At 36.1% G+C, this 60,666-nt stretch overlaps 1 protein-coding gene across 1 annotated transcript; it reads left to right on the top strand.

Annotated features, from left to right (window-relative positions):
- Positions 1–1,650: 1,650 nt before the first annotated feature.
- Positions 1,651–60,060, top strand: LOC150090214 (uncharacterized). Its single transcript, XM_090390207.1, has 8 exons — positions 1,651–1,729; positions 13,184–13,703; positions 29,549–30,541; positions 40,841–40,986; positions 47,855–48,023; positions 52,504–52,607; positions 57,427–57,565; positions 59,828–60,060. Exons 2-8 carry the CDS (start codon positions 13,238–13,240, stop codon positions 60,058–60,060), a joined length of 2,250 nt encoding a protein of 749 aa, XP_090246333.1. The 5' UTR covers positions 1,651–1,729; positions 13,184–13,237.
- Positions 60,061–60,666: the final 606 nt, after the last annotated feature.

The following is a 60,666-nucleotide window of genomic DNA, read 5'->3' as shown; positions in this document are numbered from 1 at the left end:
TATGGTATCAAAATTATTTTTTGCATCCAGTTCCTTTGTAACCACATCATAATAACCTATCAAATTTGTCAGACAAGACTTTCCCTTAATAAACCCATGCTGTGTCTGAATTATTGCTGCAGTCTTGCCTAGATGATCCTGCAATGCATCTTTAACCAGTGACTCCATTATTTTACCTGGAACAGAAACTAACTGGTCTGTAATTACTCGTGTCATCCTTCGATCCCCCTTTGTGAATTGGGGATACATTTGCACATCTCCAGTCCATGGGAACCTCCCCTGAGTCCAAGGATGGTCTCATAATTATGGCTGAGGGTTTGCTTAGTTGCTTTTCCACCTCCTTTAATAGTCATTAGGCCTATAACGCTCTCCTCTTATTTTTGCTTTTGCAGTGCTTATATCACATTAAACTGACTGAATAGTGCACTGTCCATCTCTATTAACTGGGCGTCTGTCCATCTATATTTGATTTTATGTTTTTCTTAATTAACAGCATAACCCCTCCTCCCTTCCTATCCTTTCTGTACACATTGTACTCCCCAAATTTCAATTCTGCATACCTAATATCTCTGTGATACCACGTTTCCTTATCCCCACAATATTCGCCTTTGATGTCTTGACCAACACTTCAAATTCATCAAATTTATTTACTATACTTCTAGCATTGGTGTACATGCACCGATTCTTATTCTTAATTACCCTAACACATCCTATATATGCACCTGTTATGCAAGTCATGCAAGTCATGCCAGCAGCATAAACCACACTCAGCCCCTTCCCATGCGTGATTGTCAAAATAGTCTACCTAGTCTGATACATTTTAATATTTATTAGTTTATATATATAATCCTCGATCGGGGCCACCATAAGTCGCATCATTATTATTATTACTATTACTATTATTATTACTATTATTAGCCATATGGTACAAGGAAGCCTGAGGCTTATGCTGCACCAGCCAAAAAAAAAAAATTCCCGAGTTACCCCCGTGTGTGTGTGTGAGAGAGAGAGAGAGAGAGAGAGAGAGAGAGGGGGTATCACCAAGAAAGAGAAGAATGATGATATCCAGCTCAGGACCCTGGGTTTGCCAAGCCCATACTCACCAGATGTGAGCCCCCGGGGTTATACAGTACTTTATTCCTTTCCAAATTTGGTTCTTATGATTGTATACACTAAAAGTAACAAATAAGTATCGGAAACTAAAAGTAACAGATTATGTATCATCAGAAGAACAAGAAAAAAAATATTAAATGTGAAATTATATAAGATGTTTCACATTTATTTGCGTTCAGTATTATTTTGCTATAAGACAATTTATAATGGTTTATAAATTTTTTTAGTCGTGAAGACTGTTTTTAAAAAACAAAAGGTAAAAATGTGCCAGTTAAAAAAAAACAAACAAACAGAAAAGATTCTATGACTGAACAAATACAGTTCTATCCAATTCGTAACTGGAATACACAGGCAACACCACAGAGAAGTAAGATATATGTTGCTACTCTGTGATTTAAACTTATGTCCATATACAGTACTATATAGGAACTAGGAAATCTTTCTTACAAATATTATCACGTGTTCAGGAGTTATCACGTGATTTAGAATATAAGCAAGGGTTAAGTTTAGTTTTTGAAATATTTAATTTACCAGATGGAATATAGTGCTTTTACACATTAAATGGATTGTTTTAATATTCTGAATAATAGATAAAATCTGCCGTACTGACCTTTAGGTAAGTAATCGATAAAATAACTTTAAACTCTTCCGCCCATATAATTAGAATGCCTTTAGTATTAGTATACGTATATAGTTACAACAACACACGGATTGGGCCCTAAAATTTATTTACTTTATGGTTAAGGAGTGGGTTTTTAGTTATATTTATTTTAAATAATGGATTAATGTTTGTTGAGGATTAGAACTGGCCCTCTTTTTTTCATATTGTAGTTATCCGCGTTCTTGTTTGTTTGTTTAATATCGCGGTTATGGTGGGAGTGAACAGAAATGGTTTTTGTCCATCGTTACTGGTTATCAAATCCTATTTGGATACCTCGTAGAACGGCTAAAATGATTAAACGATTAGAAAAAAAAGATAAATAAAACAAACAAAAAAATTTAGATAATACTTGTACGCAATCGTGTTACATTTCAGACTTGTTCGGTTATCAAAGTAACGTATCTCGGGAGTTAAAAACTTCTATACCAGCTTTTCTCAAAATGGGGGCCGCTGACCCTTGTCTGTATACCAGTTCCAGATGGTCCGCGAAACGCTCAGAAGGTGTATAAAGTAATATGTCTTTATAGTGGCGCGTTGTACCTTCATGAGGCCCAAGGCAAAATTAAATTTGGGTGCCCCATCTAAAGAAAAAAAACTAATAAAGAACATTTTCAAATTTATTTTACTGTGACAACAAAACAAACAAATTATGTGACATAAGAACTAAATGTAAAATTTCATCAAAATCGGTAAGACCATTTTTGAAAAAAAGCGCAATTTTCAAATTAATCTTCAAGTAAAGTTCATTGAACTTGGAAGGTAGAAAGTTTAGTGTCCGATAAAAATAACTTAAAAATATTAGCAAAAATCAAGGGAGTGGGGAATATTCATGGTTGTTTACTTTCTACCCAACCTTGGCAGGTAGAAAGTTTAAGTTTCTGATAAAAATAATTTAAAAATATTAGCAAAAAACAGCAATGAGTTTTTGAAATCATGATTTTGGGGCCCCTTCTGATTGGGATGGAAAAGGCATCACAAATAGAAATATAAAGAAAAGATATTTATTAATAGTTAAGGCAAAGCTAAGTAATATTTGACAGGTGCTCTAAAAATATTCCAAAATGAGCACTTGCAACCTTTATACAACAGTTTTGTTAAACACAACAATTGTGGCTGAAATGTTATCAGAAGCCCTCAATTTGCGTCAGTATATCATTTTAAATGGAAAGCAAAATGAAAAGTTCACCAGGTGCAAACTAATATTTAGTTGAACGGCCTCTGGCCCTGATGGCAGCAGCACACCATCAAGGCATTGACAAGGTTGATTTATGAAGATAATCAACTGATAGTTTGTGGTTCCAAACATGAATTATGGCTTCCTGAAGTTCACGAAGGGTCTTTGGTTTCTTTCTGGCAACTGCAGATTCCACACGATGCCAACAGTTCTCTATAGGATTCAGGTCTGGACTGTTTCCTGGCCAGCTAAGAGTTGTAATGGGCTGTTCTTCCAACCATTTTTTCACCTGTAACAAATGTAAACACATTACTGTCAAACCTCTAATGCAGAAATGAAGCTAAATTAACTACAGAATTGCCTACTTACACTTTTCGCTCAATGATAAATAGCAGAGTTGTCCTGAAAGATGCAGTTACTTGGCAGGTTGAAATGGTCTCTAATGGTTGGCAGCAGTTTGCCTTCCACTGTAGCCAGGTATCCATTGGCATTTATGGAACCTTTTATAAACTGCAGGTGACCTACTCCATGATATGAAATGCACCCCCATATCATTTGGCTGGTAGGTAATTTCACTGTAGACAACATATAGTCTGGATGGAATTCTTCACCATGTCTGCGACGAATTGTTTGTCTCCCATCAGAGCCATGCAGGTTGAATTTCTTCTCACCCGAGAAAATAACTGACTTACACTGCTCGGAGATCCATTTGACATGCTCCTTACACCAAATTAATCGGGCCTTTTTCATTTTTTGTGTGAGGAGGGGGTTCTTCTTAGGACGATGGGCTACAAGTCCATTTTTGAAGAGGCATCTTCCGATTGTTACTACACTTGCTACCACTCCTGTATGTTCTTCCCATTCTCCTTTCAGCTCAGACAAGAAGCTTTACGGTTTTTAAGGCATAAGAACTTCAAAATGTGGTCCTGTTTTGCCGTAGAGACTTGTTTGCATCCAGTTCCTTTTTTTCCTATCAGTAGAACCAGTATTCTTGAGTTTGGAAAGAAATCTACTCACTGTTGACTGATTACAAGACACTATAAGCAATATAATAGGATGAACATCCTTCCTCATGTAAAGCGACAATAGCACTCTTTCTTCGTGGCATCAATTGCACATAACTCGCCATCCTGACACAAGCAAGGAATGACTGCAACCCTTGCAGAGTTTGCTTATATAGCTGAAAGTAACAGCTGATGCAATATTACATCATCACCTACACATGTCAATATTATCTGATGCAATCTGTAAGAAATATTGCCATATACTTACGTTATTCGGATGACAATTACAATTTTAAGGGGTGATGCACTTTCTTTAAACACCAGTGTATATATGTAGGGGTCTGCAAACTTTTTTTTTTTTGATTTTTGAAGGGGTCTATGGATCTCAGTAGTTTGGGAACCACTGTTCTATACTGTACTCGTGTATTTATTGCAAACCTTCACCATGTGATGTTCATATGATGAGTAGCCATGAGGTGGGATTTGGGCAGCAGGTCTTTGGGAATGAGTATACCAAATTGGTTATAACCTGCCGACTTGAAATTCTGTACAAAGGCCCCGAGAATTTTGAAATGGATCGGAATCATTCCACCTGAAACCTCACCAGGAAACGAAACTTGTGCCGATCCGACTTTTTCATATCAAAAATAGATAACTTGAGATTTTATATATATTTAAAAAAAAAAAAAAAAAATTGGCATTAATTTTTTACTAAAAGACACCCATGGCAGTCTGGCATATTTTTTCATTTAAGTTATTTGTCTTTGGACTTTCTTTGTCATATATAGACTAAAAAATTTTGAGTTTGATGTTAAAATTTAACTAATTATTATTGTTTAGATTTTACAATTTCTATTTAAAATTTGCTTAAATTAATCAACCCCCCCCCCTTTTTTAATGGGAAAGTTCCCCTCTATTTAGTCAAAAATGTCAATTCCTATGAAGAAAACATCAGTTTTCTGAAAGCTTCTAATAATAGGATTTGATTGGATTAGTATGCTTATTAGGAACATTCAGAAGTGCTCATTGGGATATTCAAGGACTATATGCAAGCAGGAGAGACATCCTTCCAGAGGCAGTGATTCAGAAGCGGTTTCTTTTTCTTACTTATTTGCCTTTGTTTTTTGAAACAATAAAAAAAATTAGTGACAGGTGAACTTACAGCCACCTAAGACATTTAGAAGAATCTCTTTCAAATTATGATGTAAGTTAGTCTCTATCTAAATACTCAACAGTAGACAAGATGTTAACAGGTTTTATAGGGTGATGCTCTTTCAGATGTACTTGCCAAATAAAACAAAAAAATTATATGTATTTGTGTGGACTGAAAATTATAATATTCTTGTTTCTGGCAGGGATGCCAGAGCACATTGCATGATGAAGGCTGCCATTACTGTGGTCAGTAAAATAATTGATAATATGAAAAAATATCCTATGCCAACACAGCAGATGTCTTTAAAGTGTAGCAGAATAAACAAACCACAGTGTCATGGTAGATAATTGGTTTAGTTCACTTGAACTTGCAGATCAGCTTTGGAAACAAAATGTTCTTTGTATAGGAACTCTGAGTAAAAACTAATCAGAAATACCTAAAGAAATTTTTGACAAATAGTTGAGCAAGCTGAATGCTGATGGGATGCTTCGTCTTGCGGTGCCTCCGTAGCCAGGTGGGAAGGAGCAGCAGTGCGTAGCACACGCTTCTTGATTAGACCGGGGTTCGAGCCTGTCACCACCAAATACGGAGGATGCGGAAAGGTCGGAATGACCACCGCATATCTAGGAGCAATAAGGCCTTAGTTGCTAATGCTCCAAAAAATCAAATAACAAACAAACAAGCATCTTCGTCTTGCTCAGACTAAGAGCCTGAGGTGGCACAGTTTCAAATTGAGGAAAGATAGTTGTAGAATAGATGTGCGGAAATTTGCCTTTAGCCAGCGGGTAGTTGATTGGTGGAACAGGCTTCCATCTTTTGTTGTGGAAGCTAATAGCCTAAATAAATTTAAGGCTGAGCTGAACAGGCATTTGGAACGAATGGAGGGATGAAATGGGAGTGTTTTTTTTTTTTTTTTTTTTTTTTTTTTGGCTGATGCTGCATAAGCGTGCTTTCTTGCATTGTATGCCTCTACTAGTGCTAATGCTAAAATAGGAAAAAAACTGTCGGTTCCTCACAGTTTGTATTTAGATGGAAAAGTTTAAAAATGGAGTCCATTACCTGTCCAAGCTAACTTTATTGTTATGCCAAACAACAGCTCTGCTGTTGAAAGACTCGTTTGGTCAACAGAGCATTAAGTTAAAATATATGGGTGAGAAAACTCAGTGTGAGCATCAGATCTCTTCATCAATTATCAATAATAAGTTGAAATTCATAAAGTATGTGCAAAGTGGGACCTGCTCTCATTTACAGATGTGCCAGAACAACAACAACTTGATCTATTTTCTGTTGCCATCTCAATATGAAGCTGAATGGGATGATTTCCCAGACTATATAGTAATTGAAGGAACCAATATGTAGTTCTGAAATTTGTCACAACAGTGCCTTTGAGTTTTTAGTGAGTAATAGATTCACTTATGGGGATGTTATTTGATTAAAAATCATATTAGTTACTTTAGGTTGATTCATAGATAAAGTATTCATTTTTGTAGAGCCTAAGGCCAAGTTTTGTAATGAGGGCAATATTGTTCCCCCGCTGGCCTCCTTCTGTCCATGAAAGGTTTGTGCAGCAGTATTGTTTTATTTCTCTCATTGTACAATGAAGAGTATTTATTTATAGTGGATGAGACAAGGGTATATTATTTTCAGTCTGAAAGCAAACCAATGAAGAGTGGCATCATTCCAGCTCTCCAAAGCCAAAGAACTTCTGAGCCATGACACATTCAGGAAAGGTGATTCTAACTATATTTTGGGATAGGAGTGGAGTTATTTTGGAATGTTACATGAAGAAGGGTAACAGTAATTAATGCTTCATATTGTGATATGTTTACTTGCAATCCTGACCAAATGATAGGTCATGATTTGATAGGTGGAACAGGACCAGGGTATATCTGCCAGGGGAAAAAGTTGATAACTTAGGGCAGATATCATCTTTTAAGGGCACAAAAGGTGATATTGTTGTACACATTGGCAATAATGACCTTAAGAGTAAGAGATCTGCAGATTTACTTAACAAGTACAGGTCAATGCTGGAAAAAAGTTGTGAGTTAGAGTTAAATTTGAAAGTGTCTGCAATTCTTCCCAGACATGAAAGGAGGGAATATATGATGAGAGCCTTGTCAATCAATTTGGCCCTGGAGAGATTGTGCAAGGCTCACGGGGCAGAATTTTTTTCAGCGTGGTCTATGCTTGCTAACAGGAGAGACTGCTTCTACTGGGACGAGATATTCTTAAAGGGTGCAAGAATATTTGCTGATGTTATCGAGGCAGTATTAGGTGGGTCAGAAAACTGCTAGATTGGTGGGGGATTCACAGACTAAAAGATTAACATTAGCCGGTGGCAGAGCGAAAGTGATTCTTGCACTGTTTCTATTGTAATGAGCAGCAGCCTAGAGAGCAAGTTGCTGGGGGCTTCAAGAGCTTCTGGGAGTCATCATGGAACAAATAAATACATGGGCTATGTTAGGGTAACTAAGAGTAAGTACAAGTGCATGTATACTTGCATGTACACTAATGCTAGGAGTATAGTAAATAAAATTGATAAATTTGGAGTTCTGATCAGGACATCAAAGGTAAATATTGTTGATATATCAGAGACATGATGCCACACAGATATAAGCAGTGCAGAATTGGATTTTGTAGAGTACAATGTGTCAGGAAAGACTGACAGGGTAGGAAGGGAGGAGGGGTTATGCTGTTAGTTAAGAAACACAAAATCTAAGGAAGTGCATCCAGTTGACACAGGTGGACAGTGCAATGTTGAGTCTGTTTGGTGTGACATTGGGAAAGGGAAAATGAGAGTAGGAGTATGTTATAGGCCTAATGACTCTGATGAGTACAATGAACAGTTGTGCAGAGAAATAGAATGGGCCAGTAAATCAGAATGTCTTGTAATGGGGGATTTTAACTTTCCAGATATTGACTGGAACTTGTGGTCACTCGTGCACTAGCAAGACTTTTGTGGATTTATTGGAGGATTGTTTTCTACAGCAACATGTTTGAGGGGCAACCAGAGCGAGTAATACCCTTGATCTGATTATCAGCAGTGATTATTCATGCATTAAGAATCTGCAGATAAAGGAACCACTAAGTGACAGTGATCACAGTGTACTGATGTGGGATTTACTTAAAGATGTAATTACCATCAGGTTTTTGTTTTTGTAAAGGTGACTGCAGTGGTCTCAGACAGTTTTTAAATTTATAGTGGGATCAACTGATGATGTTACCAATGGTGAATTCTAAATGGGAAGCCTTCAGGGACTTAATCTTGGAGGCTACTAGGCTCCAAGATTATTTTCTTCTCTACGTGGCAGAGAAGAAAAATACATGGGATGCAGATAAATTATCAGGTGACACAAAAGCCTATGTCAGATATAAGCTAGTCTGTAATCAAGTCACAAAGCAAGTTAGGCAGGCGAAGGCAGATTATGAGAAATCTGATAAAGGACGCAAAGAAAAACAGCAAAGAGTTCTTTACTAAACTCTAGAAGAAAGGGGATGAATCAGATTGGTCCACTTAACATAGATGGTTTGACTATTGACAATCCTGCTCAAGTAGCTGATAAACTGAATGAGTATTTTTCATCTACATTCACACATGAGGAGTTATTCAAGGAGGGGAATGTCAGAAGTTTATCAACTTCTAATAGGGAGCTAAGTGATTTTGTAATAACTGAGAGCAAAGTGGAGGAAAAATTGTTGAAGTTAAACACAAAAAAGGCAACTCGAGTAGATGGGATCTATCCAGTTATATTAAAGGAGGCAGCAAAGGAAGTAAGCAAACCCTTAACCATAATTATGAGAGCATCCTTGGACTCAGGGGAGGTCCCCACGGACTGGAGATGTGCAAATGCATCCCCAATTCACAAAGGGAGTTCAAAGGGTGACACAAATAATTATAGACCTGTTAGTTTAACTTCTGTTCTGGGGAAAATAATGGAGTCACTGGTTAAAGAAAGAGATGATACAGGATCACCCAGACAAGACAGCAATAATAGCTCAGACACAGCATGGGTTTGTTAAGGGGAAGTCTTGTCTGGCCAATTTATTATTATTAGCATATGGTGCAAGGAAGCCTAAGGCTTATGCTGCACCAGCCAAAAAAAAAATTCTGAATTACCCAGAGAGAGAGAGAGACAAGGACAAGGGACAAGGTATTCTTGTATTGATTGCGGCCTCCAGGGTTACCCCTATATACCGCTGTAGCATCTGTAGGTTATTTATAGCCGGCAAGTGTGTGTAAGTGTGTGTGTGTGTAAGTATATATGTGTGTTGTGATGGTTGTTGTTTGCCGGCCCTGGAGTCTTAGCAGCCGGGAGGCAGGGAGCAAGCTACCTGCGTCCCGACTCCCGTCCCTAGCCACGTGGAGGCGCTCCAGGAACTATCTAAATTACACTTAGTGGGATTCCAACAAGTGGAATCCCGGTTATAGTAAATAATGAATAGGGAGGATAAAGTAGGAGAAAAGAAAGTAGAAGAAGAAATGAGAGCAAAACACTCTCTCAGGAAAAAGAAGAAACAGGAAAGAGGAAAACACTAGTTGGAAAATCTAACAAGCGAGAGAGCTTGAAGAGGTAAAATTTTGAAGCCTGAAGGCTTGTACATTTGAAAGAAAGATTCCCCTAGCCGGGAAGGAAGCCCAACTTGCACCGACAAGGGGAAAAAGAAAAGTCTCACGGAAAGAACATAGGTAATGTACAAGTGGCTATTAGATAGCGACTTAAAAAAAAGAATAAATTAAGATAAATAATAAATACTTATGTCACCGATATGAAACATAGCAGTAAACATATTAACAAATTACACTGCATAAGCAGAGAGTAAAATATACAATATTTACAAGGTAATTAAAATCTTGGCTGAAAAATTAGTCAACCAAGAAATTAACAGAAATAGTCATCCAGAATAAATGTAGAAACATATATACAAAACACAAAGAGACAAACAGAACTCACCCAAGGCAAATATATGCCAAAGGCAAAACCAATAAATACTGTACAAATAAATTAGTTAACCGAATCAAAAGCAATTCTAAATTTAAATCTAAGTATAACAGATCAAAATAATAAGTTAAGTATTAAACAATAATTAATTAATATGCAGAGAAGATGTCTCTGCACAAGTAATCTAATCTATAAACATATGTACATAACCAGCAAGTGCAAAGCTGCTACCACAAGCTGCGAAAAACAAAACTTGTTTCAAATAACAAGACACGTAGAATTAACAATAATGCATAGGTAAGCATTAAAAAAAAAAAAAAAAAATGGATGTCAATTGCCAACAAAGCAATTGGATCTGAGAGGGCGGGGAGAGGTCCATCCCACCGCTCAGAACCAAAACCCATTTACAACTAAAAATGCTAGACTAAGAACTATATGGTACTAGCAAAAACCCAACTGATTGCAGCTGCAATCAGGCAGGAAAGAAAAATACAACAAATAATCAGCCCCGCAGGAAAACAAAATTAAATCAAAACACAAGCAGCAAGAAAAGCAGCCAGCAGTAAGACAGGCTAGAGAGGAAAATCATCTCACTCAACCAGAACAGCCAACTGAAGGTTGGATCTGAGGGAGCAGGGAGAGGTCCATCCCACTCCTCAGAGCCAAACAGACAACGCAAGAAGAGAAAAACTGTCTCTTCAACATAATAATGAGCTAACTACACAAGTAATGTACAATATAAACATTTAAGATTAACTGCTGATTTAAAACACAATAAAATCAGTTACTCTCAATTCTGAGAGCAAACAACAAATCAAACAAAAGCACCATGATATTAACAAGATAATTACAGTATTTACAAAATACATACAATTTAACACAGAAAATCATTTCAGGCAACCCGGACAGAGTTCGAAGTGGGAGAGGGGAGGTCCATCTCTCCCACTCGGCCAGGCAAAAACCTGAAACAAGTCTCCAGAAAAAGACGCAAAAACTCTGCGTCCAAAACACAAGACAATTTAGGCAAGGAAGAAACTCCTCTCGAAAAAAAAAAAAAAAAAATCAATACAGTAATTACAAATAACGAAATCAAGGGTTATTCCTTGATAAAGCCGCTCTTCTCCGGAAGACACTATTAGCAAAAGAAGAAAAGGCAGAAAGAGAGTCCGCCGACCCAACCAGGCGCCAAAAATCATCTAAATTATATACATTTGTACAGATAGACAATTGTTGTCTTAAATCCACATATAAATTACAATGTAGAGAGAGAGAGAGAGAGAGAGAGAGAGAGAAAACAAGAATCAGAAGGGAATCACCAAGAAAAAGAAGAATGATGATTTCCAGCTCAGGACCCTTGGTGTGCCAAGCCCATACTCACCGGATGTGAGCCCCTGGGGTTGATTGGATACTACTATGTGGTCACAAAGGAACTGGATGCAAAAAATATTTTTGATATCATATACTTGAATTTCCGGAACACTTTTGATACTGTTGCACATGGAAGACTGCTGTACAAATTGGAGCGGTATGGCATTAAGGGCAAGTTACTGCAATGGATAAAGGGATGGTTGAGTGGGAGATGGCAGAGAGTGGTAATAAATGGACACTGCTCTACGTGGACTAATGTCATTAGTGGAATCCCCCAGGGTTCGGTGCTGGGCCCATTGTTGTTTTGTGTATTTATCAATGATATCGATGAAGGTATATCAGGCTTAGTGTCCAAGTTTGCAGATGATACAAAGGTTGGCAGGGTTGTTAATGACAGTAGAGAGAGAGTATGCTACTGCAACAGGATCTAGAAAAGTTAGGCAGATGGACTGAGAAGTGGCAACTGAAGTTTAACATTGACAAATGCAAAGTACTCCATGTGGGTAGCAGTAACCCAAGAGAAATGTACCAACTGTGTGGTACTACACTCAGGTAGGTGGAGAATGAAAAAGACCTGGGGGTAATTGTACAGTCAAATATGAGCAGTTCATGGAATTTTGTCAATGATATATAGGAATTTTGCTAGCAGAGACAAGAAGGTGATTATCCCTTTGTATAAGGCAATGGTCAGGCCACACATTGAGTACTGTATACAGGTCTGGTTGGTTGGGTTTTATTGGCATTAGCAACGTATACAGGTCTGGAGGCCTCATTTTAGGAAGGATGTAGAGTTGCTAGAATGAGTACAGAGAAGGACAACAAGATTCGTGAGAGGAACAAAGGGGTGCATTTATGAAGAAAAGCTTAAGTTCTGCAAGTTGCAGCATCTGGAGACTAGGCACCTGCGAGGTGATCTGATTGAGGTGTATAAGGTCTTGATTGGTTTGAGCAGGCTCAGTGCTGACAGGATACTTGAGCTTGCTCAGATTAAGAACCTGGGGGGGCATAGATTCAAATTGAGAAAAGACAGTTGTAGAATAGATGTGCAGAAGTTTGCCTTTAGCCAGTGGGTAGTTGATTGATTGCTGGAACAGACTTCGATCAGTTGTTGTGGAAATTGATAGCTTAAATTTGGAGTGACTGGATGGGTGAAATGGGAAGTTTTTTTTTTTTTTTTTTAGGTGATGCTGTATGAGCTTGCTTTCTTGCATCATATGCCTGAACTAATGCTAATGCCAAATGTTAAGGGTTAATATCAAAAGCAGTTTAGTTATAGAATAGCAGGGTTCATCTTCACAGTTCGTGCATAACTGTTAGCACCATTCAGATCAGTGTTATGAAGTGCTTGCACACCCTCCATATTCTTTATGTGATTGCCATATTTTTGGATTACTCAAAGAGGTATTAGGGGAGAAGCACATATGCCCTGATGACAAAAAGTGGTGTACACATGGCTCATTAAGAAACCAAAGCAATCCTTCTCTAATGGTATCCAGGCATTAGTTTTGCAATGAAAAATGTGTATTGCAAGGGTAGGAGACTATTGGAAAATGAATGAGGTTCCTTACGATATGTTTTAAGAATTGTCTAACTTTTGGTATTTGATTTGAGCCACGCTCATATTTTATGTATTTTTTTTAATATACAATATCATATAAATTTTTATTAATATTATGTATAATATGCATAACAAAACTTAATCTCCTCATTCTTTCCTATGTATTCAGCTTAAGTAAGGTTAAAGATTTTCCTTTTTCTCTCTCTTTGTAGGTTAGTCAAACTCTCTAAATTTCAACTATAAGCATATGTTACTCCTGTACCAACATGGTGTCTGAAATGTCAGATTCTGAACTTAAAAGACAATTAGAACTGTATGGTATAGGTGTTGGACCTCTTACAAAAAGTACAAGAAATGTGTGGGAAAGGAAACTGAATCGATTAATAGAAGATGACAAGAAACAAGTGAGTAATGTTAACTCTCCAAAAAAGGCAAGGTGTAATATTAGCGATATTGGTGTAGGTGAAGTAGCTAGCCAGGAAGTTCATAGGCCCCAGACTGTTCAGAGAAGGAGAAACAGAGCATCAAAGGCTAGTGTAGCTCAGGATGTTTCATTGCAAGATATGACAGCTACAACATTGCCAGAAGCAGTAGCACTCAAACATTCAATTTTGAAAAGCTCACTTTCAGAAGTTGTAAATAATTCCCCTTCATCGCTAAGTCAGCAAAGAAGTAATTTTTTACAGAGAGACCAAACAGAGCAGAGTTGTATTGATAGTGATGGGCTCCCAGGTAATAAATTTAATAAAATTTAGTTTTATATATGATATATATTTGTTATATTATTTTTCAATAATTCACTTATTTAAAAAAAATTTAGAAATTTGTATAATACTGTGGTTCACAAAGTTAAGATATGCTTGGATAACTCATATAACTAATCCTCAACATATACAAATAATGTCATAACTGTACTTCATCCCAGGAGAAAAATATCATTGCTTAACTATTGAGCAAAAATTCTGAGTTTATCTTCTCATCCACTCAGTCATATCTCTATGATCCATGGCTAATGCAGTTTTACACAACTTTAAACTGATAAAAATAAACCACTGTATCTAATGATAAGTTGGAATTTTCACTGTGATAATATTGATTAGAAAGTAGACAAACAAAATCCACCGTTATCATCTTGTGGGGACTGCTATTGATTTTTGGAAAAAACTTCATTAGCCAGTCACAACTGAAATTTAAATGAAACTCATTGGATGGATAGTTGCCATCCAATGCTAAAAATCAAAGTAGTAGTTGCCACAGTTTTAAAATTTATACCTAGGGCTTGAAAGCAGATACTGCTGTGGTGGCAGCAGTATCTTATGTTACTATCTCTCTTTCACTAAAATGTGGTATTTATATTTGGGAATTATATGCGATCAAGCTAGCATCAAAACATATTAATAATTTATCAATTCTATTTAAAAGAGTAAGAGGTTACCTCAATCTTTTGCATAGAATGCTTCTGGTCAATGCCCTCCAAATGTAATAAATAAAATAAAATAAACGGATAAAATAATTTAATGAATTCTTTCACCCATAGAGATATAACCAATTCAACTTGCAATGGAATTGAAAGCTGAGAGGCCCCATCTGACCCCAAAACACATCAAACCAACTCAGCAAGACCACGAGTGTGAGAAGACATTGTGTCTCATGTGTTTCGGGGCCAGATGGGGGCTCTTGGCTGTTGATTCCATTGTGTGTTGAATCGGTCATATCTCCATGGGCGAAAGAATTCATTAAATTATTTTTGATATTAGAGAGCTATTAAGTGCTCGATATTTCCTATATTCTATTATATTATGAATCAACAGGGCTTACCTTTATTTTAGATTTAGCATTAGTAGAGGCATATGATGCAAGAAAGCAAGCTTATTCAGCATCAGCCAAAAAAAAAAAAACAAAAAAACACACCACTCCCATTTCACCCCTCCGTTCGCTCGAAATACCTGTCCAGTTGAGCCTTAAATTTGTTTAGGCTATCAACTTCAACAACAAGTGATGGAAGTCGGTTCCACCAACCAACCACCCGCTGGCCAAAGGCAAATTTCCGCACATCTATCCGACATCCGTCCTTCCTCAATTTGAATTTATGCCCTCTGAGCTGATTATTCTGAGCAAGATGAAGAATCCCATTGGCATTGAGCATGCTCAAACCATTCAAAGCCTTATACGCCTCTATCAGATCACCTCGCCGGTGCCTAGTCTCCAGACTCTGTAATTTGCAAAACTTAAGCCTTTCTTCGTAAGAGCAACCCTTTGTTCCATTCACTAATCTTGTTGCCCTTCTCTGTACCCGTTCCAGCAGCTCTACATCCTTCTTGAAATGAGGCCTCCAGACCTGTATACAGTACTCAAGATGTGGCCTAACCATTGCCTTATACAAGGGAATAATCACCTCCTTATCCCTACTAGAAAAATTCCAGGAAGCTTCTTTGCCAACTCTCCTTGTCCAACTCGCTAATAATTCATGGGGAAGGCGATATCAATTTTGCAAGACATTGTCATAAAGTTAGATTTTGGAGGTCTAAACTGGCTAATAATTAAGGATCGATTTTTTCTTTTTGGTGCTGTGTCAGGAATTTTGAGTTAAATTTAGGGGTCTAATAATTGGATATGGGGTGGGGGTTATTCTCTACATTCCTTAAGTCGGAGCTTCAGTGCGGGCGGGTCGTTCAAATGCATCGGAACTTTTGTTCCACGCCATAAATGAACGACATACATTCAGCTTTAATGAAACTAAAATTATAAATATTCAACACAACTACTACAAACTACTTATTGCAGAAACCTTAGAGATGAAACTACATGCAACTTCAATCAATATCCGTAGGCCATTCCTATTGTCCGACGATTGGTCACTTATACGCATGCGTGAAGAACAAACACTACAACATAAGACAAAAGCTTCGGATTAATTGTGAGTAGCTCTCTTCCTGTGAACATGACACCCCGAAAAGTTCTAGTCCGACTTAAGGAATGTAGAGAATAACCCCCACCCCCCACCCCATATCCAATTATTAGATCCCTAAATTTAACTCAAAATTCCTGCCACAGCACCAAAAAGAAAAAATCGATCCTTAATTATTAGCCAGTTTAGACCTCCAAAATCTAACTTTATGACAATGTCTTGCAAAATTGATATCGCCTTCCCCATGAATTATTAGCGAGTTGGACAAGGAGAGTTGGAAAAGAAGCTTCCTATATCTAAAATAAAGGTAAGCCCTGTTGATTCATAATTAAATTATTTTATCTGTTTATTTTATTTTATTTTATTCATTACATTTGGAGAGCATTGACTGGAAATATTCTACGCAAAAGATTGAGGTAATCTCTTACTCTTTTAAATATATTGTAACAACGTAGAAGTTTGAAACCAAAATCATATTTGGATCTGCCAGGCCATTTGGATTCATTTTAAATTAAAGAATATGCCATCTGTGATGCTACAGCAGATTCTTCATATAGCTTGAACAGTAAAGTGAGCTGTGATATAAATGTTATGTCACATCGCCTAATGCTTAAAAAAAAGAGATGTAAATGCCATGTTTCGTGACAATGAACATGTTAATTATGTCAAGTCCAATTTAAATAATCTTGTGATTATTATGTATCAAAATTTAGGAGTACAGTAGGCCCACGATTTAATGGACTAATTGGGAGAAGAGGTTTCTGCTATTGCTGAAAGTCCATTAAATCGAATGTATTTTAAAAACATATACAGGAACTCCCCGACTTATGTAATACTTGATTTACGGAAATTCAACTTTATGTAAGTTTTTGCTGACCAGTGCAAACTTAAAAAAATTGTGGAAACATATTTTGCATCCCATAGGAATAAATGGAGGTATTGTGAAAATATAATGTAAACCCAATAACACATTGGGTTTTTTTTTTTGTAATTTGTTCCAAGTCCTTGGAAGTTGAAAATTTTGCTGTATTACTAAGCTATTTATCTCTCTAAAAGATCATATTTATAATGGAAATTATCCTACCCTTTCATCGTTATCATATGTTCCCGTTATAAGAATCAATTTTGAACGCCTTTGTGATATTTTTCTAAAGCACGTTTCTGGAGGTCATGACCATAAAACAATAAAAACAATGGTGAAAGTAAAGAAAGCCACCATGGGAAATGTCGGCTAACTTATGCTGAAAATTAGTTTCCTGATACCACACTCTAGCGCTGTTCGCTCGGTAAACAGACTGTAGGTGTTATAAGTCTGGAGCAGAAGTCGAGAATGATATATTGATTGACAGGTAGGCATGGCAAACGATATGCTGATTGGTGCATAAACACAACAGACGATAACATCAGTTTAGTGTCACTTGCCCTAATCGCACATGCCCTAATGAATGCTTTCCATAATGGTGAAAAAAAGTTAGGTTACCTCCATTTGAATTCCATGGGAGCTTGAACCCCTAAGTGGAAGGATTAACTCCCGAAGTAGAGGGTTGTTGTTGTTGTTTGGTTTTTAGGAGCATTAGCAACTAAGGCCATATTGCTCCGGTGCGGTGGTCATTCCCTGACCTTTCCGCATCCTCCGTATTTGGTGGTGACGGGCTCGAACCCCGGTCTAATCAAGAAGCGTGTGCTACGCACTGCTGCTCCTTCCCACCTGGCTACGGAGGCGCCTCGAAGTAGAGGGATAACCTGACCTTTTTTCTTTAGAATCGTGGGTGGACTAGTACATAAATTGTTTATTAACAAAAAATAAATTTTTTTATTACTGTATTTTTATTTTGTTGTTTAATAATATGCCCTAATGGTGAAATAAGGTCAGGTTACCTCCACTTGAACCCCTCCTGAAGTGGAGGGGGTAACCTGACCTTTTTCTTTAGAATCATAGGTAGATTAGCGCATAAGTTGTTTATTAACAAAATATTAATTTTTTATGACTGTATTTTTATTTTTAAAGACACTCGCGTAGATACACATGTATCATAACGTCAATCAACACCTCAATAGCTATTCACAATATATATATATTGTGGATAGCTATTGTGAATTTCTTTTCCTATTATTTCCTAACCTACTATTTAAGGTCAGGTTATAAAATATAATGAAAAATAAAGAAACCTTTCCTTTTTTCGTAACCAAACCTAAATCAATAATATAGTAAAAACACTCATGAACTCCAAAAATCTGCTTTAATAATGAGTAAAAAACATGGTGATGAACATAAAAATGAATGGAATGGAACTTTTTTCAGAAAAAATAAATAAATTCATGAATACAAATCATATAGTTGGACCTCAATAGCTATTCGCAGTTTGAGTAATAATATTCTGAAAAGTATGTTCATGATTTATCCCATAAATTCGACGCCACATATATTCATTCATGTTACCTGTCTACATATCTTTACAGCTGCCATTTAGTATTTTAGTCACACTTTTTAGTCTCTTCCACTAGGCTTCGATATTCTTCGTATGTGTTCCTGTATGTGGATCTACAAAATGTTCCTTGTATTTCACCATTAAATGTTGTAATTTTTTTTTTCTAAGGCCGTAATACATCTATATCCAAGCCTACGATCTGTTATGATCGTAGTATTTTTCTTCGCTACTTTTCTAATAATGCGTAAAAGAGTTTTTGCTTTCCGATTTTTTTATGAATTTCATGAAGACGAATTTTTATTTTCTTTTAAATACTCCAAACTCTCATTTCTTCTTAGCAGTTAAATTTCGTCTTCTGTGATGTTTTGGTTTTTACCAATACAGTTTTGTCTGCTTCTACAGTTTTCCCCACTGTAGATCCACTCAACCTAATGGGTTTTTTTAACAACTGCAATTTGCAAATATCGCTTAGTTTCTCATAAAACTTAATTGCTGGTGTTACTTTCGAAATCTGCAGATGGAATTCTGTCGTAGTTACTGGTGTGCATATTGACCAAAAGTATATAATATACGTTATCTTTTTTAATGGAAGTTTTGTATTTTCCATAAAACTATGTTTTAATAAAGAAACTCATGCAGAACATTTTTTACAACACCAGAACTTTCCACATGACTCAATTTGTGATTCAATTAGTTTAAAATAATCATTGCACTTAAAACAGTACAATTTCAGTCTTATTAATTTAGTTTTCATCAACATTTTATTTTCCTTACAGATTTCTTCCATCTTTAAAAGATTCATTGCTATTATTACCTGTTTACTGTTCATTACAAAACTAATTATGCGCCATTCTTTACTCATAAATACACATCATAATGCAAACCAATGACTACACAGTAGTTTGTCATTCCATTCCTATTTACGTATTACAATGATGAAGGGAAAAGGGACCAATGGAAAGTGCAAGTGCTGGCAGTGCTAGGAAACGAAACAAAATTAATTTAGAAATGAAGATGATTATGAAGTATGAAGCAGGACAAAGTTTGTCATCTATTGCAAGGGAATTAGGTCTCACTGCTTCAACAGTGAGACCTAATTTTAAAGGACGGTGCATGTATAAAAGAACATGTCAAAGGATCAACACACTTGAGATCAACAGCGATCACAAAACAGCATTCAGGTGCTATATCAAAGATGGAACAGCTGTTAATAATATGGATGGAAATCAGATTCAGAAGTGAGTGCCCCTGAGTCTAATGACCATTCAAGCAAAAGCAACAAGTATTTATAAAGATATTAAGGATAAGTATGATGAACCCCAACCCAAGTTCGTGGCAAGCAATGGGTGGTTTAATAGGTTCATGCATTGCGCTGGTTTCCAAAATATTAAAGTATGCGGTGAAGTCACCAGTGCCAATTCTGCAGCTGCAGAGAAATTTTGTGATGTGTTGGAAAAAATTATTGATGAAGGTGGCTATTCAACGCAGCAAATTTTTAAAATTTTACAAGACTGCTCTGTATCGGAAAAAAAATGCTGGATCGAACATACATTGCCAAAATGTCAGGTTTCAAGGCATCAAAAGATAGTGCCATGCTCTTGCTTGGAGAAAATGCAGCAGGAGATTACAGATTAAAACCACTACTTGTGTACCATTCTGGAGGAAATCCTCATGCATTTAAGGGCATCAATAAAGCCACCCTACCCTTGCATTTCCGATCAAACCGGAGAGCATGGATAACAATATCTCTCTCTTTGAGGATTGGTTTAAATGCTGCTTCATGCCTGAGGTCGAAAAATATTGTCAAGACAATGATGTTCCTTTCAAGATTTTGCTTCTATTAGATAATGCTCATGGACATCCTACACATATAGATGATTTCAATTGGAATGTGAGAGTCATATTTCTGCCGCCAAACACGACTTCACTCATCCAACCTATGAAGCAGGGTGTTATTTTCGAATTTAAAAGCATACTATTTACGCACAACATTTGCTCAGGCATTGTCTGCAGTAGACGATAAGAAAAATTTTACGTTAAGAGACTTTTGGGAATCTTACAATATTTACCACGCCATCTTAAACATTAATAAGGTCTAGGCAGAAATTACTAAAAGTTGTTTAAGTGGCGCATGGAAGAAAATATGCCCATGGCACGTAAAAGGCTTCAAAGGATTTGAAAAAGATGAATCATATGAAGAGGTTACAGATAAGATTGTAAAGGTTGCAGAGCTACTTCAGTTGGAGGTTGATGCCAAAGATGTGGAGGAGTTAATAGAGGAAGAAGAGAAGGAATTATCTAACAGAAACCTTATTGACTTGCAGTCAACGATAGTGAAAGAAGAAAATGCTGATGAAGCTCAAGATGAACCAAATGAGGAGCCGAGATGCTTCATCACCAGAGAGATGGCAATGGCATTTTGTGAAATTGCATCGGCAATGGCGAGGTTTGAGAAAATGGATCCTGACGGCGAACACGATTCTTAAAAGTTAAAAGAGGGGTGATAATATGCTTGCTTGCTACAAAGAAATCTACAATGAAAAGAAAAAAGTCACCGTCCAGTCCTCCATTAATATGTTCTTTTGCAAGCGATTGAGCGGCCAATCCCTTCTAAATCTCCACAGTCCTCAATCTCTGCAGTGGCGTACGTATCAGCTGAAGATGTCGATTCTGGCAACAATGCTCAAGAGGTAAAACTACTGATGTTATGCCTGTCTCCTCACTTTTTTTTTAATTTTATAATTTTGAATTTTTTTTAAATTGCTTGCTTTTGTAATTTTTCCTGCGCATGAGATAAAAAATTGAATAAATACAATAAATAATTCTATTTACATGTTCATTGAACATTTCATTTTTGATTCAATCAATTCAGCGAGCACAGTTGCGAGTGCTGCACATGGAGGAAATTCTGATTTACATAGCGTTCCGTGGAACGCAACCCTTACGTAAGTTGGGGAGTTCTTGATTAATAACAAACTTGCAATGTACAGGATATATTAAAATGTTATTATAATGTATAAGTAGGAATAAAATGTTATTATAATGTATAAGTATGAATGAAATATTATTATAATGTACATTGAGTAATTTATACTAAAACATCTGTTAAAAATATAAAAATAAATTTATTTTTTTTATTATTATTATTAGCTATATGGTGCAAGGAAGCCTGAGGCTTATACTGCACCAGCCAAAAAAAAAAAAAAAAAAAATTATACAATATAACTAATGGAGTGTTTCCACCACTTTTTGTTATTTTTTTTCCTTAAAGCTCACACAAAGTTGTTTTCAGTGTGAACATTAGTTTTTTCATTTAAATCCATTTTAGAGGGAAAAAATACTTTGAAATTCTTAAACTCCATTGAATAAAAAACATACATAAAAACGTTAAAAAAAGATACATAATATTCAATATTAATATTAATTTAATTGAAAGAATCAGTTTTCAGAGTCAGAAACAACTGTCATATGGAGGGAGAGGTGTTAATTTCTTGCTGGTAGAGGGTTCTGGTAAAACAGGACCAGTTGATAAAGTGGTCTTGAAGAAATCATCAAGCTTCACATGCCTTAAACCTTGGTGCTGCTTCCTTATTACTGTAGAGTATATGCCGACCGGGCTAGCCGGGTGGGTAAAGTGCCTGCCTAGCAACCCAAAGGTCGCGGGTTCCAATCCTGCCTCGGGCTTGGATCAAAAGTACTGCAAAAACCTTGGGAGGTGCATTATGGCCACAGAAGCCGATGCGCCAACAACTACCAAAAAAAAACTGTAGAGTATTACACCTAACTATCTAACTCCTTATTACACCTAACTATCGAAGCAGAGTTAGGTGGGTCGGAAAACTGCTAGCTTGGGAGGATACACTGACTAATAGATTAACAGTAGCTGCTGGCAGAGGTAAAAGTGATTCTTGCACTACTTCTATTGAAATGCAATTGAGCAGCAGCCTGGAAAGCAAGGTAATGGGATTTCCAGGACTGCTGGAAGTCAAAGTGGAACAAGTAAATACATGGGCTGTGTTAGGGTAACTAAGAATAGAAACAGGTGCATGTATACTTGCATGTACACCAGTGCTAGGAGTATAGTTAATAAATTCGATGAGCTTCTAGTGCTAGTGCTAGTCAAGGCATCAAAGGCAGATATTGTTGGGATATCAGAGACATGGTGTCGCACAGACATAAGCAGTGCAGAACTGGAATTTTGGGAGTACAATATGGACCGAAAAGGAGGAGGGGTTATGCTGCTAGTTAAGAAACACATAAAATTTAAGGAAGTGCATCCAATTGATGTTGGTACAATGCAATGTTGAGTCTGTTTCGTGTGACATAAGCACTGGGAAAGGAAAAATGAGAGTAGGTGTGTGTTATAGGCCAAATGAATCTAATAAGTATAATGAGCAATTGTGCAGAGAAATGGAGTGGGCCAGTAAATCAGAGTGTCTTATAATGGGGGATTTTAATTTCCCAGAGATTGACTGGAATTTGCGGATTGGTCACTCACACACTAGCAAGGCTTTGTGGATGATTTATTGGATGATTGTTTTCTACAGCAGCATGTTCAGGAGGCAACTAGAGGGAGTAATACTCTTGATCTGATTATCAGTAGTGATTCTTCATGCATCAAGAATCGGCAGATAAAGGAACCACTAGGTGGCAGTGATCACAGTGTGCTGAAGTGGGATTTACTCGAAGAGGTAACTACGATCAAGAGTAAAGAGAAGGGTTTTTGCTTTTGTAAAGGTGACTACGGTGGTCTGAGACAGTATTTAAATTCTATACAGTGGGACCAACTGATGATGTTACCAACAGCAAATTCAAAATGTGAAGCATTCAAAGAATTAATCTTTGAAGCTACTAGACTTTTCACACCCACAAAGAAATATTGTTCAAGATTTAGGCCTAAATGGATGTCAGATGAACTAATTAGACATGTGACAGAGAAGAAAAATGCATGGGATACATATAAATTAACATGTGACCCAGAAGCCTATGATAGATATTAAGCTTGTCTGTAACCAAGTTACAAAGGAGGTTAGGCAGGCGAAGGCAGATTACGAGAAATATTTGGCAAAGGATGCAAAGAAAAACAGCAAAGAGTTCTTTACTTATGTAAACTCTAGAAGGAAAGGGATGAATCAGATTGGTCCACTTGATATTGATGGTTCGGCTGTTGATGATCCTGCTCAGGTAGCTAACAAACATGAGTATTTTGCATCTACATTCACACTTGAGAAGTTATTCAGGGAGGGGAATGCCAAAGGTGTATTCAACTCTGGCAGTAAGCTAGGTACTCTTGTAATAACTGAGAGTAAAGTGGAGGAGAAATTGTTGAAGATAAACAGAAGAAAGGCACTTAGGGTGGATGGAATCTATCCTGTTATATTAAAGGAGATGGCAAAGGAAGTAAGCAAACCCTTAGCCATATTATGAGAGCTTCCGTGGACTTGGGGAAGATACCCATGTGCAAATGTGACCCCAATTCACAAAAGAGGATCAAAGGGAGAGACAGGTAATTACAGACCTGTTAGTTTAACTTCTGTTCCAGGGAAATTAATGGAGGCACTGGTTAAAGAAGCATTGCAGGATCATCTAGACAAGACTTCAGTTATAGCTTGGACACAGCATGGTTTTGTTAAGGGGAAGTCTTGTCTGACTAATTTGATTGGATACTATGATGTAGTCACAAAGGAACTGGATGCAAAGAATACCTTTGATATCATATATTTGGGTCTTAGAAAGGCCTTTGATACTGTTGCACATGGAAGACTGCTGCACAAATTGGAGCAGTGTTAGAGGAGCACATTTCAAAAAAATATTAAGCAGAAACAAGTGAACTTATTTACATGTTATAATGATTATCTTGTGCTTTTTTCTGTTTTTAAAATGGATTTAAACTACACAAATAATGCAGTGATGTTAATTCTCACAGTAGAACAAACTTGCATTTGTAATTAGTTGCTCTAGTATTACTCTGCTTTCAACCAATAGCTTAAGCTGTATTACAACTTTGAAAACTTTTTCATGCACTGCATAGCAGCGGTACAGTTTTACCGATGACCACCTGCTACCTGATGTGAAGCCAATTACTCCTGAAATAGCAGTCACAGTTTTTAAAAAATGGCCCATTAACCTTTTGGAGAGGCCATTTATTTGCACTGGAGGCAAATTGCTGCTATGAATAAAGGGATGGTTGATTGGGAGAAGACAGAGAGTGGTAAACAATGGACGCTGCTCTTCGTGGACTAATGATATTAATGGAGTCCCTCAGGGTTCGATGTTGGGTCCATTGTTATTTTCTGTATTTATAAAAGATATTGATGATGGTATATCAGGCTTAATTTCCAAGTTTCCAGATGATATGAAAGGTGGCTGGGTTGTTAATGACACTAATGACAGTACAATGCTGCAAAAGGATCTTGAAAAGTTGGGCAGCTGGGCTGAGAGGTGGCAAATGAAGTTTAACATTGACAAATGTAAAGTGCTGCATATCCAGTAATCCCAGAGTAACGTATCAACTCTGTGGTACCACATTGACAGTGGTAGAGAATGAAAAGGACCTGGGGGTAATTGTGCAAGGCAGATATGAAGTTTTCTGTGCAGTGCAGATGGTCTGCAAGAGTAGCTTATGGTGTCTTGTGAATGATATACAGGAATTTTTTTAGCAGGGATAAGGAGGTGATTATCCCCTTGTATAAGGCAATGGTCAGGCCACACCTTGATACTGGTCTGGAGGCCTCATTTTAAGAAGGATGTAGAGCTGTTGGAACAAGTACAGAGAAGGGCAACAAGATTAGTGAACAGAACAAAGGGTTTCTCTTACGAAGAAAGGCTTAAGTTTTGCAAATCACAGTGTCTGGAGACTACGCACCTGTGAGGTGATTTGATTGAGGTGTATAAAGCCTTGAATGGTTTGAGCATGCTCAATGCTCTCAATGTAATAGGATTTTTCCTCTTGCTCAGTATAATTGTTTGAGAGGGCATAAATTCAAATTGGCATTAGCATTAGTAGTGGCATATGATGCAAGAAAGCAAGCTTATGCAGCATCAGCCAAAAAAAAAAAGTTGATAGCCTAAATAAATTTGCCTTAAATTTATTTAGGCTATCAACTTCCACAACAAGGGATGGAAGTCTCTTCACCAACCCACTACCTGCTGGCTAAAGGCAAATTTCCGCACATCTATCCTATATCTGTCTTTTCTCAATTTGAATTTATGCCTTCTCAGGTGATTATTCTGAGCAAGAGGAAGAATCCCATCAACATTGAGCATGCTCAAGCGCTTTATAACATTCAACGCTTATAACATAAATGCTTATAACATTCAACGCTTTATACACCTCTATCAGATCACCTCGCCTGTACCTAGTCTCCAGACACTGTAATTTGCAAAACTTAAGCCTTTTTTCGTGAGAGCAACCCGTTTTTCCATTCACTAATCTTGTTGCCCTTCTCTGTACTCGTTCCAGCAGCTCTACATCCTTCTTGAAATGAGGCCTTCAGTCCTGTATACAGTACTCAAGGTGTGGCCTGACTATTGCCTTATACATGGGAATAATCACTTCCTTATCCCTGCTAGAAAATTTCCTGTATATCATTGACAAGACACCATGAGCTACTCTTGTAGACCGTCTGCACTGCTCAGAGAGCTTCATATCTGCCTGCACAATTATCCCCAGGTCATTTGCATTCTCTACCACTGTCAGTGTAGTACCGCAGAGTTGATACGTTGCTCTGGGGTTGCTGTTTCCCATATGCAGTACTTTACATTTGTCAATGTTAAACTTCATTTGCCACCTCTCAGCCCATCTGCTCAACCTTTCCAGATCCTGTTGCAGCAGCACAGCACAGCATCAGTAGTGTCCTTAACAACCCTGATAAACTGCCGAAACCCGGGATCGAACCAGGGACCTTTAGATCTTCAGTCTAATGCTAAGTATATGATATCAAAATAATTTTTTGCATCCAATTCCTTTGTAACCACATCGTAATGTGGCAGATGCACAGAAACGAAAAGGTTCATGCGTAAAAGCATAAAACTGCTTTTTGCTCTTTTTTTTGTTATAAATGTCATGAATTGAGGAAAGACGGTTGTAGGATAGATGTGTGGAAGTTTGCCTTTAGCCAGTGTGTGGTTGATTGCTGGAATTCTGTGTCGAGATATGTGTTGAGATATGCTGTTGTCAAGATATGTGTTGAATCATTCTGTTTTGAGATATGCCAGATTTTAACATTTTTCAGATTTTAGAGAGGTATACCTAGTGGTTGAGCAGTTTTAGAGGAGCACATTTCAAAAAAATATTAAGCAGAAACAAGTGAACTTATTTACATGTTATAATGATTATCTTGTGCTTTTTTCTGTTTTTAAAATGGATTTAAACTACACAAATAATGCAGTGATGTTAATTCTCACAGTAGAACAAACTTGCATTTGTAATTAGTTGCTCTAGTATTACTCTGCTTTCAACCAATAGCTTAAGCTGTATTACAACTTTGAAAACTTTTTCATGCACTGCATAGCAGCGGTACAGTTTTACCGATGACCACCTGCTACCTGATGTGAAGCCAATTACTCCTGAAATAGCAGTCACAGTTTTTAAAAAATGGCCCATTAACCTTTTGGAGAGGCCATTTATTTGCAAGTAGCACAATATTAGGGTAACTCATTGCAAAGGCAAGTTTAAATTATCTTTATTGTTGCTAAACAGTATTACTCGTCACAGCAATATGGCTAAGAGCATACAATTTAAATCTTGCTGGCTTCAGAAAGAGATTACAAGCTTGCGGGCATCTTATAAACAAGTTAGTTAATGTACACAGTGTATTCTATTTCAAGGTATGTTAGCAATTAGTAATAATTCATGACATTGATAACAAAAAAAAGAGCAAAAAGCAGTGACTTTTATGCATGAACATTTTCGTTTCTGTGCATCTGCCACATTATGATATGGTTACAAAGGAACTGGATGCAAAAAATAATTCTGATATCATATACTTGGATTTCAGGAAAGCTTTTGACACTGTTGCACGTGGAAGACTACTGTACAAATTGGACCAGAATGGTATTAAGGGTATGTTGCTACAATGGATAAAAGGATGGTTGAGTGGGAGAAGACAGAGGGTGGTAATCGATGGGTGCTGCTCTTTGTGGACTAATGTTATTAGTGGAGTTCCACAGGATTTGGTGTTGGGTTCACTGTTGTTTTGTATATTTATCAATGATGTTGATGAAGGTATATCAGGCTTAGTGTCGAAGTTTGCAGATGATACAAAGGTTGGCAGTGTTGTTAATGACAGTAACGGCAGTGTGCTACTGCAACAGGATTTAGAAAATTTGGGCAGATGGGCTGAGAAGTGGCAACTGAAGTTTAACCTTGACAAATGCAAAGTACTGCATATGGGTAGAAGTAACCCCAGAGAAATGTACCAACTGTGTGGTACTGTGCTAAAGGTGGTAGAAAATGAAAAAGACCCGGGAGTAATTGTGCAGTCAGATATGAAGTTTTCTGAACAATGCAGATAGGCTGCCAGGGCAGGTCATGGGGTTTTGTCAATGATATACAGGAATTTTGCTAGCAGGGAAAAGGAGGTGATTGTCCCTCTGTATAAGGCAATGGTCAGGCCATGCCTTGAGTACTGCGTACAGTTCTGGAGGCCTCATTTTAGGAAGGATGTAGATTTGCTTGAGCGTGTACAGAGAAGGGCAATAAGATTGGTGAGGGGAATGAAGGGATCCTCTTACGAAGAGAGGCTTAAGTTCTGCAAATTGCAGTGGCTGGAGACTATGCACCTGCAAGGTGATCTGATTGAGGTGTATAAGGCCTAGATTGGGTTGAGCACGATGAATTCTGATGGAATTCTTCCACTTGTTCAGATTACGAACCTAAGGGGGCATAAATTCAAATTGAAGAAAGACAGATATAGAATAGATGTGCGGAAATTTGCCCTTAGCCAGCAGGTGGTTAATTGCTGGAACAAACTTCCATCTGTTGTTGTGGAAGTTGATAGGTTAAATAAATTTAAGGAGGAACTGGACAAACATTTAGAGGGAATTGTGCAATTTTTTTTTATTTTTTTTATTTTATTATTATTATTTTTTTTTTTTTGGCTGATGTGCATAAGCTCATACAATTGCTTTCTTGCACCACATGCCACTACTACTACTACTACATTTTTTCATTCATTCCTCCAGCCAGTGCATGGCAAAAAACATAATATTCAGTTCTTAAGCTACATTATATAATACTGTATATGGATAGCATATATGATATGTATGAAAATAAATAAATAATAATTGACACATTTCTATTGGTCTAATTTTAATAAAATTTGGAATGGTTCTATAAATCTTTCTATAAGACCTGAATATAAAATTTCATGAAAATAAATTCACTGGGAGTTGAGTTTATTACATGAGGACAGAAAAAAAAAATAATAATAATTGCCAGATTTCTGTTAGTCTGATTTTAATGAAATATGTAATAGCTCAAGTATTTTTAAAAGGCCCAAATATAAAATTTTTTGAAATCTATCCACTGTTAATGACATTGTTACATGTGGGCAGGTAGACAGATGGATGGACATGGTGACAACAATAGATGCATTACACAGAATAATTATATAAGTGCTCGATTGCTTTCATAATATTTGTAATTTTCCAGATTGTAATTTTTTTTTTCTTTTTTTTTTGTAAATGTGCACAAATTAAAGAATTTCAGATTGTAAAATGCCAGTTTTATAGAGTTTACTATATTGAAACTACACCTTTATGCAAATTTTGACCTCAGAAATCTGTCATGCAGCTAGACTAATGTACACAGTGTATTAGTCTAACTACATGGTCACCAACATATAACCTAACTCTATAACCAAAGGGGCTCATATCTGGTGAGTATGGGCTTGGCACACCCAGGATCTTGAGCTGGATATCATCATTCTTCTCTTTCTTAGTGATTCCCCCTTCTACTTCTGACTCTTGTTCTCTCTCTCTCTCACACAGGTAACTCAGAAATTTTTTTCTTTTGGCTGGTGCAGCATATAGCTAATAATAATAATATAACCTGATGTGATATGTGGATAATTTTACTTTTGTCCCTTATGCGTATATTTTTGATTTGCTGTTTTAAGTTGTATTACTTTGAAAATTGTAGTAAAATATATTTTTTAAAATTGTGTAATGCTTGTGATTGCCATTGAAATAAAAATTTATTTTTATTATTATTATTTTTTTTTACATTTGAACTATAGGCATATGTGACTTCGATAGTAACATGGTATCCCAGGTGTCAAATTCAGAACTTCTGAAGAAGCTAAAAGAATTTGGTGAAAATGTCAGATCTATTACAAAAACTACAAGAAGGAAATGGGAAAGAAAATTGGTTCAGTTAATAGAGGATGCAAAAAAAAGTCACCAACTTGACTTGCAGAAAAGGGTGCAGTTCAGCTCAAGTAGTTTTGATAAAAGTGACTTATCCAGCCATGATCCCAGACCATTATATCCAAAAAGAAGTAGTAACAGAGTGACTAAGACAGATTTAGATCAGACTTTTTTATTGCAGGATGCTTTAAAACTTACAGGAGCATCAGGTGAATGTTCAGTTTTGGAAATTCCTGTTTCAAGAGATATAGATAATTCTAAGTCTGTTACGAAACGATTACCCCTTAAGAGAAGTTTACCACTAGGATTCATCTCAGATGCCACATTTGACATTGATAATGAAAAACACATATTGAGGAAATCATTGGGTAATGTTTATAAGGTTCCAAAGATTGACATTGATGATGGGAAACATATATTGAGAAAATCATTGGGGAATGTTTTTAATGTTCCAAAGCTTGATAGTGTGACTGACACCTGTCCACCTCAGACGACCAGTTACCCAAGATCAAGTATGCCAGATAAGTATGATCTGATCTGTGAAAGTTGTGATGGAAGTGGCAAAAAGATTGTGATTTGTGAATGCTGTGATGGAAGTGGCAGAAAGAATATGTCGCACTTGGAAAATTTTTCACAGCGATGGCAAGCTAAGCAGAGTCACAGTTCTCAGAATATATCACAATTGGAAAATTCTTCACAGCGATGGCAGGCTAAGCAGAGTCACAGTCCTCAGAATATATCACAATTGGAAAATTCTTCACAGCGATGGCAGGCTAAGCAGAGTCACAGTCCTCAGAATATGTCACAATTGGAAAATTCTTCACTGCAGTGGCAGGCTAAGCAGAGTCACAGTTCTGTCTTGGGTAATGTATATATTTTTCCCTTCCCATAAATTTAGATTTATATATGCATGTTTTATTTGCAATAGTTCAAATACTTCCTAAAAAATAATTAGTGTACGTATTGTGATAATCTTATTTAAGAATATGTTTTGTTAAGTGTTACAAACATCCTTTGATACTCTAATTCAAATTAAAACATAATTTATGACTTGTCACTATTCAGCATGTATGGGAAATTTTTCCATATCTAAAGATAGAGTTGGTAGTTCGGCTGCTGTAGCTGAGTGGACCGGCTAGAGGGTACATAAGTACATGTGCTTTGAGTGACCGAGGTTCAAGCCTGTGACTGCTAAATACGGTGTTTCTTGTATTCTCTTGACCTTGTCAACTCCTCTGACTGTGCGGTCATCCCGGTGTATAAACAGAAAATTTATTTATTTATTTACTGGATTTCCTTTAAAAAAGTAGAAGTGCAATGGGATGATAACTGGATGGGAGGGATTTGTCACCATTTTTAGGAACTAGCTGGGTGTGAGCAAATTCACAAGCAAAAGGAAAAACACCAGTGGAATGAAAAAATATAAAAAGTAAAAAGGCAATGCAGAAAAGAAGCGAGCAAGCTTGGAAGTACAGGTTCTGTGAGCAGGTGGAGAAATACCATCAGGACCTGGGGCTTTCTTGGCATCAAGATTGTTCAGAATTCTTTTGACATCCATTTGGGATGAAAGACCATAGGAGACATTGAATGGAGTGTACTGGGAATGGTGGGAGGTGGTTTACCAAGATCATCAGTACAAGAGTTAGAAGGAAAGTAATATGTTAGTAAGTTGGCTTTATCTTTAGATGACGAAGCAATAGAATCATTAGATTATCACAGAGGTGGGAGTATAGATGGACAAGAGTAGCCATTAGCTTTGGCAGTAAACCATAATGCTCATATTGGACAAGAAGCAAGTTTTCTACTCTTAGCCTGTTCAAAATCTAGTTTGACTGATTAATAACTACTTTACAATTATTGCAATCTTTGGTGTGAGCAGAAAATGAAGCTGGAAATTTTTCAGTACAAGCCAATTATGATATGCAACATTCTTGTGTCAAACAACCTTTGTACGCTTATTGAATAACTTAAGTTTAGATGAAGGATGAGATTTTAAGGTGGAGTGTGGAATAAAGGATTTCATCCCTACAAGAATAATTTCACTGACATAATCTGAGCAAACTTTGACATCAGAAGATTTAAAACAGTAATCTAACCTGGAAAAAGAACAAGAAATCTTTCAGATCATCATCCCATTTTGCATTTGTGTAATGCCAAACAAAATGAAGTTGAGAATGGCCACAACAGAAAGAATCCATTGGAGACAATCACCAATTTGTAATCTGAGTTGCCTAGAGGACTACTCACCTCAACTGAATACTTGGAAATTTGTTCACGAGAAAAAGATTAGTTCTGGCTGTATTGGTGAGAATTGTCAAGGTAAATAAACAATTTACCTTGCTCAGATTGTTTATTTACCTACTAGTAGGTAAATAAACAATCTGAGCAAGGTCATTAGTTATTGCAAAAGCCTTAGCATCTCAACCAGCTGGGGTTGTGTGACTAGAAAACTGAAGCCAGCTGGAGTTGCAAACATTAAAATCTGCAAGGGAAATCACCTCACTGTTAGGAAAATTGGACTGGAGAAAGTTGAGCTTTAAAGAAAGGAGATCAAAGAGTTCCAAATGGGTAGTGAAATTGGGAGATCGATAGAGGCAACAGATGAATTTAACAGAGTGCAGTAGAGAGAATTTAAGCTGGAGAAGAATGTAAAGCGATTCCAAATTACTGTCTCTGACAGGAAATATCAGAGAACACACGTACCACCTTTGAAGTGAAAGGAATTGAACAGTGAATAATTAGGACAAGCGAGATGAGCAGTGATTGAATCAACCGGTAATTGGCATTCTGTCAGAAAAACTAAATAGGACTTCACAGACTGTAAGTGGAAGTGGACATCATTGAGATTGGAACTGAGACTATGTTTATTTGTGAGCTGAATGAGGAAGCATTTTGGAGGTTTAGATCTTTTAGCAGATAAGTTTGTTCTGTTAGTTTGACTATTCATGATGTATACAGTAGTAAAGAAAAGGTGGGGGAAACATGTATGAAGTAATGAAATTATTGGATATGACGAATACCCAGCTCCTTGACATAATGTGGCCTTGACAATGCCCCTTCCCCCACATACACACAGAATGTGCTAGTCAGTCATTGTCTGGCAGAGTAGAGGCATCGAGATTATACACTAACTGATCCAGATGCCTCCTAGAGAGTTACCGATAGGTTTGGTCAGTGGAATATCTTGTGGCCGGCCTGTAAACACCATTTTAGAGCTATACCTTCAAAATGTAAGAAAAATCTCTTCTTACCATCATGTCCATCATTACCTGAAAATACATCAATCATACTGTGTGATGGAAGAGAAGGGTAAGGGTGGCTTGCTGGAGCTTTGCTGTGGGACTAAACATGGGTTTCACCACTTCAAGCCTGCCTCCAATAAACAAAGTAGTGGTATTGCACTGGTTAATGAGATTCATCTATTACCTATAATTATGGGTAGAGTCATCTACCTATAATTGTCACTTCTTAGCCTATTTGTCTAATTTTTCTAGGTGTTTTGGCAGTAGTATCATCTGCAAATTTAGACAATAAGCTTGATATTCTCTCATCAATATTGTTGTTGTTATTTGGTTTTTAGGAGCATTAGCAACTAAGGCCATGTTGCTCCAACATGTGTGGTGGTCATTCCCTGACCTTTCCGCATCCTCCGTATTTGGTGGTGACGGGCTCGAACCCTGGTCTAATCAAGAAGCGTGTGCTACGCACTGCTGCTCCTTCCCACCTGGCTACGGAGGCGCCTCATCAATATTGTAATAAATATTGAAAACAGTGAGTGAGATCCAGCACTGAATCCCAAGAGATTTCACTAATAACATTAGTCCAAGGAGAGCAGTGCCCATTTATAACCACCCTCTGTCTCCTGTCACTCAACTATCCTTTTTTTGGTTGGAAGTAGTAACAAGAATGTGCTAGTCCAATTTTTCCAGCAGTTGCTGCACAGTATTAAAAGCTTTACAAAAATCTAAGTATGTGATGTCAAAATTATATTTTGCATCCAGTTCCTTTTCTACTTTGTCATAGGAGCTAATCTGATTGGTCAGATAACATTTCCTTTTAACAAATCTATGCTGTGATTGCCATAAAACTTCATTCCTCTCAAGATGATCATGCATTACTTTTTTAGCACTGACTTCATTATTTTCCATGGAACACAGGTCAAGTTTATAGCTCTGTAATTACTTTATTTGCCCTTTGATTTTCCATTTGTGAATAGGAGAGACATTTGTACATTTCCAGTCTGTAACTTTCACTGAATCTAATGATGCCCTCATTATTGTGGTCAAAGGTTCACTTACCTCTTTTTCTTTTTTAACAAGTTTTTAGTAGTCATCTTATGTAATGCCTTTCACTCAATACATTTTTAAAATCCTCTTCAATTGGGGCTTCTTGTTTTTTTTTTATTTATTTACTAAACTAGGTGGTTCCAGCCAGCCTTCTGGCAATCCCACCACCTATTTACAACCATACAGATACATCACCCATGACATGTTGAGCTGGGACAGGGATCTACTATCTGGCATACTGATCTAGCATTCCAAATGAATATGCTGTGATTGTAAAAAATCTAATTCAAATGCATTAGCAACAAATGCTGAAAATGTCAAATGTCAGTTCTGATATCCAAGACAATAATAGTCATTATCAATAAATGCAAAATTCAGTCCATCATTCACCTGAGATCTTAACAGCACACATGTATAAACAGTCACAGAGGACACAAGGAACAGAATCCAGCCACAAGCATCTGGCAGGCAGCCAAGCCTGTGTGTGGTCTGCTCCTCCACTTGAAGGACCCATAACAGGCCTGCACAAGGCAAAAGCTCCTTGAAGCTGGAATCTGCAATTGCTCATCCAAACATGAATTGAAATGCGAAGTGGTCTTGTGCCATTTTTCAGTCAAGGCTATAGAAGCTCAAAGCTTCTATAGCCCTGATTGAAGCTTTGATGAGGGGGAATAATGCTTTTTCTCATGAGTTATTCTGAGTCTTTCCATCTCATTCAACTTCAAAATCAGCCAACAGATACACACTTTTACAGACATAACAAACAACTGCAAAAATATATGTTTAATGTGTATGTTAAGCATTATGTTTTCCTATTGTTGGTTGACCTAAATAATAACCAGTTAATGATTACAGCAGGCCCTCATTATAACGCGGTTTGCTCTGTGCTGATTTGCTATAATGCTGTTTTTATATTATAACCTATATCTCACTCTAATGCTGTCACAACTCACTATAACGCTCTTTTACCAGCGTACAGATTGGATTGAATTTTTGGCATGTTTAACGAAAACTTTTCATCTGATGTAGTCGATAGCTTGAAAACGAATAGCAAAGTTTCCCACGCTGACTTGTGAAATTTTCTCGCATGCTAATTTAATTGCACTATCATGACTTGTTACATAGTTCCGAGATCAACATTTAAAAAAAAATTATCAAGTATATTGCTTGTAATATTTGAGTTATATGCAGTTATCCCAAGTATAGTCATCACTCAGGTACAGTGTTAGACATCATCCAGTGTTAAACTTCATTAGTTTACTCGAACATTGTATCATAATTAATGCAATGCAGTTACGTTTTCGAAGATGAATAATGGCGGATAAGAATTAAAAAGGAACAACATCTGGACGCGGTATGGAGCCTACTAAGGTAAGAAAAATACTGAATTTGAAAATTAAATTAAATTATACTTTTTGAAGCGAATCAATTCCATTGAAAGACAAGTGAATGTGTGCAATAATTTAGGACTGGCAAGTTTAACTGTAAGAACAATTATAAAAAATAAAGAATTAATTTTAGTAGAGGGAAATACAGCTGTCCTACTGCAAGCAACTAGGCCTGCTATTATAATTGAAATGGAGAGACTTATAAATAATTTTATTGAAGGTAATATCCAGTGCACAATTCCATTAAGTTTAAATATTATTAAAGAAAAATCGATTAGCCTATATGATGATCTAAAGAAAGCTCACCTTTAAAAAAAATAATAAAATGTGGAACCATTTAAAGCTAGTAAGGGCTAGTAAGATAGATTTAAAATCCAGGGAGAAGCTGCAAGTGCAGCTCAAGAAAGGAGCCGAAACTTTCAAAAAAGAACTTCTAAAAATTATTGAAGAGTGGTGTTAAATTTCTCAACAAGTTTTTAACATAGATGAAACAGGACTTTTTTGGACACGAATGCCTAAAAGAAGTCTCTGCTATCCCAACAATATCCACCTTTGATGTCTTGACCAACACTTCAAATTCTTCAAATTTATTTACTATACTTCTAGCATTGGTATACATAGGTGAGACACAGCATGGGTTTGTTAAGAGGAAGTTTTGTCTGACCAATTTGATTGTATACTATGATGCAGTCACAAAGGAACTGGATGCAAAAAATAATTTTGATATCATATGCTCTGATTTTACAAAAGTTTTTGATACTGTTGCAAATGGAAGACTACTGTACAAATTGCAGCAGTGTGGCAGTAAGGGCAAGTTGCTGCTGTGGATAAAGGGATGGTTTTGTGAGAGAAGACAGAGAGTGGTAATCAATGGACGCTGCTCTTCGTGGACTAATGTTATTAATGGAGTCCCTCAGGGTTCAGTGTTGGGTCCATTGTTGTTTTCTGTATTTATCAATTAGCATTAGTAGTGGCCATATGATGCAAGAAAGCAAGCTTATACAGCCTCAACCAAAAAAAAAAAAAACACACTTCTCATTCACCTCGCCATCTGCTCCAAAAGTTTGTCCAGTTATTCCTTGAATTTATTAAAGCTATCAACTTCCACAACGATAGATGGAAGTTTGTTCCAGCAGTAACCACTCACTGGCAAAAGGCAAATTTCTGAATATCTATTCTGCAACTGTCTTTCCTCAAGAATTTATATTATATCCCCTCAAGTGCACAATCTGAGCAAGAGGAAGAATCCCATCAGCATTGAGCTTGCTCAAACCATTTAAAGCCTTATACACCTCATTCAGATCACCTTGCAGGTGCCTAGTCTCTAGATGCTTCAATTTGCAGAACTTAAGCCTTTATTTGTTCCCCTCACCAATCTCATTGCCCTTCTCTGTACCTGTTCCAGCAGCTTTACATCCTTCCTAAAATGAGTTCTCCATACTTGTATGCAGTACTCAAGGTGTAGCCGACCATTGCCTTTTACAAGGGGATAATCATCTCCTTATTCCTGCTAGCAAAGTTCTTGTATATCATTGACAAGACTCCATGTGCTGCTCTGGCAGCTTGTCTGCACTGTTCTGAAAACTTCATATCTGATGGCACAATTGCCCCCAGTTCTTTTTCATTCTCCACTACCCTGAGTGTAGTACCACACTGTTGGTACGTTACTCTGGGGTTACAGCTACCCATATTCAATACTTTACATTTGTCAATGTTAAACTTCAGTTGTCACTTCTCAGTCCATCTGTCCAACTTTTCTAGATCCTGTTGCAGCTGCATACCATTGTTACTGTCGTTAACAACCCTGCCAACCACTCTCTGTCTTCTCCACTCTTCTATTCTTTTATCCATATCAACAACTTTCCCTTAATGCCATATTGCTCCAGTTTGTACAGCAGCCTTCTATGTGCAACAGTATCAAAAGCTTTCGGAATTCTATGTATATGATATCAAAATTATTTTTTGTATTCAGTTCCTTTGTGACCACATTGTAGTATCCAATCAAATTGGTCAGGCAAGATTTCCGCTTAACAAAGCTATGCTGTGTCTGAACTATAGCTGCAGTCTTGTCTAGGTGATACTGCATTGTTTCTTTAGCTAGTGTGACTCCATTACTTTCCCCAAAACAGAAGTTAAACTAATAGGGCTGTAATTACTCGTGTCACCCTTTGAATCCCCCTTTGTGAATTGGGATACATTTGCATGTCTCCAGTCCGTGGGGACTTTCCCTGAAATGATGCTCTCATAATTATGTCTAAGGGTTTGCTTATGTCCTTTCCTACCTCCCTTAATATAACTGGATAGATCCCATCTACCCAAGGTGCCATTCTTATGTTTAACTTCAACAATTTCTCCTCTACTTTCCTTTCAGTTATTATAAAGTCATTTAGCTCCTTATTAGGGGTGGATAAACTTCTAGCCTCCACTTCTGTACAGAATTCCTCATGTGTGAATGTAGTTGCAAAATACTCATTGAGGTTGTCAGCTACCTGAGCAGGATCATCAACAGTCAAACCATTGATATCAAGTAGACCAATCTGATTTATCCCCTTCCTTTTAGAATTTACATAAGAATGCTTTGCTGTTTTTATTTGCATCTTTTGCCAAAGATTTCTCATAATCTGCATTTGCCTGTCCATTTAGGCATAAATCGTGAACAGTATTTCTTAGTTGGTATGAAACACCAAGTAGCTTCCAAGATTACTTCTTTGAATTCTTCCCGTTTAGGATTTGCTGTTGGTAAGCATCTTCTTTGTGACTTGATTACAGACTGGTTTATATCTACCATAGCCTTCTGTGTTGCCTGATAAATTGTATGCATCTCATGCATTTTTCTTCTTTAACATGAGTCTCGTTAGTTCATCTAACATCTGTTTAGGCCTAAATCTTGAACAGTATTTCTTAGTTGTATAAAACACCTAGTAGCTTCCAAGATTACTTCTTTAAATTCTTCCCATTTAGGATTTGCTGTTGGTAACCATTATCAGTGGGCCCTACAGTATAGAATTTAAAACTCTCTGAGACCACCATAGTCATCTTTATGGTAGTTGCATCTTTAAGTAAATCCCACATCATTACACTGTGATCACTGCCACCTAGTGGTTCTTTTATCTGCAGATTCTTAATGAATGAATAATCACTGCTGATAATCAGATCAATTAAAAGCCTACTGTACAAATTTAAGCTTCATCCGTATCAATAATATGGATGAAGGTGTATTAGGCTTAATGTCCAATTTTGCAATTGATACAAAGGTAGGCAGGGTTGTTAATGACAGTATGCTACTGCAATATTATCTGGAAAAGTTAGGCAGATGATCTGAAAAGTGGCAACTGAAGATTAAAATTGACAAATGCAATGTACTGCATATGGGTAGCATTAATTGTAGAGTAACATACCAACTGTGTGGTACTACACTCTGGGTAGTGGAGAATAAAAAAGACCTGGGCTTAATTGTGTAGTCAGATATGAAGTTCTCTGAGTAGTGCAGGCAGACTGCCAGGACAGCTCATGGTGTTTTGTCAATGATATACAGAAATTTTGCTAGCAGGGATAAGGTAGTGATTATCCCTTTGTATAAGGCAGTGGTCAGGCCACACTTTGAGTGTTGCATACAGGTCTGGAGGGCTCATTTTAGGGCACATAGAAGGCAATGAGATTGGTGAGGGAAACAAAAGGGTGCTTTTACCAAGAAAGTCTTCAGTTGTGCAAATTGCAGTGTCTGGAGATCCAGCACTTGCGAGGTGATCTGATTGAGGTGTTTAGGCTTTGATTGGTTTGAGCAATGCTGATGGGATTCTTCCTCTTGCTCATATTATGCACTTGAGGAGGTATAAATTCAAATTGAGGAAAACTGTTTGCAGAATAGATGTGCAGAAATTTGCCTTTTGCCATTGAGTGGTTCATTGCTGAAGCAAACTGCCATCTATCGTTGTAGTTGTTGGCTTAAATAAACTTAAGGAAGAACTAGACAAACTTTTGGAGCTAATGGATAGATGAAAGAGTTAGTGATTTTTCCCCCCTTGGTGATGCTGTATAAGCTTGCCTTCTTGCATCATATGCTAATGTTAATTTTAAAGCACTAATTAATCGTTAGCATTGAAAAAAATATTAAATATTATTTTGGAATGAGTACTTGCCAAAGGTCATTGAAATTTTGTACTTTTTTTATGTATGTGCTTCACAGTTTTTTAATATGTGTGTCTTACATCATTTGTGGCAAACCCAAGATGTGTAACACTTGTGTCCTGCACAGCCTTGTTAGTGACTTGCCTTCCAATGTGAAAATAGTACCATAATAATGAATTATTTTCATGTAAAATAATATAAAATAAATAATAAATAACATAAAAATGTAATATAAGTAATAAATCATTTAAAAATGATATAATATAAGTTAAGTGTTTGATTAAAATTAAATTATTGCTTTAATTCATAAAATAATTTATGATACATTTATTCCTTCATGTGCTTCATACTTGGAGGTTAGTTAGCTCTGGACACTTTCTTTTTCTTTGAAAGCTAACTGATTTCAAGATAGCCTTGGTTAGAATGTATGCCCAGTAATGCACATACTCCTACTCTTATTCTTGGTTTTCATGTTTTTGAGCTGAAACAAATGAAGTTATGTACTCTTGCATTTGCTGTCAACTTAGAGATAAGGAACAAGGAGTGTAGGGTGTCGAATTATTTTTGCACGTGCATATCACATCAGCATTGGGATGCACTAACATACAGTTTGAGGCTCATTTTTATTGTCAGAAATTATGACTAGACTAGAGGTTTCAGCATAGTAGGAACCTGATTTTCCAGCTCATATTTACTACTTGTCAACATTAATTTAATGCAGGTAAGTAGAGAGCTAGCAAGTTTATAGAAATATTGATTCAGTGATGATGAACATTTATTCCTTAATCTATTTATTTATTTTAAAAATGTAAAATTGTTTTAATTTTTTTTAATACAAGGCCTATCTTTAATACAGGACCATAAAATTACTAATTACATAGTATGTTTGGTGATATCAGTCAAAGAGAGAGAATATTGATTCTGTTAGCTTCTGGTGGCACATGATGCATTTCCAACATAATATCTGGCTGGCTGCAGTAAAGATTGGCCATCCCCGTTTTATAATTTAGTGATGTACTCTTTTTTGAGATTAGCAGGTTATAGCACAGTTACATAGGAAATATATGTTTCTTTTTCTGATTAAGAGAAAAGTTTCCAAGAACTTGTAAATAGGGGAAACCAGAATGGATCAGGGACAATATTTTGAAAGTTCAAAATAAGGAATATACATAACAAATGGGTCATGCCCATTTGTTATGTATGAAAAAGATTGTATGAATTAGTACACCATGTGAAATGGCACAGTGTGACCCAATTAGTTTGTGCACTAACAACAACTTGCGTTATTAAAAACTTAAATATTTATTATAGTGCTTTAACAAATATTTTGTTATTATTATTATTTTTTTTAAAATTACAGAACAGGCGGCCTCAGTTCCTGAACTATCTTCATTCAACCTTGGTTCTCCATTCAAATCATCTCAGCCAGTAGAAATAACAAAGTTTGAAACTGAATGCAAAGTAAGCTGCATAATACATACATTTGATGATCACATTGTATTTCAGGTAGGTAGACAAACTTTTGAAATGAATTTTTTTTTTCCACATGCATTTTTTTGTGTATCCAAGTTGCTATTGTGCATAAACATGTGAATTTTATTGCATATAGGCTGATTAGCAGTATTTAACAATATTATTGTTTTCCAAGCTATTGCAGCACCATTTTTAATATTTATGTTTCTCCATTTTTATTTTTATTGAACAAAGCTTTGCTTATTCATATAATATAGTGTGTGGCTATTAATCAATACAACTGCACACATGGCCAGTACACACCAAATGCCACCTGTGAAACAAAAGTGCGGCAGTTGACCTTGAACCTTTCTCTGGTTGTCTACCAAGTCATGATCCAACATGTTCATTTGCTTTGCAGTGAGACAGGTTTCATTACTTTGTATGTTTGCAGTTTGCTGGAAAAGACAAAAGAATCAAACAATGAATGCACCTCAAATTTTTAACAAAACTAAATTGAAAGTTATAAGTTGTTATGTCAAGTTTATGGGGAGGATACTATGTTAAGAACTCACATGTTTGAATGACATAAAAGATTTTTAGAAGGAATAGAGAGTGTGGAAGATGATGAATGACCAGGCCTTCCCGTATTCATGAAAACAGATGAAAATATGGGCCAGGTAAGGACATTGATTAGAAGTGATCATTGTTTAAGCATTAGAATGGTTGCATCAGATCTTAACATGGACATAAAAACATACAGAAAAATTTTAACTGAAAATTTAGCCGTGAGAACTGTGTGCGCCAAAATGTGCCAAAAATTTTGAACGGAGATCAGAGAATGAGAAGACTCTGAGTCTCTCATGATATTTTGGAAAATCATTGAAGAAGATTCAGACTTTCTGAGTGCTTTAATTATCTGCAGTGAAAGTTGGCTGTTCCAGTACAACCCAGAAACTAAAATACAGTCAGTGAAATGGAAGACAAAACAGTCCCCCAGATCGAAAAAAGTAAGAATGTCAAAATCAAAAATGAAAACCATCCTTCTTGTTTTCTTTGATAATAAAGGAATTGTTATGTCTGTATACATCCCACCAAATCAGACTATCAATCACATATACTATATTGAATTTCTGACAAAGCTGCATAAAAAAATTCAAAGGAAGAGACTGAATTGTGGATGGTTGGATGTGCCATCAAGCAATGCTCCAGCACACAGAGTGCACTCTGTGTGTGTGCTGGAACATTTGCCAGTTTCTGGCCAAAAACGAAATCCTTGTGTGAAAACGTGCACCCTACATGCTAGTCCCTTATGACTTTTTTCTATCCCTAAACTAAAAACCCATTAAGGAAACCCATTTTCAGTCCATTGAAGACATTCAGAAAAAACAACCAAGGTGTTAAAAGAGCTTACAGAAGATGACTTCCAGAAATGTTTCTGTGTTTGTTAGAAACATGGAACAGTGTGCAAGCCCTGGGCAAAATATTTAATTATATTTATTTTATTGCAACAGCCTTGTTATTTAATAGAAACACCTCATATTATTTGCTACTATTCTCCCAACCTTATTTTAATTGTACATGATTCTAATAAACATTTCTTCAGTTTGGTAATGAATCTTCAGTTTGATTGGTGCTTGGAAACTAAGTACCTGCAAGGAGACCTGGTTGAAGTGTTTAAAGCTTTAATTGGATTGAGTAAAATGGATGCTGATAGCATCCTTGTTCATTTTTCTCTATTCTTCAGGTTAACATTGTAACCTGAAGAATAGAGAAGTAATCAGAATGTAATCTCTATTCTTCAGGCTAACATTGTCACAGCACACAGGCCCTCAATGAGATGAATGAGACACATGTCAACACTAGCCCAGTGCATAGGATGCTGTATGATATGGATTACCATGGTTGTGCAGCTGTCCACAATCCACTAATTACCCTGACTAATGTCAAATGCTGGTGTAGCTTGGTATAAGGTCCACCATTCTTGGACTGTAAACCTATGAAAAGCTGTGCTTTGGAATAGTAAGTCATGGTATCTGTCTACCAGTCTCATGATCATGCCTGGGTGTGGTGGATGCCCGGAGAAAGCTACCTGCCCAACTATCATCCTGACATTGAAATTTTGGTGCAGGCAGCACGATAGTCTGGGGCTAGTTTTCATGGCTTGGCCTTGGATCATTGATTATTTTGGACAAAACTATGAATGCTGAGATCTCTCTGGACTTCCTGGATAATAATACATTATCTGCATTGTAGCAGCATATTAGGGAGGGCCCCATACCTGTATCAGCAGAATAATGTTCCATGTCATACTGGTCTCATTGTGACAGACTGGTTTGAAAAGTTGGACTGGCCAGTGCAGAGCCCTGACCTCAATCCTGTGGAGAGAACTTTTGGGATGAATTGGGTTGTTGGGTGCTTGTGAGGAGAGACTGCTTAAAAAATAGAGCTGTGCTGGTCATTGCTTTGAAGGCCAAATGGTGGAAAATATTGGAGGACATAGCATTAGCATTAGCATTAGTAGAGGCATTTGATGCAAGAAAGCAAGCTTATGCAGCATCAGCCAAAAAAAAAAAAAAAAAAACCCACTTCCACTTCACCCCTCTGTTCGTTCAAAATACCTGTCCAGCTGAGCCTTAAACTTATTTAGGCTATCAACCTCCACCACAAGGGATGGAAGTCTGTTCCACCAACCAACCACCCGCTGGCTAAAGGCAAATTTCCGCACGTCTATCCTACATCTGTCTTTCCTCAATTTGAATTTATGCCCTCTCAGGTGATTTTTCTGAGCTAGAGGAAGAATCCCATCAGCATTGAGCATGCTTAAACCATTCAAGGCTTTATACACCTCTATCAGATCACCTCGCTGGTGCCTAGTCTCCAGACACTGTAATTTGCAAAACTTAAGCCTTTCTTCGTAAGAGCACCCCTTTGTTCCATTCACGAATCTTGTTGCCCTTCTCTGTACTCGTTCCAGCAGTTCTACATCCTTCTTGAAATGAGGCCTCCAGACCTGTATACAGTACTCTAGGTGTGGCCTGACCATCGCCTTATACAATGGAATAATCACCTCCTTATCCCTGCTGGAAAAATTCCTGTATATCATTGACAATACTCCATGAGCTACTCTTGCAGCCCTTCTGCACTGCTCAGAGAACTTCATATCTGCCTGCACAACCACCCCCAAGTCCCTTTCATTCTCTACCACTGTCAGTGTAGTACCACAGAGTTGATACGTTGCTCTGGGGTTGCTGTTTCCCATGTGTAGTACTTTACATTTATCAATGTTAAACTTCATTTGCCACCTCTCAGCCCATCTGCTCAACCTTTCCAGATCCTGTTGCAGCAGCATAGTGTCAGTAGTGTCCTTGACAACCCTGCCAACCTTTGTATCGTCTGCAAACTTGGACATTAAGCCCGATATACCATCATCAATATCATTTATAAATACAGAAAACAATAATGGACCCAACACTGAGCCCTGAGGGACTCCACTAATAACATCAGTCCACGATGAGCAGTGTCCATTGATTACCACTCTCTGTCTTCTTCCCCTCAACCACCCCTTTATCCATAGCAGCAATTTGCCTCCAATGTCACACTGCTCCAATTTGTGTAGCAGTCTTCCATGTGCAACAGTATCAAAAGCCTTTCTAAGATCCAAGTATATAATATCAAAGTTATTCTCTGCATCCAGTTCTTTTGTGACTGCATCATAGTATCCAATCAAGTTGGTCAGGCAAGACTTCCCCTTAACAAAACCATGCTGTGTCTGAGCTATAACTGAAGTCTTGTCTAAATGATCCTGCAGTGCTTCTTTAACCAGTGCCTCCATTAATTTTCCTGGAACAGAAGTTAAGCTCACAGGTCTATAATTACTTGTGTCAGCCTTTGATCCTCCTTTGTGAATTGGGGTCACATTTGCACATTTCCAGTCTATGGGTACCTCCCCTGAGTCCAAGGAAGCTCTCATAATTATGGCTAAGGGTTTGCTTACTTCCTTTGCTGCCTCCTTTAATATAACTGGATAGATCCCATCCACCCCGGGTGCCTTTCTTGTGTTTATCTTCAACAGTTTCTCCTCCACTTTACTCCCAGTTATTTCAAGATTCTGTAGCTTACTGCTAGAGTTGAATACACCTCTGGCATTCCCCTCGCTGAATAACTCCTCATGTGTGAATGTCGATGCAAAATATTCATTTAGTTTGTTAGCTACCTGAGCAGGATCATCAACACTTGACCCATCAATATCAAGTGGACCAATCTGATTCACCCCCTTCCTTCTAGAGTTTACATAAGTAAAGAACTCTTTGCTGTTTTTCTTTGCATCCCTTGCCAAGGATTTCTCGTAATCTGCCTTCGCCTGCCTAACCTCCTTTGTAACTTGGTTGCATATCAACTTGTATCTATCATAGGCTTCTGTGTCATGTGTTAATTTGTATGTATCCCATGCATTTTTCTTCTCTGCCATATGCCTCATTAGTTCATCTGACATCCATTTTGGCCTAAACCTTGAACAATATTTCTTAGTTGGTATGTAAAGCCTAGTAGCTTCCAAGATAAGTTCTTTGAATGCTTCCCATTTTGAATTTGCTGTTGGTAACATCATCAGTTGGTCCCACTGTATAGAATTTAAATACTGTCTCAGTCCATCATAGTCGCCTTTACGGAAGCAATAACCCTTCCCTTTACCCCTAATGGTAGTTACCTCTTTGAGTAAATCCCACTTCAGCACACTGTGATCACTGCCACCTAGTGGTTCATTTATCTGCAGATTCTTAATGCATGAAGAATCACTGCTGATAATCAAATCAAGAGTATTACTCCCTCTAGTTGCCTCCCGAACATGACATTTACAAAAAACTGGTGGTGCGTGTTCTGTGGAGACTGTCATAAAGTCTAAAGGTTTCAGCAGACATTAGTTTCCCTTAAATAAAGATTATTTGTAGATATACAGGTGTCTGGATATTAATTGTAGAACAGTGTATATAGATACCTAACTTGGGTCTTGACATGTTTAATCACATCTGGATGCATCTATACCTGTCAGTCACAAGGGAAGTAGTATATTGTATATACATGGAATGTGTGTTAGAAACATCCATATTGTTTGTAAAAAATTATACATAATAGATAAAAAAGAGTTTGTATGGGTGTAACCCATAAACACTGAATTTTGGAAACAGCAGAACCTGGACAACCAATGTAATTGTAGTCATTCCTTAGCATATGCACTATAATATCACGGACTAAAAGTACTTAAAGAGGAAGTGGATTATACTTTGTATAAGATTAGCTGTATTTGTAATATACATTATATAAGATTAGGTAAAGAAGTGTTAAAATGGCCACCTTGGTTTCTAAACAAGTTGTTTTCTTTAAATTTAATTGAGTATGTACAAATTATTTTTGTAGTTCCAATAATTATTTTGACTAAGATTAAAATCAGGAGGAGACTTTTAACTTTCAAGATAAGTAAACACTAGAACAGTTTAGAATGCAGAATTACTGTAGCAAATCTTAGAGCTTTCCACTGGTTTAAACACTTTATTCCAATGTTTTGCAATTCATAAAATCCTTCTTTCTCCCCATTATATTCAAAATTCATAAAACAGGAAAACAGTTCTTTGTACCTTATGTCCCAAACTTTTATGTAATAAAAAAATTTAATTTAATTTAAATTTGCATTTGTGTATCAGGCTTTTTCTTTAGCTTGATTTCATGTTCCATTGTTGCAAGACAACAATGGAACACATGGGATCTTCTTGTTTTATTGGATAATGTCATTTGATAAATTACATGAATGAAAGCATTGAATAAATTTCCTTTGTCTTTACCAATGAACAGTTTCCATTTCTTCTGGTGATATCAAGTTTAATATACACACTGTATTAATTTGCAGTTTCTATAAACTGAAATTCAGTTTATAGTTAAACACATTGCCAAACACAATGCATACTTATATGGCCTTTCATAATACACACACACACACACACACTTTCTCCCCCCCCCCATGTTTTTCTCTGTCTGCTCACTGCTCTGCCAGTCACATCTGAGAAATCCCTTAACAGCCTGGAGCTACAGTATTTAGTTTGATTCATGCTCTACAAAACTAAGAGTCTAATTGTTCATTTCCGTTACAAAGCTATGTGCAATATGCATTTCACACTAACAGTGAAAAATTTTATAAATTACACAGTTTGGCTTTAAATTATTAGGTGAGAGTTTCCCATAATTTTACAGTAGAACTTGAGTTCTGTAACACAGTGACTGTCACATGATTAAATCAGTCATATGTCTGAAACCTTGTCCATGATACAAGACATAGCCACCACTTGGCATATTGTGCATATACTAGATATTCGTTTCTTCCAACAGAAATTCATTCTTTCCTCCAGCAGACTTCAGTATGGACTGACCTTTTGATGGACTGTATGATAAACAGGCAACAGAACATGTAAGTTATTTGGTTTAGATCTTTCATTTGTATTTTTTGCCACCAATAAACAAACTGAAGAATGGTCCATAACTTATGTCTATGGTGCAGTTATCCAAATTTAATAAATTTATTTGTTATTGCACATGAAAAAGTGTCTTTTCTGTCTTGATAATGGCATTTAGTAACTTTTCTGTATATATATATATATATATATATATATATATATATACTAAGTTCTTCAGATTTAAGAATTAAACCATCTATACAGTGCAGCAGTCAGTGATTGTAATTTTAAAATCTAGAAGGGATATTTAGGAGATTATACCATTATATTGTACCACTTAATAAATTTTATAATGATATTTTTCTCTTTTGTTAAGTTTCTTTCACTGTATTAAATTATTTTGATTAAGGTGCATAACTTATAATCTTATAAATTTTTTTTTAATGCTGATAAGTTAATATTACTTTTCTGGTTTGCAGTTTGATTGCATAAATACACAGAAAAATCATATCCTAGAAAGTGTGCAAGTACAAGTAACTACAAGTGACAGCTTTGAACTTTCACATGCTATTCCCTGTTCGACACTTCAGTACAATAAACAGGATACCACATATACTTATGTGAAGTTACCTGATGACCCACTAATTGGTAAGTGTTTTAAGATATGTGTAAATTTAGCACTATAAAGTTTCAAACTGCAAAGGCATGTAATAATTTTATAAGTAGTGCATATGTATCAGTCAATATGTAGCTGTAATGGAAAACTGAAATTAGCACATAAAATCATCATTTATTAAGTAAAGAAGTGAGGTGCTATTTCATTGCATGTATTGAAATAGTTTGAGAAATAATGCTTACACTGTGTTATCTATCTGTCAAGGCTACCTGTTGTTAGCATTAGCATTAGTAGAGGCATTTTATGCAAGAAAGCAAGCTTATGCAGCATCAGCCAAAAAAAAAAAAAAAAAAACCACTTCCACTTCACCCCTCTGTTCGTTCAAAATACCTATCCAGCTGAGCCTTAAACTTATTTAGGCTATCAACTTCCACGACAAGGGATGGAAGTCTGTTCCACCAACCAACCACTCGCTGGCTAAAGGCAAATTTCCGCACGTCTATCCTACATCTGTCTTTCCTCAATTTGAATTTATGCCCTCTCAGGTGATTATTCTAAGCGAGAGGAAGAATCCCATCAGCATTGAGCATGCTCAAACCATTCAATGCTTTATCCTTCGAGTTTTTAAAGAATAATAAATTCACCTACTGGGTGATGTTATTTGATTAAAAATTATATTAGTCACTTTAGGTAGACTTATGGATAATGTAGTCATTTCTTATAGCCCAAGCTCTATCACTGTAACAGGAGGAGCAACATTGTCTTCCAGCAGTATAGATAGAAAAATGAAAGCAGTGTGAGCATTATTTCTCAAACTAAAAGTGTCATACTGGTATATCTCATACTGTGAAGCACATCACAGTATGTTACTCTTATCCTTCAAATACTCATAAATAGCACTTCCTCACGAAGAGAGGTATGTTGCTGTTTATTTTCAATGAATGCCATTACACATCTAGACAGTTTCAGAAATTATTGTCCTTTCATCATTGATAACTAGCATCCTCAGGGTTGTTCATTCTTACACTGAGGGTGCATAGGTACCTATTGATAAAGGAAGTGCAATCTAAACTATTCAATAAGTTAGATTGCAATTCTCTTGGTGGCATATCTTGAAGGTTAGCAGCACTAACTCCATAATTATGATGGACAACTCAAAAAAGTGCCACTTATAAAGTTGGCAAAGTGTCAACAGTTTAGAAGAATTCTCTATTTACAATGCCTACAACAGGCTATTTGTGGCACAAAGAAACTTCTGACACCAGTAGATTAAACATACTGGCCCCATATCATGGCCACCTAGATGATCCAGCTTGATACCTCTTTGAGAATATACAAAATTCATGATGTATGCTACACCTCTTCTGCATCTGCAAGACATTGATGAATGGATTCATACTTCCAACAGCACCACCTGATGCTGCCATCTGCCACAAACCCATTCTGTTAGCTCAAGTTTGAATTTGACAGATGGTGATTATTTTGAGTTTGTCATCCTAACAGTTATTTTGTGATTATTGTTACAATAAATGTTATTTTGTGCATATGGCAGGTTAATATGCATGTTGTTATGCTGCTATATGACAAACTAATGACATTAGCATTTAGGCATGCTGTTATCTTTTCACTGCCCAGCTGTTTGGTCTGATTTGTCCTTGATTTCACTTTGTATATGTTATAACCTTGAATGGGCCTATTGCTAATTGTTTATGCACTCCAACATTACAGTTTAGTTTTTTTGCTGTCATAGATGTGGAGTAAAGTGCTGCTAACTTCCAAGATATGCTATCAGAGGTGATACAGTCTGTACATATTGATACTTGCAGTAGTTATATTTGTTTACAAAAGATACTTGGGACAAGTAGCACAGTAAAAAAGAAGAATCTGTTTGTCCTTTATGTAAACAATATACAAAAAATAGACTAAATTGGACAATTCTGAAATTATAAATTTGAGAGAGTGGTAAATGATCAATTAATTGTAAGTTTAATGTATAGAATGTTTGAATATTCAAATTTTCCTGCTTAAATTTGTATGTGCATCATAAGAAGCCATAAAGGTAAACTGCAGCCATTATACCCACTGCAGGATGGAAGCCTCCTCAACAACTCATGCTGAGAGAAATGGACCATAATCTGCCATGCTGGTCCAGTGTGGCTTGGCAGATCGACTGTATTTAGCAGTCAGGGGCTTGAACCCTCGTCTACTCAAAGAGCGTGTGCTACTGCACTCCTGCTCTGAACCACTCGGCTATGGAGGCCGCTTCCATAGAGTTATAGAATAAACTAAATGGAACAGCCACTTTCAATGATTTGTTGAATATATGGAAAAATCAGCTGTATTCTTGTTGACTAATGAAATGCAGTATATTCACACTGAATTATATTGTTGGATAAAAGAGGTGGTTGTGGCTGAAAACAAATCCAATGATAATTTTTCTTAATTTTATCTGCATGATTTTTGATACTAATGTGATGCAAAAAACACTGTACAAGGGTAAATCAAAAAAGTAAAGGCAATTTGTGTGTAAAACTAATATTCCATGTCAAAATATGCTCCCAAATTTATTATACTGACTGTTATAAATGTCTACATGTTCATTGCCAGTTGCCTAAATTCAGTCTATTTTGTATAGTTGATATGTAGTCATCATGTGTAATCACGTTGACTTCACTTGCACCATTAGTGAACAATATGCTGTGATCAGATTTTTGTGTTCAGAAGGGAGTTAAACCTTCCCAGGATCAGTCAGCACAATATGGAGAAAGTGCATTCATTAGAGAAGGTCGTGAATGGATGGAAAGGTTTAGAACTGACATTAACTCAATCAGCATTTTTTAATATTGTTGAAGCTGTTGAGCTGCTTGAATGACCTTCAACAATGACATTTCTTCTGCCACTATTTGCATTTATTATTATTATTATTCATATTTTATTTATTGTGCCTCCAGGGCAATAAGCCCATATGCACTAAAAAAACAATTACAAAATTTAAAATTTCCATAAAGCATTAAACAATATTCACAATATTAATTTCAATTAATCATTTGTCAGTCTATTTAAAAATTTGTTTGAGCGATCTCAACATGTATAAAACAAAAACAAGTCTATCAGTACAAAAAGTGCCACCAGTTTCCATTCTGAACCTCATACATGTACACCATACTCTTCTTGGTCCAGTAACTGGAATCTTCTCTTAAAAACATTTTGCACATAACAACAAAAAAGTGTAAAATTATAACGATTTACAAATAAAATTGGTAAATTGTCTCTATCTAGGATACAGACCCCTCTCTCAATCTCACTTTGCAATTCAACATAATATGGACAGTGAAGCATGACATGAATGCCAGTCTCTATCTCAAGCCAGAAGGGACCAAGCTGAATTGATTTAGCTTAGACATTAGGCTGTGCCCCGTCAGCAGGAAACAGGCATACAAACTGAACTGCAACCAGGGTCTAGTCCTGTAATTCACAGTAAAGATGGAGGGCAAGAATAAAAATGTTTCTCTGCCTTTCTCAGAGCCGTTCCAATGAGTTTGCCAAATATTTTTCAAGCTCATCATAGATTCTTCTCTGCTCTGCTGCAATCTGTTGCCTCACTAGCCCACTCCCACCTTCCGGGCAGGACTGAACACCTAACATCTCCACAGGTATACCTCACCTGAGGCAATACATTTCTTCTGCCACTGCTAAACCTTTCCAACCATTTAATCAAATTATTCATGGTAGTGGCATTAAAGTTTTAAAGAAAATTCAGACTTATGTGTATTGCTAGTCACAAATTTCTCACTAAATGTTGACATCTCTTTCAAATCATTGCCCCAAAAGATGGTTTTATAAATATAAGAACAAGGGAAAATCTAGTTGAGCAGGAGGTCAGGGCTATGTGGTAATGTTTCGGGATATTCCAGCCAAAATTTTCCAAAAGTTCCTGCATCTGATATGCTGCACAAAATCTGGTATTATCACATTAATGGCAAACTCCCAAGTAAGAAATCTATGCTAGTGTTAAAGTAAGAATTGATGGTGAAGCATCAATAATATGTTTCTTTTTGCAATTCATTTTTGATGATTCATAATTTGGTGATAAATTCTGTTGATAAAACATTTTCATTTAAATTTTAACAGTTTAATTTATTAAGGTTTAGTTTTCATTTTAGACTGTCATTGTAAGTGACACACACACACACACACACACACACACACACACACACACACACACACACACACACACACACACACACACACACACACACACCCCTGTGGATAAAGACCATTGTAACATTGATTTCTGATCAAATATCATATGTAGTAGAATTTCACATTGAATTTAATTTGGTGTAGAATTAAATGCGGTGTTCTTTCTACAATATGATATTCTGCATGCTTTTGAACAGTATTGCATGTAAAATGTGATATGAACCTTGCAGAAAAATTATTTAACAGTTAGTATTAATGAATATAGTTTTGCAATTTACCATCTGTCATTCAGAATGTTATTCTTTTCAGTTTCAGGTACATTTACTAATACTTTGAAATGTTTGGTTAAAGACTATAGCCCAAGGATTGGAATGTCAGATATTGGTTTCATGGTTTATGAAGATGAATATGAGGTTTGTATTTCTGCTGAATAATTTCTTCTGTAATTGCTACACTTATAATGTGCTTAATACTGTAGTAAAATCTTATTATTACAAAACTGAAGAGAATGATAACTTGGAATTTGTATTAACAAGAGTTTCATTTATTAATAGTGTCAGCATCTCATACCATAGTTTTCTATTCTACTGTGTAGTTTGCATAACACTGTGTAATGTAAAAAGTTTGTTTATATTTAACTGTCTTATATATATTTTGTGTGCTGAATCCAACAATGTCATTGATTTTTTTTTTTTTTTTTTCCCTAGTGTCAATATTTTGGGTGCAATTATTTATGTTTTTACAACATTTATATGTATTACATAAGTGTGTGTACCAATAGTTTTAATATATAAGAACCTGTAATATTTGTATAAGTTTTTTTGCAGTTTTCTGTGGCTATGAAATGAATGAATCTGGAGTTATCTCCAGACTCATTCTGCTATGTTTGTGGTTATTATATAGGTCCTAAGCAAGTGAAGTTATTGGTGGCATCAAGTTTTGTAGTGTACATGAAACCTTTGGAATGTCTATGGGCACCTCATTTCTGCAGTGGTAGTAGCAGGGAAACATTACAGGGATGGTTTTGTGGTATGGCAAAAGTTTATGCCTTTTGCCACACCTTGATTAAGGAGATAGCCCACAAACAATCATGTTAACTGTTAATTTTGTATGATGGATATACCAAAGTTTAAAAAGTGTACAGATAGAAAAGCCATAATGCTGTGTTATCCAATGTTTTTTGGCTAGGCACCGAAACAGATAAAGTGCTGGTCATGGGCCACACGGGTTCTTTGCAGGTAGAAGGCCACAAGAACAGTTATTTACCACTAATTATGCATTTTTCGAAGTATAATTTAATTTTTGTTATTGGTCTATATTAATTTTTATACCTAATTTATTAAGTACAAAAAAACAAACGTTATTATTACGTGGCAGTAATAATATTCTTATTATGTGGTTGTAAAATATTGTTAAATATTGAGGAAAATACATAAACCATCGTATGAAAATGATACCAAAAAATTTAATGTTACTAAAAATGGATATATTCAAAAGTCATTGTGAAACTATAATTTGTCACATGTTTGCTTTAAACTCAGGAGATATATAATGTGAAGGAATGGGCTACATGGCCCATTCCTTCATAGTGTTGGACATCCCTGCTGCAGTTTGTTTGTTATTTGGTTTTTAGGATCATTAGCAACTAAGGCAATATTACTCCAGGGATATGCAGTGGTTATTCCCTGACCTTTCCATATCCTCCGTATTTGGTGGTCATGGGCTTGAACCCCGGTCTATTCAAGAAGCGTGTGCTACGCACTGCTGCTCCTGCCCACCTGGCTACGGAGGTGCCCCCTGCTGCAGTCTATCTAGCATACCATCCTCTGTTGCTTCAGTGTTATGCAATAAAGGTCTTCCAATTCCTAATCCAGAGAAGAACCTTTAGAATTTGATGATTAATCTTAGGACCGCTTATTTGTCCACAGACTGCATAATATGAAGGAATAAGCTAAAAGTTTGACACTCTTACTGTAGTATATCCCAAACATCATGCCATCGTAGGTAGCACAGTTGGCAGGATTGCCATCCTATCCACACTGGTTGGAAAAGACCAGTCTCAGGGGAGGGTAGCATGGTATGGTTTTTCTCCCAGAAACTCTGGTTTTGCTCCAGCAAACAGAAAATCTACCTTAGAATATGCAATTTTATAGACAATATGCACGGAGCAATATGGCCTTAGTCACTGATGCTCCTAAAATGTTACTACAACAACCCAAACATCATCTATTGCTTTGAAGCCACACAGTTTAGATCTGCCAGTTCCCAGTTCACCTTCCAGAGAAGAGTCTTCAGAATTGGATGATGAAACTAGTGAACAGGATAATTGGAATTACACCTCAGAAGCTTGTTCGTGTAAAGCTCCATATTTCCCTAATCAGCAAGAATTGAACGACTTAGTGAGGGACTTGGGTCTAATGAAATCCAGCAGAGCTCCTGACATCTTGTTTAAAAGAATAGGATCTACAATCCTAGCTGTAAGGCTTCCACATATAGAAAAAAAGACATGTCACTTATGCATGCTTTTACCCAGTTGTGGTATCTCTGTACTTCTGTTTTCATTTAATCAGTCTTTATGAAGAAATTGGTATTAATAACAATACAGAGGATTGGAGTCTTTTCGTACACGGTTCAAGTAAAAGTTTGAAAGTTGTGTTACTTCACAATGGGAATATACATCCATTGATTCCTGTTGTGTACTCTGTTTAATATTGCTTTGGGAATGTGGACATGTGTTAGAGAAGATCAGATATGACCAATATAAATGGGATATCTATGGGGACTGAAAAATGCTGATGTTCCTTCTGGGTTTGCAAAGTGGTTTTGCTCAGTTGTCTTGTTTTATCTGCCTCTGGGATAGCAGGGCAGTACTTCAGCACTACAGGGAACGGGAATAATCTGCAGAATTGAGTTGCAGCCTGGCACATACACAGTGTAGTAAACCGTCCTTTGAAGATTAATGATATTAAAATTTTATCACATACTTCCATGTTCGAATTGAACTGTTCCAGCATCCTGAAAATTGATGTTTTTTTTTTTTGTTATGCTTTATTTCATATATATAGTAAAACCTCATAAATCTGGGACGTTGGACCCAGCACATGCTTGATTTTTGAAAATTCTGTTTTTTTGAGATCTATGTACTGTATATAGTCCAAGTGTTCAGAGATATATTTATCTGTTATTTTTATTAAATAATATGGTAGTCTAATCTCTCTAATATCCACAGAACGATAGTTGGTAGCATTACACTAAAATGTTAATACTTCTGGATTGGTCTGGTGAGTAGTATACTTACCTAAGAAATAAAGATCATGGATTAGAATACTGTCTCCAGTATGGGTGTTATGATTGTCCAAAATTTTTAATATAGGGTTTTCATCACTTAAATCGAGTCGCTTAAAAACTGTACATACTAGCGAATCATTAAGTTACATTCTGTGAACTAGTATTGAATAGCTTGCAAAATAAATGAGTTTATACATTGTACATAATAACAATGACATAGTCTACAAAATATGTAAAACAGAAAGAAATTGGCATTTGTAAATTATTAATAGAATGTAATGCATAAATCTGACACCTGCAGTGTTTTTTTCCTATTTTTAAGTCCAGCTGGCCTATTTATTCTCTGCTTTTGTAGTCTACTACCTTGGAAAAATATTTAAAAATTGCCACATTTTTCATGTAATATTTTCCTTTAAACCAGTTTCCTTGTTTAATTGTTTTTCTGTAAATAGCAACTTATTTGTTTATTCCACACATACAAGGTAAAATTTTGCAACTCTAATCAAACATTATTTTAGCAGTAATCAAAAAAATATTTTTTTATTTTCAGCTCTATTCAGAAATTTGGCATTTCATCTTTATTATTTAGCTGTTCTAAAGTAACATCAAATGGTCACTGGCTCACATGATATTATTAATAAAAGTAGTTTGCACTTAGTAATGAAATTTGCTGAAATTAATAATGCAAAAATGGCACCTTTTTTTGCACGAATTACAAATATTAAACAATAAGTAATATCTCATAATAAGGACACTACTCTCTCTCTCTCTCTCTCTCTCTCTCTCTCTCTCTCTCTCTCTCTCTCTCTCTCTCTCTCTCTCTCCACATGGAATATGCAAATATCCATATGATCCTAAGACTAATAGTCACATGATGACGTAGCTTGTATAGGCTTTAGCAGTCAACGGCCATCCTGGGTACCAATGCCCACTGCAAGATACAAGAAACTGCACCTTGCATGGGCATGTCAATACCAACACTGGACTACTGACTTGGAAACTGTCGCCTGATCTGATGAATCCTATTTTCAACTCTATCATGCTGATGGGCATATCTGTATTTGGATAAAGCAAAATGGGGTCATGATATGGGCACTGTTGGTGTTTGGGTGGCTGGAGGTGATGGTTTGGAGTTTGTTTTTTTAACATTCCCTGAGTCCCCTGATCACTGCTAATCAACAGCTCAATGGTAACACCTGCCTTTCTGTTGTTGCTGACTGAGTACACCCCTTCTTGATGGCAGTGCATCCAGACAACTCCAGTGTTTATTAATAAGACAACACATCATGACACAAGGTAGATTGTTAACTGGTTTCAGGAATGTGACAATCAGTTTTCCTTCCTCCCATGGCCATCCAACTCACTCAATCTTAACTCAATTGAGCATGTTTGAGAGATATTGGAAGAGGACATTTAATACTATGACCATTCACCTGACAATATGCAGAAACTACTGGAGACATGGTGCAATGCATGGATAGCACTACCACAATTCACCCTTCAACATCTTTTGGAGTCTATCCAAGATGTGCATGGGTTGTATTATGGACAAAAGGTGACCCCACAAGGTATTAGGTAGGTGTTGCTAATGCAAAGCTGACTCAGTGTACATTCACATGTCTTGCACAAAAATAAAAATTAAAAAACAACAAAAACTGTTCATGCTACAACTATTTGCTTATCATTTTCATGAAGAGCCTAACAGTTTTAGTCAAAACTAGTTTATTTTTTACATATTCCTAAAAAAGATTAAAATTATTTTTTTTATTATATTATTAATTTAGAAAGGTTGTGGTGCATTTCATTGGTAAAATCGATTTTCCTGATAGAATGTATTTTTGTGAGCATAAACATTTGTTGACTTTCTAAAAGTTGATGGATATGTGAAAGTGATATATCCAGCAGTCCGTAATTAATTTACTGTATGTAATTGATACTTTCCAGCTTGAAGATATTGATTTGACTATCTCCAATCACATGAGGGAAATCTTTACACCCAAATTTCAAGTGGTGTGGAATGAAATGGGACCAAAAAATGAATTTAAAGATACTTATTTACTAAATACAGTGAAGTCATTAGAAGGTATGTTGTTTTCTTAATTCTTCATTTGCATGTCAAAATTATACGCATGATAATTATTTAAAATTTTTTTCTGAAAAATGCCATATTTTTATGTACAAGAGTGGTTCAGATGAAATACACAAAATATAAATAATCCTCTGTTCAAACCTATGGTAAGAAATCTCATTATCTTTTAAACATGGTGTTCTCCTCTTACAATATATGTGAACAGATTTTATGAAATTTTATATTTGGGCCTGGGCCTTTTAAATATACATGTTGAGCCATTCCAAATTTCATTAAAATTAAAAAAAAAAAAAAAACAGCAATTATTATTTCTTTTTTCTTTCTTTTTTTTTATTTATTATTTCTTTCTAAAAATTATTTCTTATTATTTCTCTCTCTCTCTCTCTCTCTCTCTCTCTATATATATATATATATATATATATATATATATATATATATATATATATATATAGAGAGAGAGAGAGAGAGAGAGAAAAAGAGACTTAAAAATATATGTGAGAAGAGTAATAAATATTATACAGTTGTAATTAATTTTATCTGCTAAGTTTAGAGAATGTAAGTGTTCTAAAGTTATAAATTATTAGTTATAATTAAATACTAATAAAGTTTTTAGTATTTAATTAGAGATAAAATGGAAATAACTATATTTACTTTTCACTTAAGACAAAAAAATCCCAAGATATCTTGTTTTTAGTTTTAAAAGTTATTTGGAACTACACAAAATATCTCAGGATACAATAATATCTGAAGCAAACAATAATGTCTCCAAATTTAGGATTGAAACGTATTTTCTTGGGCATTTATCTGGCTAATTTTGCATTAGCCAGATAAATCCAGAGATTTCTCGGGATTTTCTTACATCTGGCAGCAGACGACTGGCTTTCATTTTACTTATATTTCTGAAAAAAATGCCATATTTTTATGTACAAGAGTGGTTCAGATGAAATGCTGCTGTTCTGATATTGCTGTACAATAAGTAAAATGTACTTATTGTACAGCAGTATCAGAACAGTAGCACATGTTCCTGTGTGTCGTCAGTAAGCAAAATAAAATATGCTGCCCTAAGTGCTGGATACTGTTAAGCATTAACCAATTAGAAAACTATATTGAAAAATATTTCGGTACCCTCTTGAACTGCCGCTTGTAAGCGACACTTGCCTTCCATCCACTTGCGGCAGCCATGTGTCAGAATGTAGTTAGTTCACAATTATTGCTTGTGGTGGGAGGTTACTGCTTGTGCGTTCCACTTGATTTTTTAAATTTATTTATATAATGAGCAGTGAAGAGTGTTTTTCTGTTCCTTTCTTTTAGCTCAAGTGCTAATTTATTAAAAAAAATCTGTATAATTTGCAAACTTTTTGGCATACATGAGATAACTCAGGCTAGCACAAATCGGTTAATTATTCCCATGTATTTTCTACTAAAAAATTTACAAGAAACACAAAAAACTATACAATGAGAATTCACATGATGCATACTTTTAATTTGTAAAATAAAAAAAGTCTATCCGTTATGGCACATTTTCAGGAAAAAATGTTCCAGGAAGGGGTTAACTAACTTGTTATAATTAACATTGAATAAATTAAGTAAAAATTAGCAACTATAAAACTATGAATTTAAAATTAAAATTTAGCTTATTCTACAGTGAAATGCTTTTGGAGTTAATGATTTTAATGTTAAATTTGAAAATTTAAAGATTTGAATAACTTCAAATTAAATAGTTTGGAGTTACTCAAACTCTGAAAGGAAGAATTATTCTGCACCCAGTTCATCCAGTTTTATTATTCATTATAACTCTGAAAATTGTGGAAAGTGTCTAGAAAACAACCATCTATCACCTAAAACTGATTTAAAAAAATGAGTGAGTAATCATAAGGATCCTCAAAGTCATAAACTACCCTTGTGTTTTTCCCCAATAGTAAAAGGCAGTGTTGTGTGTGTGATGGGGGGGGGGGGAATAAGGGAGAAAATCCACCACATATTCCATTGAAAAGTTTAAAAAGGCTTCATTCCTCATTCATTTGTTCATCAGCTTAGGAACAGACAGTTGCTTTCAAGGGCTTTCCACAATTTTCAGACTTGGTACTGGATACCAAAGCTGGATCTGAAACATCATTAATCAGCAAATTATTTCAGTATATTGCATATTCTGGGTGTGGAGTAATCCCTCTTTTAGGTTTCAATAAACTTTAATTTGTAAACTAAATTTACAAATGATTTCGTATTTTTAAGAAAAAATCTCATTTATTTTTACAGATGCTGTTAAAGATATCACTAATTTTCTCGGAATGCAGCCATGTAAATCTTCTGATAAAGTACCAGAAAACAAAAGCTCACATATTTTATTTCTCTCTGGAATGTACCGTGGAGGACATGAAGTTTTGGTGAGAGCACAGCTATCCGTTGAATCTGATGGTGTTACTGTGACTATGGTTGTAAGAAGTACAAATCCAATTATTAGTAAAGTTATAGCTTCTTCTATTGGATAAAGATCATACTGATAATTATGATAATTGCTATTAATTACATATATGCTTTTATGTCAGAATAGTCTGAATCATATAATGAACAGTGTAATTCTGAAATGTATTTTTAATTTTTATATTCCTTATATATAAAATACCTTATTCATAATCAAAAAAGAGAGAGTCAAATTTTCAAAAAAAAATAATAAGTAAATAAATAAAACCCTCTATTAAGCTTCAAATTACATGCCATTGTAATCTGTATAACCTTTTCCAAGCTGAGATATTAATAAGCAAAGGACAAATCAAATGCCTCCATGATTCTGATATAAGTGAATCAGAAGTGATAAACAAATTGCAATTTATAATAACAATGAACTGAACACTGCACTTCATAGAAAAGTTGATTTAATGACTGAAGTCTTGACTTTCCCTAGAGGATTTTCTGCAGGACATAAGCAGTAGAGATACTTAAAGTTACATAATGTGAATAACAAGAAAATCATATATATTGTATAAAAATTAGCTGTCATGTTTTCTTTTTATCATAGGACAAGAATATGTGCAGTGAGGGTGGGTCTGCAGCCCCAGGATGTGAAGGCCAAGCTGACCCAGACCCAAAATCTGTCT

Source organism: Mastigoproctus giganteus, chromosome 2 (assembly GCF_048544385.1).
Source record: "Mastigoproctus giganteus isolate SK-2022 chromosome 2, ASM4854438v1, whole genome shotgun sequence".
Lineage (NCBI taxonomy): Eukaryota > Metazoa > Arthropoda > Arachnida > Uropygi > Thelyphonidae > Mastigoproctus > Mastigoproctus giganteus.
The sequence above is the reverse complement of the archived record's forward strand: the minus strand, read 5'-3'. Positions and strand labels throughout refer to the sequence as shown.

Bases quoted from the DNA above. Each gene is read 5' to 3' on its own strand.
- LOC150090214 (XM_090390207.1), top strand. From the start codon at position 13,238: ATGGTGTCTGAAATGTCAGATTCTGAACTTAAAAGACAATTAGAACTG. The intron at 40,987-47,854 runs GTAGGTAGACAA...TCTGGTTTGCAG, and splicing joins ATGATCACATTGTATTTCAG to TTTGATTGCATAAATACACA. The intron at 48,024-52,503 runs GTAAGTGTTTTA...TATTCTTTTCAG, and splicing joins ACCTGATGACCCACTAATTG to TTTCAGGTACATTTACTAAT.